General features: G+C 41.4%; 1 protein-coding gene across 2 annotated transcripts; it reads left to right on the top strand.

Annotated features, from left to right (window-relative positions):
* Positions 1-20,149: 20,149 nt before the first annotated feature.
* On the top strand, positions 20,150-50,785 carry LOC132086814 (3'-5' RNA helicase YTHDC2-like). Of its 2 annotated transcripts, XM_059492734.1 has the most exons (30): positions 20,150-20,330; positions 20,596-20,686; positions 22,152-22,348; positions 24,098-24,294; positions 24,934-25,100; positions 27,817-27,919; positions 29,085-29,241; positions 31,064-31,171; positions 32,296-32,444; positions 32,825-32,960; positions 33,350-33,476; positions 33,738-33,803; positions 34,744-34,922; positions 35,097-35,193; positions 35,274-35,361; positions 35,447-35,527; positions 36,452-36,534; positions 37,564-37,669; positions 37,803-37,922; positions 38,280-38,552; positions 38,990-39,116; positions 40,062-40,267; positions 40,692-40,887; positions 41,979-42,088; positions 43,395-43,684; positions 44,095-44,272; positions 45,206-45,409; positions 47,280-47,462; positions 48,640-48,743; positions 48,889-50,785. In XM_059492734.1, exons 1-29 carry the CDS (start codon positions 20,150-20,152, stop codon positions 48,700-48,702), a joined length of 4,263 nt encoding a protein of 1,420 aa, XP_059348717.1. In that variant the 3' UTR covers positions 48,703-48,743; positions 48,889-50,785. The 2 variants fall into 2 exon arrangements, 1 of the variants encoding a protein (XP_059348717.1); XR_009420443.1 differs by lacking the exons at positions 44,095-44,272; positions 48,640-48,743; positions 48,889-50,785 and having other exon boundaries at positions 47,280-47,461.
* The last annotated feature ends 20,938 nt before the right edge of the window (positions 50,786-71,723 follow it).

Here is a 71,723-nt window from a genome sequence, read left to right as displayed (position 1 = left end):
GCCAGTGTTACTGCTTGAGTGGGGCTTGCCTGTTGGGAGAGGGCAGAGAGAAAGCGAATCTTGAGGTGTCTTGAGGATGTAGCAGGATATTGAAGAAGCAGTCTTTGATGCTGATGACAGCTAGCTTCCAGTCCTGGGATTAGATCAATGATGAGGGCAGGCCAGGTTGCAGGGAACCCTTGTCCTCAGTGACTTTGTTGGTTTTGCGAAGGTCGTGGAGGAGCCTCCACCTGTCCTTGCCTGGTATTTTGAGGACAAAGACAGGGTAGTTCCAAGGGTTGGTGGTTTCTGTGATGTAGCCCTTGGCGAGCTGCTCCTCCATAAGGGCCTCTAGCACAGAGTTTTATGCTGGAAAGGGGCCACTGGTCAACCCACACTGGATGGTGTTGTTCCCACATGAGATGAGGGGTGATGGGTGCACAGTGTACAGTATCCCCAATTAAAAATCCCTGGGTAAGACAGATAGAGGCTCCCCATTGGGACAATAGGTCCCTGCCCTATTGTAAGGGTAAGGGTGTAATAGGCACCCTCACCACAAATGGGCGGATGGTGGCAATTTTGCCATCAGGACCTTCAACTATGATGTTTCTCTTGCTTCACATCAGCACAGCCACGTCTCCAATCCCTGAGATCACCCCTGCCTGGTTGTAATTCCCAGTTTGCTGGCCACTGGGAGCAAGTGATGATGGTGACTTCAGCTCTGGTGTCCAGCATCCCTGGGCGGTGGACCTCCTCCCTCTTACAAAACAGCCCACACTTAATGATGTGTTTGCTCGTGCCCACAGTCTGCATCCACATGATGATCGGGTTGAGGGGGAGCTCACTCTGGGTTGTCTCTTGGCAGGAGGAAAGCCTGTGCAATTGGTGTCTCTTTTGAGAGATAAAAAGGAGGGTCAATATGGCCAAATCTGTACAAAAATCTCTTTTCCTGGGCTGACAGTCTGGACTTCGGGAATAACGTAAATTTGTTCAGGCCCATGATAGTGTCTCTGATAATTAAAATGCTGGAATGACCCATTGGATGGCCAAAACTTCCCGGTAGGAATGGGGTGTATGCATTCGTCAGTGAAGTCGATTGATAGAGAGGTTACCAGTTGGTGCTGGGTTCCCACCTGTATTGCTCCGTGTGTTGGATCTTGGCAATGTGTTCAGGGATACCCTATGGTGATGGTGTCACTTGTGGTCCATTTCCCTGCCACTGATGGTCGGTGGTGGAACTCGCAGGCGGGACAGAGCGATACGGCATTTGATTTTGTGTCAGACCATGGGGCTGTCCTGCGCTCTGCTGGGAGTTTCCCAAATGTGGCTGGAACCTAGGCTATCTTTGGGGCCACCGATGATCTGGGTAACGGTCCTGGAGAGAGGGCTTTTCAGGGGAGTGTATAAAAACATGTCCAAGCTCCCCACAAATAAAACATACTGAGTTTTTTCTGGATGATATGATGACAAAAGCTCCAGAGACTCCTTGTGCTATTCGTTTTGCCACTGCTTGGGCAACCATGTTTTCTGGTGGACGCCTCGGCCAATGGTTGGTTCTGTGTCCGGGGGGAGAGCTCTCAAAATCAACCTGCAAACACATGGCTTGTGTTGACCACAGCCATTTTTACTAAAATTTCTTTCTGAGCCTCCAGGCTCTCAATCTGCTTTTTGAGTGTGGTCTTCAATCAGTCAATAAACTGTACAAAGGCTTCTGTTGCTCCTTGTTTTATGCTGGCAAAACTTTGGGTGGGAGCACTATCGTCAGGTGTGAAGAGCAGAGGTCTTTGCTGCTGTAGCTATGACAGCTAGAGCATCTTCAGGAAGGTACTTTGCTTGGTCTAGGGGTTTTTGGAAGTCACCTTCTCTGGCAATCTGTTCCACTGACAAATTTTGCTTGTTGGCATCTTTGGCATATTTGTCAGATAATGACTTTAGATGTTTATTCCAGTGCCTCTCCCATAACATGTATTCGGCAGGGTAGAGAAGGCAGTTCATAATATTTTTAATGTCATGTGGAACTGGAACATGCATGGAGAAGGTAGCCTCTAGTAGGTTTTTGAAAAAGTGGGATCCTCTACCATGCTCATTTGCTACCTTACAAAGTTCTTTTAACTCCCTGTAGGGGACTGGCTCCCAGGTATTGATGGCAGTCAGCCTCCTACTGCATTTGCAAATTACGGGGAAGGCCAGGATCTTTTTGACCAGCTCGGAGTCACTCTCCTGAGTTGCTTCACTCTGTGCCCGGGCCCAGCAATGCTCAGACTCAGGAGCTGCTGTTCTCATCCTCCGAAGAGGATGGAGAGCGCCTGATGATTGTGCGGGCCTTTTTTGGGGGACTGGAATCTGCCCTCTGGTTGGTGGCAGTGGAGGCCAATACTGCCTCCTTCCGGTCGCTGTCATTATGTCTTCCAGTCCTGGTGGTGTGGAAACTGGAGGTGAAGGGACCACTGGGGAAGGAGCTCAGAGCGGAAGGGATAGGGATGGTGTCTGCGACGGGGACCAATGCTACTGTTAATTGTTCCTATGATGTTGGTTATTATTGCATGCTTATTGTTCTTATTGTCGCTTGATTGTTCATCGCTAATGGTGCTTGAAATGTGGTCATCTGTCACAGACATCTTTTGTGAAAAATCCTTTCTTGGGATTTTTCTCCCTTCTGAGAAGCTGTGGCCTCAGCAACAAAATGTAAACAGTGGTTATCTGCTGCTGTGGAATGCAACAGGTGGATCCGTGATTGGATGTTTGGATTTACTCACCACTCACGGCAGAGCTGTTCTCGCTTTCTGCTGGGACACAGATCTTTGTTATTCATTCTTTTCTATTCTTAGCTTAGCTAGCCTTCTGAGAACTTTTCCTTCTATTTCTTTGTAGTATAGTCATAATATAATATATATCATAAAATAATAAATCAGCCTTCTGAACATGGAATCAACATTCTTGTCTCTCTCTTCACCCTGAAAACCCTTGTGACTACTGTCACAGTCATCTATAGTAGGTGTTGCAACTTGGTAACATTGCAGCTACTATGAACTTTGGAGGCACCCCCCATCCCAAGACACTGATCAGATCATTGCAGTGATGTGGCAGGAGCTGCTGAAGTCACCACCTTCCTGAGAGCATCCTCTACGAGAAGGGGATATGTCAGCATGCACCAGACGCTTGCACCACATGTTGTTATCTGAGAGTTGATGAAGAAGCACAGGAGGGGCTCTTTGTATGGTATTCCAGTGGCCTTTATTATCAGCACACTGAAGGGGACCAGGGAAAAAGAGCAAAGAACAAGGAAGGGTCCAGGATTATATATGGGACAAGGGAGGCAGAGCATCAGGTCCGAGGGCCAGTGGGTAAAGAGAATAGGGGCAGTACAGAGGTGGGAATATAGGGTAGCAACCAACTGGGATTCAGGGGAGGAATGGGGACCAATAGGGAAGGCAGGAGTGAGGAACATTCTAGAACTGAGGAACATTCTAGAACTGTCATCCCTTTCCTAAGGGATGACAAAGGAAAACTTGCGTTATTAACATACAAGAGCAAGAAACTTGGGAGAGCAACTCTTTGTGTCACCCTAACTTAAAGGGGTGTTTCTTCCCAAGGCGTCCCTGCCTCAGCATCCTTCTTTGTGTCTTGGAATGAAACACATCATGACTGTGGTTCTGCGGTAGAATGTGGCAAAGGCACCCACTATCCACACTCTTGGCATTGTCACTTGTTGTAGTGTGTTTTGTTGGTTTGATCTGTTTCTCCCCCATTGCTGTAAGGTTGTTCTGTTCTCCCAGTTTTCCCTGCCCCAGTTTCTGCCTACCATTTGGTTGTCATGGTTTTGCTATGTTATATAATCTCCCCTCCCTTTATTCCCTAATATGTAGAGTTGTTTCCCCTCCCTGGGCCCAGTCAATCACTCCCTACTCCTCCTAATGTTCCAGATTGTTCTCCTCTGTTGGAGACGTGATTGGCTGTGGTCCCGGGGCCCCTCCTATACTATGTAACCATTGGTTTCTTTGCAAAGTCTGTTATGTTAAACTCCTCTCTCGACCTTCCCTGATTGGTTTGCTGTAAATCCCTCCCTTGGTTTCCACCTGCCTTTATAATCCCTGTTCTCCCACTGTTTTTTGGCACTTCCTGTTGGTCCTTCTGTCCTGGTGTAGGACAAATTAGGGGAAATCTCCAAAAGGGAGCCCCCCAAAACAAAACAAACCTCCAACCACCCCTCCCCCAATACCGGGTTCGGGAAGGAATTTCTCGGAGGAGCAAAGTGGAAAACAAAACCTATTTATTTACAAGTAACAAAAGAACACTCCCCAACACAAGAAAAGAAAAGAAAACAAAAAAACAGACTGTGTTGAGAGGGCGCCACTCTTCTTTGCAAGCTTCGGGTGTCCTGGAGCTCTCAGGTCAGGTCCGGAGCCGGTCCAGTATCTTCAGGGGAGGGTAAGAAGGGGGGAACAAGAGAAAAGAAAAAAAACAGCGCAAAAAGCAGAAAGCAAGCAAGCAAAGCGGCTAGCCAAGCCAAGCAGCAAAAGCAAAAAGCCAAAGAGGCCTGGTCAAAACCTCCCTCCTCTCTTCCCCGCCCCGCCGCGGCTGCAAGACACAACACATGATATTGGGATAAAGGCTGTCAACCCACGACACCTTCCCAGTTGGCCACTCCCTCTTGGTTCGCCAAGGCATTAAACCTGTTTGGACTCCAGGAAGTGTCCGGCTCTCCTTGCTTCGTCTTATTTTGCAGCTCTCTCCGAGACCTCGTCCCCGCAGGCACAGCCCAAGGCCTCTGACGCCGAGGGGTGCCTGAAGCAGCCAGTCCTGGGGCCCTGCCACCGGGACTGACTCCCCCCGCTGCAGTGGGCTGTTGGCCGCCCCCTCGCTAGCCGGACTTTAGGTCTCAGGCCACGGACTGCTGCAGTCACCAGTGTTGATACCTTGCTGAGGTAAGGTCTTCTGGGTTGTGCTTGTACTGTCCTTTTGTTGTGCACAAACGAGGTGGCTTTGATATGGTATGTTTTGTTTCCCTCTCTCTTTGGACTGTAGGATGAGAGGCTTGGTAGGTTGCAGTCTGACCCACTGGGACAAACATAAGAACCCTAGAGGATGAAGACACAGGGGCTTGAGAAAGGATCAGACAGAAAATCTAGGTAAAGAGCATTGGTGGAGACATCCTCAAAGCAACACATGCCCATAGTTCTGACATTAACAAACATATGTTCATGGCAACCACCTACTGTGATATGGGAACTGACAATTGGATGACACAAGCCATGGACCCTGTGTTACCCACTGTGACGTAGGCACTGCCAAGTGGATGTCATGTCTCATGAGCCCCTTTGTGACCTACCACCATATGGGCACTTTGTGACCCGTCTCTGGTATCAAAGCATCCACCCAAATAATCCTGGAGGACACAAGAGAACAGGAAGGAACAGAGCAGGGCTGCAAGGAGGCCCTGCATAGCCACCTCATGTCTTACTGACCCCTGTCTTCTTTTCCAGGACATCTCCCATCCCTGTGGCTGAAGCCCTCAAGTCCAAGCTCCAGCAGGACCAAACAGAGAGAACCTCCAGTGGAGGGAACCCCAGACATGCTCAGATTGACCTCAGTGAACAGGAGGGAAGGGGAGGAGGGGGAGGAGGATGAGGATGATGATAAAAGCCCTGGGGCTGCTCCAGCACAGCAGCCTCAAGAAGTGGAGGGAGTCCAGCTGCTGCAGGCAGGTAAGTGGCTGAACTGGGCCATCCCATGCACTATGGATATCCCCAGGGAAAAAGGGGAAATGGAGCTGATTACCCCAGTAGTCCTGCTCTATCCCCTGGGCACCCTCAGCCCCAGGCTGCAGCCAGAGAGACAGGGATTGGTGTCTCCACAAGCTGTTGTCTGAGAGATGGCCCCTGCTAGGGAGTGCAGGACACAGCTATGTTCTCCAGTCTCTCCTGCAGTCCCTCAGCAATGACTGTGCTTGCTTTTTTCCAAATCCAGTTGAGAAACTGCCAAAAAAGAAGAATCACACCCATCGCCACTTCCACAGAAATGCACAGGTACTTGCAGAATTCACTGCCTGGGCTGGACTTGATGTTGTAGCACAGCCAAACACAGTGCTGTAGAGCACTAGATTTGACATCCCTCTTTTTCCCACCTTAAGATATTTTTAAACTGCCATAAGCTTACTGATCCTGAAGACAATACCAGCATGGCTGCTGAGGACATAGCAAATGGTGACTCCCATAAAACAGAGGACTCTGCCATGCTGGATGTGATCCTGGGAAGTAGCACCTCCAGACTGAAGAAAGTAAGTTGTCTATGGCAAGGACTTGGCCAACAAGCAAACACATACACTCTCAAGCTAGGTCTACTGAGCATCCAACAGACTTTTAGGCCAGCATAGTGAGCTAGAAAAGGAAGGACTACTTGGGGGTAGCTGGGGAAATGGCTCTCTCTAGTGGCACGCCAGTTCCCTGCCATGTCTCCTCCAGGTGCCGACCATAGTGAAGGACATTCACCAAACGCTCACATTCATCACGGATGTATCTGTTGACTACAGCCTGGATGAGACAATGGAGGAGATGACCCTTGCACAGCCACATGATGTGGTGGTGACCCTCCTGCGGTGTGCCCCATCATGTGACAGGTATGAGGCCCACTGGCATGAAGGGATCAGGATTCATCACCTTGAGAGTTCACAAACATGTAGACGACACTGCCCCACATGTGGTGGCAGAAAGAGGAAGATTTTCAGGCCCCTCTCATGCCATTGTTTCCCAGTCATGGCATGTTGGCCCGAGACCCTGCTCCTTCGAGGCATCATCACTTGGCTGTGTGCTACTCACAGTAGCAGTGTGGCCTGGGGCTGCTGGAGAGGGGCAGAGGGCAGAGGCAGAGCTGCTGACCAGCTGAGGACCCTGCAGCTGGCCAGGCCACTGTGTTGTGGCCAAAACCCCACTGACACAGAGTTCTGGGCTTGCAGAGCTGCTGTGACCATGTGGAGGGCAATTGTCTCCTCACGTAGAACTGCAGAGAAGGTGCTGCCAGAGCTCCTCTGTGTGCTGGAGGACTGGCCACTGCACAGCACATCCACCTCTGATAAGGACAACTCAGATGTCTTTCCTCTGGCTGTGAGTTTCGGGGCTAGGCCCAAGCACATCCTCAAGGATTGCCTCTCTGGCATCTCTCCATCCTTTGTCACCCATCCATCACTGTATCCCATGGTGCCTCACATGGTGTTCTAAAAATCTGGTTCATGGCAGGTGCAGAGGCAGCCAGGGCACATGCTGCTCCCCCTGGCACAGAGCAATACCTGACCTTCATCCTCCTGTGGCTGGACCCTGCCACTCAGATGACTTGGTGCTGAGTGTGGTCTGTGACTGTTTTGGTTTTTGCAGGCAACCAGAGCATTGTGGGAGATCATTCACCTGCCCGAGTGCCCAGAGATGTTGATTCTGTATTTCCCCCAACTCTTTGTGTCCCTGCTCTTCCAAGTTTTCTCCAGCACAGAGCATATGCCAGTGGAAGTCAATGAATTCTGGACTCAATGCCAGCACAAGCACTTCCTGCCCAATAACCCCAACAGGTGCTGCATTCTGGTCATCCCATCTCCACAGTGCCCTTGGAGCTGGGGCCAGTATTCCTGGCATGACCTGGGCTTTTCTCTGCACACAGATTTGCATTGATGACCATGAAAGCATTGCTCTGTGAGCTTCAGTATAATGATGTGGTATCTGAAGTGGAACATGAATGTGGCTGGGACACACTCCTCAACACCGACACCCACCACCATACAGTGGGTCTTCTGGCCAGGTGAGAGCCTCATTCTCCTCACTCCAGCTGTTATTTCTCCACAGTGTCTGCATAATCCTGTGATCATGGGTGAGAGGCACTTGTCACTGAGGGATGGTACTGCAGAGGGACAATTCTTGAAGGGCTGGGTGCACTGGAGAAACCACAACCCAAAGTGCCCGCATCTCTTCCCGTGGGGAGTGCCAGAGTCTCTGTGGTGATGGCACAGAGCAGGAGCTCTGTCTGCAGGCAGCCTCACTGAGGACAGCCTGCTGGGAACAGGGAGGTTGCTTTGAGGGCCACTGACAGCCTGGGGACTGTCCCATGGGCAGAAAGGGTGGTTTTTCAGCCTCTTCCTTCCTGAAATGAGCCTGCTGGTGTTTGGCTCCATCCTCCTCCTTGCAAGAAGTAGTGGTGAAAGAAGAGGCCTCTGTGAGTCAGTCCCAGGTGAGGTTTGCCTGCCCTGCTCAGAGTCAACAATGTCTTTTTCCCCCTGCCAGATCAATGCTCAGGATCTCACAGTCTTTGTGTTACCGGATTGCACGATACCTGTTCAGACTGCTTCGCAGAGAGGAGGCACGCTGGGAAGTGGCTGCCATGGCCTTCCTTGTTGAGGTGAGCCTGATGGTGAGCGCTGCCTTGCGGAGCTGTGTCCCAGCACCCTGCTCTCTTGGAGATGCAGCTGCAGGGGAGCCCGGTCAGTGAAGGAGGGGCCGAAGTGGGCTCTGCTCTGTGCCCTTTGTCCCTTGCTGCAGGGGTGGCAGCTATGGGTTTGTGCTATTCTAGTGTCAGCTTCTCCTCTTCCACCATGTTTTTTCAAGGCCAAGGTATTGGAGGCTGCCAAGAGCTGATGGACAGAGTGAGCAACCTGTGCAGGGCAGTGGAAGCACAGGGGTGCTCTTCAGCCTCTACTACCTTTCATTATGCATATGCCCTTACTACTGTCCATACCTAGCCCTGTGCAGCGATAAAGTTCTATCAGCTTTGTATCCCTGCCACGGATTTGTGTTTCAGATCCTGCCTTGCCTTAACATAAAGCAATGGGGTGAACGCATCCTACAGCTTTTCCCAATCTACCTATGGAGGGAGTGCAGAGTGATGCGTCTCCTGGTGCTCAGATGCCTCATGGTACTCTGCAAGAGACCCTCTATGGTAAGAAGCAGGCAGCCAGCCAGCCAGTGTGGGCCTGAGTAACACAATAACTTGCACTTGGATGGGCTTCTGAAGATGGGCAGCTTCTTCCAGCTCTCATGACTTGCCATTCATCTACAAGACTCTATCAGAACGGGCCTTTGGCTTCTGGGCTCTGAGGCAGCAGCATGGGATTGAACTGCTGGAGTGGTTGTGGCACTGCAGCCTTTCATGGCTTCACAACATTGCGTTGTGTTCCACACAGGCCAACACAATGTGGGCCCTGACGGAAAGCCTCACAGAGGTGCTGAAGGATGAAGACAGGGAGGTTAGAGGGATGACCCTCTCTGTACTCAGTGACATGCTCCTGAACAGAGATGTGCCAATTGCCAGTTCCCTTGCTCTGCAGCTGGTTGAGGCACTCCGGCCACTCGTTGACCATGTAAGGCTCTTTTTTTCCAGGCACCACCATAGGTGCTGGGTGCTGCCTGGAAACTGTTCCCTTGTGGATTTTCAGTTCCATGCCCAGGTGGGCCTGGAGCAGTCAGTTCTGAGATTCTTGCTGTCTTCCTTTTCACTAGGATATGAGCCGTGTGCAGCTGCTCTCCATTCGCCTCTTTCAAGCAGTGATGAAGTTAGTAGAGGAAGAGGGAAAAAAGCCCCTAGAGAGAATTGTACGCCAGAGCCTGTTCCCACTATTCTGCCACTTGCATGACAAGAACCAGTTTGTGGCAGAGGTTAGAACTTCTTAAATGCTGGTGTCCAATTTGGCTGTGACTTGGCTGCCTTCTGTGCTGATGCCTGGTGGAGCCAATGGCCACTGCATCCTCCTCCACTTAGCTACAGAGCAGCAGTTCTGGCATACTTCTTTTCTCCTATCCTGGCACTACTAGGTGCCTGGGGCGGGGGCGGACCCATCACTCTGACCAGACTCATGAATTTGGTTTCCCAGCTGCTGCATCCTCCCATCTCCCAAGGGAAAGACCCTAAGCCTTGCCCACATGCAGGGATACAGGTTCTGTAGTCTCAGCAGTGGTTAAAACTCCAGGTATCTACTGCTCTATAGGCCTCCTGGGAAACGCTGCTTCAAGTTAACACATTCCTGCAAGAAAGGAAGTTCGAAGACCTATTGGAAATGAAATGGAGGGTTGAAAAGTGCCTGGTAAGGATGAACTCAAAGCCCCAGACAGCCTTGTCAATGCTTTTTAAGTCCAGCGTGGTGTATTACAAAGGAAAAAACTTCTTGTGGGTAAGCTGGGGAAATAGCTCTCTCTAGTGGCACCCCAGTTCCCTGCCATGTCTCCTCCAGGTGCCGACCATTGTAAGGGACATTTACCAATGGCTCGCATTCATCACGGATGTGTCTGCTGAGCACAGACTAGATAAGACCCTGCAGGAGATGACCCTTGCACAGCCACTTGATGTGGTGGTGACCCTCCTGCGGTGTGCCCCATCATGTGACAGGTATGAGGCCCACTGGCATGAAGGGATCAGGATTCATCACCTTGAGAGCTCATAAACATGTAGACACTGCCCCACATGTGGTGGCAGAAAGAGGAAGATTTTCAGGCCCCTCTCATGCCATTGTTTCCCAGTCATGGCATGTTGGCCCGAGACCCTGCTCCTTCGAGGCATCATCACTTGGCTGTGTGCTACTCACAGTAGCAGTGTGGCCTGGGGCTGCTGGAGAGGGGCAGAGGGCAGAGGCAGAGCTGCTGACCAGCTGAGGACCCTGCAGCTGGCCAGGCCACTGTGTTGTGGCCAAAACCCCACTGACACAGAGTTCTGGCTTGCAGAGTTGCTGTGGCCATGTGGAGGGCAATTATCTCCTCAAGCAGAATTGTGGAGAAGGTGCTGCCAGAGCTCCTCTGTGTGCTGGAGGACTGGCCACTGCACAGCACATCCACCTCTGATAAGGACAACTCAGATGTCTTTCCTCTGGCTGTGAGTTTCGGGGCTAGGCCCAAGCACATCCTCAAGGATTGCCTCTCTGGCATCTCTCCATCCTTTGTCACCCATCCATCACTGTATCCCATGGTGCCTCACATGGTGTTCTAAAAATCTGGTTCATGGCAGGTGCAGAGGCAGCCAGGGCACATGCTGCTCCCCCTGGCACAGAGCAATACCTGACCTTCATCCTCCTGTGGCTGGACCCTGCCACTCAGATGACTTGGTGCTGAGTGTGGTCTGTGACTGTTTTGGTTTTTGCAGGCAACCAGAGCATTGTGGGAGATCATTCACCTGCCCCAGGGCCCAGAGATGTTAATTCTGTATTTCCCCCACCTATTTGTGGCCCTGCTCTTCCAAGTTTTCTCCAGCACAGAGCATATGCCAGTGGAAGTCAATGCATTCTGGAAGCGATGTCAGTACAAGCACTGCCTGCCGAATAACCCCAACAGGTGCTGCATTCTGGTCATCCCATCTCCACAGTGCCCTTGGAGCTGGGGCCAGTATTCCTGGCATGACCTGGGCTTTTCTCTGCACACAGATTTGCATTGATGACAATGAAAGCATTGCTCTGTCACCTTGAGTATGAGGATGTGGTGTCTGAAGTGGAACGTGAATGTGGCTGGGACACACTCCTCAACACCGACACCCACCACCATACAGTGGGTCTTCTGGCCAGGTGAGAGCCTCATTCTCCTCACTCCAGCTGTTATTTCTCCACAGTGTCTGCATAATCCTGTGATCATGGGTGAGAGGCACTTGTCACTGAGGGATGGTACTGCAGAGGGACAATTCTTGAAGGGCTGGGTGCACTGGAGAAACTACAACCCAAAGTGCCCGCATCTCTTCCTGTGGGGAGTGCCAGAGTCTCTGTGGTGATGGCACAGAGCAGGAGCTCTGTCTGCAGGCAGCCTCACTGAGGACAGCCTGCTGGGAACAGGGAGGTTGCTTTGAGGGCCACTGACAGCCTGGGGACTGTCCCATGGGCAGAAAGGGTGGTTTTTCAGCCTCTTCCTTCCTGAAATGAGCCTGCTGGTGTTTGGCTCCATCCTCCTCCTTGCAAGAAGTAGTGGTGAAAGAAGAGGCCTCTGTGAGTCAGTCCCAGGTGAGGTTTGCCTGCCCTGCTCAGAGTCAACAATGTCTTTTTCCCCCTGCCAGATCAATGCTCAGGATCTCACAGTCTTTGTGTTACCGGATTGCACGATACCTGTTCAGACTGCTTCGCAGAGAGGAGGCACGCTGGGAAGTGGCTGCCATGGCCTTCCTTGTTGAGGTGAGCCTGATGGTGAGCGCTGCCTTGCGGAGCTGTGTCCCAGCACCCTGCTCTCTTGGAGATGCAGCTGCAGGGGAGCCCGGTCAGTGAAGGAGGGGCCGAAGTGGGCTCTGCTCTGTGCCCTTTGTCCCTTGCTGCTGGGGTGACACGACACTCTCACTGCTGTGTTTCAGGTCCTTCCTTGCCTTAAGTTAGACAACTGGGACGGACGCATCCTACAACTTGTCCAAATCTACCTATTCAAGGAGAGCAGAGCGATGCGTCTCTTGGTGCTGAGATGCCTGATAGTAATTTGCAAGAGACCGTCTATGGTGAGAACCAGGCTGTCCTACTGAAGCTGGGCTGTGTGTTGGACTGAGTAACACAGTAGCTTGCACTTGGTCTTCAGAAGATGGGCTGCTTATTTCAGCTCTCCTGACTCCCTATTTGCCTGGCCAAAGCCTTTGGCTTCTGGGCTCTAGGACATTAGCATGGAATTGAACTGCTGGAGTGGTTGTGGCAATGCAGCCTTTCCTGGCTTCACATTGTGTTGTGTTCCACACAGGCTGAAAGCATGCAAAACCTGACTGAAGGCCTCACAGAGGTGCTGAAGGATGAAGACAGGGAGGTGGAGTGGATGACCCTCTCTGTGCTCAGCGAGATGCTCCTGAACAGAGATGTGCCAATTGCCAGTTCCCTTGCTCTGCAGCTGGCTGAGGCACTCCGGCCACTCTTTGACAGTGTAAGGCTCTGTGCCCACCTCTTTTCATCTGCCCCCCTCACCTCCCCCCCCTCCCCCCTATATGCTGCCAGGAAACTGTTTCCTTGTGGATTTTCAGTTCCATGCCCAGGTCAGCTTGGAGCCGGCAGTGCTGAGTTTCTTGCTCTCTTCACTAGGATGACAGCCATGTGCAGCTGCTCTCCATTCGCCTCTTTCAAGCAGTGATGGAATTGGTGGGGGAAGGAGGAGAATGGGCCCTGCAGGACTGCGTGTGCCAGAGCGTGGTCCCACTCTTCTACCATATGTATGATGAGAACCAGTTTGTGGCAGAGGTGAGGACACTGAGCTACTTGTATCCCCTGTGAGCAGGCTCAGCTGCCTTGTGCTCTAATGCCGCTAAGACTGCAGCACTCTGGCCTCCTTCTGGCCTTTGTCTGGGCCTATGCCCTGAGATGCTGTGCCATCTCCCAGTCTCTGCTGCTCTGCAGGCCTCCTGGGAAACCCTAACTCAAGCAATGATATTCCTGAAGAAATGGAATCTTGTGCGGCTTCTGGAATCAGAAGAGCTGTGGAGGTTTGGCGAGTGCCTGGTAAGGGTGACCTCAAAGCCCCAGACTCTCTGAACAAGCCCTCTGGCTCAATACCCACTGTGAGGGGCTGGCAGCTGTGGCCCCTGCCTACTGCTGCACTTATCTCCAACAGCCTGCTCCCCACACACTACTCTCCTCTGGCATGTGGCCCAGCAGGCTCCTCTCCAGACTCCTGTGCTTCCCTGAGCCAGGCTGCCAAGAGAGCCAAAGCCCAGCTGTGCTTTGGCATCAGGACAGCATTGAGGGTCCCTGTGGAGTAACTAACCCTATGCACCCTCCAACCCAACTGTTGGCTGGCCATCAGGAGTGTCCAAGCAGGGATGCCAGTCCTGGATGCAGAGGCTGCCGTTCAAGGGGAAGAGACAATGCCAACCCTTCCCTCTGTCACCTTGTGCTCTCTTCAGCTGGAAGAGGACAGAGACAGAGCAGATGGGTACCTGCGCCAGTCCACGATGTACCTGCAGAGCCCACAGAAGTCCATACGAGAGGCAGCCGTCAGGCTCACTGGTGAGCCAAAACCCTCAGGGTACCTCGCTGTCCTACTGTAGCCTGGCCCCAAGCCCCGCAGCAGGACACAGCCCAGTGGCTGTGGTACTCTGACTATGCCTTAGGACTCCCTGCCACCCTCTGCCACCCTTGCCCTTGACATTTATACATGGGTCAGCCCTGCCAAGGGGAGAAGGACATGTAGACAGGCTGGCAGCACTGGTGTTGGGGAGCTGTGCCACTAGGGTGATGACAAGCTTGGTGTCTCTAGTACTCAGCAGCTGCCACTTGAGCAGGCAGCAGGAATTGCTCCAGGTCACCTGTGAGGATCAATGGGAGCAGTGGGATAACAGAAGGGACAGGTGTGAATGCAGGAAAGATCCTGGGTGGGCTCTGCTGTCTACAGGGGAGTGGTGTGAGCAGAGCAGAGATTTAATGGACACATGAGGTATTCATGGCAAGCACCTTACTTGAGCTTATCCTCTTACTGCCAGTTGCCTTGTGGGCATGGGAAGATCTGAGATTGGGTGAGGTGGGACAGAGTGGGGCTGCCATGACTAGAGAGATTCCAGGGATCCTCAAAGGTCTTGGCTCTGACCTTGTGACCTTGGTGAATGGTGCTGCATCCAGCTGGCATCAGTGATGTCCCTCAGGGGTCTGTTCTGTGGCCAGTTCTGTTCAATATCTTTATCAATGACATGGATGAGGATGTTGAGTAAATTTGCGGACGACACTGAGCTGGGATCATGTGTCGATCTGTTGGAAGGTAGGAGGGCTCTGCAGAGAGACTTGGAATGGTTGAATGGATGGGCAAAGTTCAATAGGATGAAGTTTAATAAATTCAGGGAGGTCATCCTTCCCCTGTATTCAGCACTGGTGAGGCCACACCCTGAGTGCTGTGTCCAGGCCTGGGCCCTCAGTTTGGGAAGGACATTGAGTCACTTGAGCGTGTCCAGAGGAGAGCAACAAGGCTGGTGAGGGGCTTGCAACACAAGCCCTGTGAGGAGCGGCTGAGGGAGCTGGGGATGTTTAGCCTGGAGAAAATGAGACTCAGGGATGACCTTATCACTCTCTTCAACTTCTGAAAGGTGGCTGTAGCCAGGTGGGGGTCGGTCTCTTTCACCAGGCAGGAAATGACAGAACCAAGGACACGGTCTCAAGCTGTGCCAAGGGAAATATAAATTTGGATATTAGGAAAAATATAAGTTTGGATATTAGGAAAAAGTTTTCCACAGAAAGAGTGATAAAGTACTCGAATGGTCTGCCCAGGGAGGTGGTGGAGTCACCATCCCTGGACGTGTTTTAAAAAAAATTGGATATGGCACTTGGTGCCATGGTTTAGTTGAGGTGTCAGGGCACGGGTTGGACTTGATGATCTTGAAGGTCTCTTCCAACCTAGTCATTCTGTGAATTGTCTCTGTTCCTCTCTGTTCCAGCCCGTCAACGCATGGCAAATAACTTTAGCCCCTCTATCTGTAACCTTGTAACTCAAACCCGGCACTTTCTAAGAACTGGAGAGAGATATCCTCACTCCAGAGTTAGTCTGCTGCAAAACCAGCTCCGAGAGGCATGGAGGAAGCGAGCTTCTGTCTTGGAAAATAGCTGGTCCTCTCTCTGGTACAATGTTAGGTCACAAAGCAAGAGGCTCCCCCACTTCTGATGCCAAGAACTCTCAGGGCTGTCTGAATAGAAATATTCACTGGCTTCTGGCCTCTTCCAACCCCCAGGACAGCTTTTCTCTTAGGGAAACTTTTAGGATCACTTTTCTTCACCCCTTTTAAGGAAACTACTAAAATGCAAAATAAAAAGGCACTAGTTCACAATCTCTTTCCTTGAGTTCCTGCCAGTCAGAGCCCAGTCTGCAGCTGGCACTGCAGTTGCACATGGAGCTATCTGCATTGACTAGATATCTTAACACATATGTATTCATTGAGCATACCTGCTAATATACTGAGAGGGAAACAAAACCATTTCAATGCATTTTACCACTGCATTGACATACAGCATTATAACAAATAACAAACTTAACAGTATGAAGCCAACAAGAATGTCATAGGACAAAAAATGTTTATTGACATGAAACCAAAGAGCATCCTCAAAAGTCAGTTACTGATCAAGAGACTGATCCTTCTCTACTTGTTAACATACTAAGTCAAGCATTCATCACCATCTAACAGGCCTTAACTGGGATGTAAGTTCACACAGAAAATATTCTAAATTGGAAGGGACCTACAATGATCACTGAGGCCAACTTTTTAAATAAATTATTCATATGGGGATTGTGTGAGAATACATGAATGTGTATGTGACTTTGGTGTTGTTAGCAAGCTGATTGATTGTATTTGATAAGGACAGTAGAACAGAACAGTATAGCCTTGGAAAAATAAAAATAGGATGTAACTTAATCAAACAGAAGTCCTGCAAGACAAGCAGGATGGCAGCTAAGCTCTGCAAGGCTGACAAAGCAGGAGTTTTAAAGAATATTGTGCTTACTCAAAAGTGGGGGTCGAGGAGCAGCTACCTAAAAAGGACACCAGATGCTGAAGACCATGGAAGAAGACCTCCAAAGAAGCATATAAGGACTTCTGATAAGGGGTGTGAGAATGTAAAATAAAGTAAAACATACATATCAAGTAAGTGGGGATAGCTAACGATTATGTAAATCAGTGGGTATGATAAAACCTCTATTTATGCAACACTCAGGGCAATTAAATAGAGAAAGGGTCCTCCGAGTGATCAGCATGCTTCAATAAAGAACGCCTGCTTTCTAATACTCAGAACTCTTGTAGAAAGTTTCTATCTGGAAAATTTTGGTATCATATTTGCTATAAAATAAGCACTGATTTCTTTAAGAAGGCATCTATTATTCCCCCTGAATAAGTCTTTTTTATTGGAAAAAAAGGCTTCTGCCCTGCCTGACAGCTGGTCAACTACCACCCAGCCACAGGTGGCATGTCTGCAGGGTCTCTTTGCATTCCCTGAGAATGGAAATCAATCCATGGTCACCCTCCTAACTGTGAACTCAGTCTACTGCCTGAAAACTCATGTCAGGTCAGGCAGCCATTTGTGATTCTCTTTTGTGGTGGCATAAATTCCTGGAGCTAAATTCCTATAGTGGCTATTGCTGGCCATATTTTTTGTACTTGGAAAAATATTACCTGCATCCCTTTATAGGATTTATCATGAAACCATCTAGCCAATGACTAAATATTCTTTGTCAGAATTGATATTCTGCTTTACTTGAAATGTGTATCACTTGTTCACACTGGTGATGTTTTTCTCCATCATTAGGTACTGCTATTAGATTTCTGAATTAAAGATGTTAAGATGTGATATCTATGTGTCTGTTGTGGTGTTAGAATTTTGGGTTCCTCCTGCTGCTGCCACGGAGTTAATACAAGCTTGTGCTCCTGCTGCAACTGTATGCAGTTGCAATTGATCTCTTGTGAGGTCCTAATTTCTGCATTGTCTCTCCACTAGCTATTGAAGTTCTCAGTTGTCTCAATCAGACTTAGTCAATTGCCCTAACCTAGGAATCTGTGGATGTCAGATGCCACAGCTCTTAGAAAACCTCAAGCCTACTTTTTGTGATCAGACGTGGGAGCTTAATTATGGTCTCTCTTTGTTATCATTTATTGCCCCTTCCCCAAAATACAGTCTAAATACTTAAATTTCCTTTTGACACAGCTGAGACATGGATGAAGATGCAGTCTGTTCCCTTTCTGCTAGGGCAACACAATCTAGTATTACAACCATTCTTTCTTATCACAATTTTCTTAGGAAAAGTTATTTTCATGAACTGTACAACAAGAGCTGATTCCAGTAATTTTCTATCTTAATTGCAGTGCAGTAAGTGCTGAAGTCTCTGCAGATTCAAGGGGCCTAACATACCTCCTAAAGTTAGAAGCACTTTCTCATTCACCTTTTTTTTTAAACATCCTCTTTTCCTTTTGTTTTTCATCAAAGGGGCAGTACAAAACACTAAGCAAGAGACAGCTTCTTCCTCAGGCAGTATTCTTTGCATATTATCCTCCTGTAAGAAAATGAAACAGAATTCTCCAAGTTAATAGATATAACATTATTTTGAATACTAAAAAGATTTCCTGCTCCTGTAACTGCACCGGTAAACCAGGCCACTGAGAACGCCCTTTGTTTATGAATAGCAAATCTTACCAGACAACTGCAACAGTTCTCCATATTCTGGAGGAAGTCTTGAAATATTATTTGCATGTTTACCATCCTCACACTTAAAATAAATGTACATGTAGAAAAATGTGGGTTTGTAACTACTGTTTTGACATATATGCAGAATTATCACCATTATTACAATTACTAGTTGTGCAAATACAAAAAATAAAGCAGCACTTCAGCATAACTTCTGAAGAACCTCCTTTTGGCATAGTATTTCAAATTTACACCACAACAATCAAATAGTCACAAACATGGTTTGAAGATTAGTGTACCTCTACATCAGATCTTTGTCGGTCCCCCTCTTTGAAGAGATGGCGTGCACATAGCAATCTAGAGTGAACAACTCCTTCAGTGTGAGTGCTTTCCAGAGATGTAGTTAACTGCCTATTTGTTAGTTGCAAAATAAACTCTTGAAATGTGTTCAAGGAATCACCATACACTAAAGCACTGCTGCTTTCACATGATATAGCACAGGTTTTTAAATAGTTTCCTACTCAATCCTTTAAAATGCTTAAACAACTCTCCTACCTATCTCCTCTTGCTATGTCAAGTTTAGTTAATCCCTCAAATCATCCATCAATGTTCACAGAGCAATGCGAGGATATGGGTGGATCACCTTGGCGACCTGCTGTGGATATGGGTATAGTGTGACATGGACTCTCCCTTCCCCTGGATGGTCACAGGCTGTTGGGAACTCACTGGGCACTGTCAGAACTCTCCCTGGAGCTCCTGATGGCTTCTCTGGGATAGGTTACATTAGCACACTGGGTGCCTTACAACACCCATCTGTGCCACTCTGGATTTGGGCATCTGAGTTCATCTCCCCACTCCAGTTGGTGAAGAGCAGCAGAGATCACAAACCTGTTCTGAAGAGCTTTTGCCTGTTGTTTAGGACTGACTGACCCCAGTTCAACAGCTGACCTTCAACCTCAAGCCCCCTGCAGGGCTTCCGAGGGACCCCTGGCCCTGCACGCCTTACTAGGGACTCCAAATTTCAGGGGACCACAGCTCCCACATGCCTTAGGAGAGATTTCAATCTCCCCTGCACACCTTACAGGTGACCTCAGTCCTCTGTGCAACTTGGGAGAGACCATAAAAACCCCTTTAAGTGTACCTTTTGCTGATCAGACCATTGCTCTATGCACTAACCTAATTTCACTAACTATGTACATAATGCTGCAGGAAGGAAAAGTCTGAAGTAATTAGAGAAATTTATTAAAAATAATTGGAGAGCCTTGTAGTTTATGTTGAATATACTTGGGGAATTTTAGCGTTCATCTTTTGTATCCTCTCTGCTTCAAAGATCTCAGGCAAACTCAGGTAGCTCCCCATGAACTCCACAGCAGTTGGATGTTTGAATAAGGGAGGCTGTGAAGGTGGTGCCCTGGGACCCCATTTGGATTGCCAAACTGTTGAGAAAACTTCCCTGTCTGACCATATAGTGACCCATTTGGTTGGGGGTGTGATGGTCGCTGTAAATTCTTTGTTCCCTTGCTATACAGTCACCTAAAATCCAGCAAACTAGCCCTTCTAGTACTTCTATATAACTGCAGAAGTGTTGGCTAACAAGCTCTCAACTTCTACAAGTAAAAACCTGCAAGTCGTCACCACAGACTTTGGCACAGACCAAGGGGTAGAATATGGTAGCCATACTTTGCCAAGACGTAACAAGAAAGGAGAGAAATAAAGACGGAAATGAGAGAAAAAAAGAAGGAAAATCTTGATGACTCCGTAAAACATTCAAAACAAACACGGCCGAGGACTGCGATATTGTATTGTCACCTACTCTGAACGTCATTTAATGAAATCGCATGACACCTGACAGGTATCAGCACCGCTCCCTCAGTCACGGCCACTGCGGCACTACTGCGCAACCCCAGGACACGCTCCGTGAGGCCGGGCCGCCACAAACCCCACCAGGCGCTTCCTTCCGCCTGCAGGGCGGCTCCGCCTCCGCCGCCGCCCGGCGCTGGGTACACGTCACGGCGCCGCGCCCGCCCGGCCCCGCTGCTGCGTCGGGGGCAGCGCCCGCGGTCCGGCGTGCGGCGGAGCCCCCGCTCTGTGCCGGAGCCCCCGCTCTGTGCCGGAGCTATGTCGCGGCCGAGGAACGTCCCGCCGCGGCAGCACGGCGCGGGCACAGCGGGCTCGGGCGCTCCCGCCGCGCCGGGCCGCGGCCGAGGCGGCAAAGGTCTGAGGGATATCCGTGTGGACGAGGAGGTGGAGATCGCGGTGAACCTCGCTCTGGAGCGGTTCCGCTATGGCGAGGACACGGGTGCGTGGGGGAGCCGCGCGGAGCGGGGCGGGCGCGCAGCCGGGCCCGCGGGCTCTCCCGGCAGGAGCGTCTCGGGCGGCCGCGCTGCCCCGGGCGGCCGAGTCCCGCGTGGGGGCCCGGGGACAGCGCTGCCACCGCTCCCGCTGTGCACGGGAGGCCTGGTGGGTTTGGCGACTGATAAACTCGCGGCGCCGAGGTCTTACGTCAGGGATTTTGCCTGTTGAGTTTTTGTGCTCGGGTTTTTATTTTTTAATTCTCTTTCCAGAAATGGAGTTTCCATCTTCTTTCACTAGAACCGAAAGAGCATTTGTTCACCGGCGCTGTCATTCTCTTGGGCTGATTTCGAAGAGTAAAGGGTAAGTTTGACTCTTATTTTTATGTATTATTTTCTTTTTCTGGTGCAAGTTAATGGAATTTCGTTATCAGTGTTTTAAAACGATTTGTGTTTTTAACTTGTCCTGCAGTGTCATGGGGAATGGTACTAGAGAAGAGACTTTAAAAAGTAAATATAAAAATAATTGTCTCTGTGCTTTGCTTGATGTCTGAGTAAAAAAATGCATGACGTACTGGTTGTAATGCAGTTTTGAGGACTTCATGTGCATAAGAAAGACTTGTCATAAAGATCCTTCCTGTGTTTTTTTCCCTGCACTAGTGTGTTTTCAAAGGTTTTGCATAGAATCTCCTGCGTTGACAGGTGCAACTTAAAATAGCATGTTCAAAAGAGTGCTTCTGTTGGGCAGCATAGTAGAGGGTTCAAGTGTTGCTACCAGGCAAAGGGAAGTCATAGTTCGCCTCTACTCAGCACTGATTAGGCTACACCAAGTGTTGTGTCTGTCCAGGGCTGGGATCACCAGGAGGAGAGAGACCTAGACTGGTGAGAGTTCAGTGAAGGACCAACAACTGGTGAAGGGGATGGAGCATCTCCTCTGTGCAGGAAGGGCCAGAGTGCTAGGACTTTTCAGCCTGCAGAAGACAAGGCTCAGGGGGGTCTCAACAGTGTGTGTAAGTACTTGAAATGAGGATGTAAAGAGGACAGAGTAGTTTTTACCAGGGGCTGCTGGAGGTGGCTGTGCCTCTCCTCACAGAGGCTGCCCTTGCCAGCACCTGCACACCTACACCAGCCTTCCACCCTTGCCAGGGACAGGTCACTGGGCTCTTAGTGTAACCTTCTGTTCTTACCCTAAGAAGTTGTTTTAAAAGCGTTGATGTGTCAGTTGCAGCCCAGACACAAGTTAGTTCAGTTTCAAATACATTTATGACAATTTTTTGCATTTTAGTGTCAAGAGTTCAGTCTGAGAAGCAGATCACTGTTATGATTAAGTGTTTTGGCTCCATTTCTACATAATAAATATTTGATAATGAACATCCTGAGATCTGATATGTTTTTTGGATTTTGTTAAGGCTTGGAATGCCACTAGCAGGGAGCTTTTTTGTCTATTCTGCTTATTTGTTGATTTTTAACTTCTAAATCTTTCAAGTTAGTCTAAAAGTCAATTTGATGTCATAACTCTCAGTATTGATTGATAAAATGATTGGTAGAGCTGCTGTATTTTCGGAGACAAACGCAGTGGTAACTGAGGCATAGTCGTCCGATGTCTGCAGTGTCTGTTCTGCACTACCTCACATGAATAGAAGCTGCTTTTAATGATGATTATTGTGAATGTTGCATTGTGCTACCTAGGACATTATTTGGAGGATTCTTGTTATGGCATTGTATTTGAAAATAAGCTGAAAGTCACTTGAAGGAATCATTGTCAAAGATCATTACATTGAGGTAACTAGTTTGTTTATTCCTGAAATGCCTTTTTTTCTTTCTCCCAGCAAAGGAGCAAATCGATACCTAACCGTGAGAAAAAAGGATGTATCAGAACTCAAACGTGCAGTAATGACTTGTGCCTTAACTCCTGGTACAAAATACGCTGTTTGTACTTTAATTCGAAATTTTCCTGTCACGAATAAAGAACGAACAGAGCTTCTGCCAAAGACAGAACAAGGAAATGCATATGCTGTTGAATCTGGTATGTTCAGTGTGTCTTGTCAATATGGACATGGACTTGTCAATCAGTACTACTTGAAAAACAACCCACAACCCAGCCCCAAAACAAACCCCTCTATTTTCTGTCTCTTCTTCTGTCCTAACTGACACTCTTCTTTCTAAGCAAAACTTATCATTTTCTTGTCTTGTAATTGTTAATGTAGGATCTTTTAAAACCAGTGACATAAGATGCTCATGCAGTCATGTCACCCACGTTGCAGTGTCTCCCCTGTATCAAGTTAATTTTGATTTCTTTGAGACAATTTTAGCCAGATTTTTATTTTAAAATACAGTTGTGAAATGTGGGTTCCTGCAAGTTCCATGAGGTAAGATTAAGGAGACATCACTCTGTGTAAGAATACCCTTAAGAAAAAATGAGACTGTCTGTTGTGCCTGTGGGAATTCATGTCCTTGATAAAATAAGGAGTTCATATTTTGTCATCTAAAATAGATTCAGTCTGTAAGAGCTATGTAGTAAACTCATGCTATTATGTGAACTTCTTAATTTCTTGAGTATATAAAGTCCTCTGGAAGACAAACTTCTGATAAAAGATAGGTTTTTTAAATAATGCTTTTAACGTGGTTGTTGCCTTAAAGTTATGTTTGTAAAAGTTGTGTTGTGTTTCTGTGTACAAAGCTGGATGTAGTGAACAGAGAGCATAGCAGTATGCCTTGTTTAAAGAGATACTTCTGATTAATTGTGTTCGTTCTTTAAGTGCTTCCTTTGCTAGTTTTCTTTCTCAGTTCTTTCAATTTGTTTGATAGGATTGTTTAGTGAACAGAGAGAAACTATAATAAAAGTACCAATAAGCAATTTCTTAGGGATATAGGGCATAAATTAATGAATTGTGTAAAATTTATCTTTCTTTATGTCTCCAGAATGGTCTTGGGCTCTCTTAATCTGTTAGTCTATGTCTGTCTTGGTAAAACACTGTTTGGAATTTAACACTTGAATCTGTTAATAGCATTAAATAATTGCATTATGCCTATATAATTGCATTGACAGTGAGCTTCTCATTCTTGTGGAAAATAATTAAGGAATTGTAGAGTAGCATTTAAGGTACAGATGTTGAAGTAGCCTTCTCAGAAGACTGCAGGTTTTTTACCTACTTATGCATTGCTTTCTGATACATCACACTGCTTTGTGGCTCCTGGGCTCTCAGTACATCATGTTTCAATTAGTTAAGACAAATCTTATGGACTAGACTATTAGGTTATGTAAGACAGACTGAAAGGAGGTCTTAAAAGACAAGTAAGGATGTGAAAGAAGGCATGTTAATCACAGTAAAGTTGTCTTTTTGTTGGAGAACACACTTGTCAGTTTGGAATAACTTAAATGTTTAACTCTCTGGTGGATTTCTGTAGGCAGAAATCCTTGAGATGGGAATGTGTAAACAGATACAAAGGCCAAGGCTTTTTTTCTCTGATTTAGTTTCTATTTCTCTTTAAGCTTTCCATGCCTTTTTTTAACTTGAGCAATGTACTGTGATAATTCAGTTTAATACTGTGATAATTCAGTTTAAAATTTCTATGTAAGTAAAAAATTTGAACTATATTTATTTCAAGCACCATAACAGGACATGTTACCGTGAAAACCACTTTTAAATATCTCGTTGGTTTCTCACTTTATCAATAGGGATGCTAATAAAGTCAGAAATGTTCATTTTTAAGTACAATTTTAAACAGTGTTTTAGTGACCTTCCTTTATAATTTATTGACCTTTTTTCCACAGAAAAAAGAGAATTTAAGACAAGTGGACGACTTAGTGATGGTATCCCCCAGGTTCCTGTGAGAAGAGGGGAATCAGAGTTTGATTCTTTCAGGCAATCACTACCAGTTTTTGAAAAGCAAGAAGAAATTGTTAAAATAATAAAGGACCATAAAGTTGTTTTGATTGTAGGAGAGACTGGATCAGGAAAAACCACTCAAGTACGTTTTAGTGAAATAAAAAACATAAGAGTATTTATACCAAACTGATGCCAAATCTGTAATGTTTTTGTAATAAGGAATTTTTTTATTCTAGTTCTAAGGATTTTGTTTTCCTGTGTGGTTCAAAGTCTAGTGTTCCAGTTAACTTTTTTGCTTTTGCAGTACTAAACCAGTAGACACATATTTAAAGCATAAAATATTCTGCACAATTATCTGATGGATATCAGCTATTCTTTAAAATAATCATAGAATATTGAAGGGAAAGTAGCTACAGTTTGTATGCCCTTTTCCTTCTAAAGCTTGTTCCTGGTATCTGGAGTATTATTGTGTTACAGTGAAAGATTGTCTACAAGGGTTTTTTACATAGATTTCCCTGAAGCGGGGGAGAGAACTTCAACATTTGGTTGGTTGGGTTTTCTTGTTTTTGTTGCTGTGTTTTGTTTGAAGGAGATGAAACTTAATAGACAAAATTGACTTTTCTGGCCTTTTTTGCCACTTCAGGTATGTTTGCAATGATAATCCTATTGTGAATAGTTTTGCAGTGTGTATGGAACTGAGGTGTAGTTAAATTGTTTCATTGTGATAAAAAAGTTATGAGTCTAAAAAACTAAAAAATACATTTAAACCACTTCTTTACAGATCCCCCAGTTTATTCTTGATGACTGTCACAAAAATGGAACTCCCTGCCGTATATTTTGCACTCAGCCAAGACGTTTGGCAGCACTTGCTGTGGCTGAAAGAGTGGCAGCAGAAAGAAGAGAAAAGATTGGACAAATAGTTGGTTATCAGATCCGACTAGAAAGCAGGTACTGATGACATTTTTTCAAGTCAGTTGATCTGGTATTAGTGTTTTGTGTCTTGGTTATTTAAACTACAGTGTATTTGGTTTGCAGCCCAGTAAAATATCACTGTGTAGGATAAGTAGGATGTGTTATTTTGGGTAATGAATGTTTAAGAGTTGAAAAGGATGTTTTTTCTTCTGTATTACACAGTTTCATGCAGTGAGTTGTTTTATAGAACTGAACTGCAAGTGCTTTCTCTTGATTTCTTCTAGGGAGTATGTGTGTGGATATCCTTATCCTCTCTGCTTTTAACATTGATAAATCCAAAAGTTCTGCAAGATTTGAAAATAGCTAGGAAGAGCAGCGTGCTGTGACAAAAGCTATGTGGGGAGAGTTTATAGGGCAGAGAAGAGGGAAAACAACAAAATTGGAAAGTGAACAATGATGTTGAGCTTTAACAATCTGCTTTGGGTTAAATTTAGTCTGTTTGTCTTTTATGTTTAAAACAAAAGCAGAAATTTTAGATGACCTGAGGAATTTGCTCCTAAAACATAGTAGAGTTTCTAAAATCTTCGAATTGTGTGAATAGTGGGATTTTTAGGAATGGGCATCAGCTGGGATACAATTGAGAGAAAGATGGCAAAAGGTATGGCCGATGATGTTGCTTATATGGATGAAGATAATAAATTTCTAATGGAAATGAATGCACTTCAACAGCAAAGCCAAGATGAAGATTTTTGTTATGCATACTGAAGGCCACAAGGCTAGAAGAAGAGCATTAGAAGATTAGAAGAGCAAGTAAAGGTTAATTGCAAGTAAGGGGGATGATTATTGTGTGGAAGAATTATGCTGTATGAAGAAAACAAAGTATAGGTAAGCTGTAAGAATTACTGAAAGCAGTGCAGAAGAACCAAAGAGTTCACTTGAGAAAGAGCAAAAGGGAGAGATGGCACTATTTCCATCTTGGCAAAAAGTGTGGCATGGAAGTGTTTGAAGTAACAGAGAAATCTGTTTTTTTATGTTTTAGTGTTAGACAGCAGAGGTGATTTCTAGAAAGCTGATGAAAAAGAGAGAAGAGATTAAAAAAGTAAAGCACTTCCATCTGGTATGTGTTCCCTGAATTCAACATGTAGGAGTATTTTTGAATTGAAAAATGAATTACATACTTGAAATAGAGGCATATGTATGTGTGTTCCTTTGTTTAGTACTCTACAGTTTTCAGTACTTAGAGTGTCACTGTTGGAGGAAGTAATTGCTCTTTTTACTTGCACAGCTAGAACTGCCGCAGGTAGTTGGTACTTTTAAAGAACTTTAGATTCTTGAAAAATCAAAGCGTTTGAAAAGGTTCAGCTTATCTTTGAGATTCTGTCAAGTATAGTGTATTGTGTTTGTATAGCAATGTTTTGGTAGTGAGGGGGGTGTTTTTTGTGAGAAGAAGCTTCCCATGTGTCTGATAAAGCCTCTGGCTGAGACTGAGCCCATCGGCAACAGTGGGCATGACTCTGGAGCAGCGTATTGGAGAAGAAAATCTGCACAGCAGTAGAAAGAGAGGATTACGAATATTTGAGAGGAATAGTTTTGCCGACACCAAGGTCAGTGCCAAAGGAGTGGCACGAGGTACTCCAGGTGCCAGAGCAGAGATTTCTGTCCAGCCTGTGGTGAAGACTGTAGTGTGGGAGGATGTTCCCCTGCAGCCCGTGGAAGTCCACAGTGGAGCAGTCCTCTTGCAGCCTGTGGAGGACTCTAATACTAGAGCAGGTGGTTGTCCAAAGGAGGTTGTGACCCTGTGGGAAGCCTGTGCTGGAGCAGGCTCCTTGCAGGACATGTGACCCGACAGAGTTTTCACTGGAGCAGTTTTGCTGATGGGACTTGTGAACCCGTGGCAGTCCCATGCTGGAGCAGTCTGTTCCTGAAGGATTGCACCACATGGGAGGGACCTGCACTGGAGCAATCTGTGAAGAATGTGAGAAATCCCCCCTGTGAGGAGGAAGGAGCAGCAGAGACAAGATGTGAATTGACCACGGCCTCTGTTGCATGTCCCCCTGTGTACTGAGGGGTAGGAATTAGAGAAAAATGGAAGTTAAACCTGGGAAGAAGGGCAAGGTGGCAGGGGGTTTTGTAACATTTGATTCTATTTCTCATTATCCTACTTGGATTTAATTGGTAATATACTAAACCAGGTTGTGCAAGTCAAGTCTGTTTTGCCCATGGTGGTAACTGGTGAGTGATCTCTCCCTGTCCTTACCTTGACCCTTGAACCTTTTGTTGAATTCCTTCTCCCCTGTCCAGCTGAGAAGGAGAGGGATAGAGCAGCCTGAGTGAGTGCCTGGCATTCAGCCAAGGTCAACCTACCACATGTAGACAAAGACTATATCTGAGGGTATTTGGAAGAATTGTAATCTGTTTTTTCAAGGCAGTCCACACTGGATTTTCCAGTAAATTAATACAAACAACATGGTGAGGTTCTCCAGATTCTGTTTCACTTGCTTATTAATTTAGAAAAAATGTATCTCTCCTTGTTTATTAATCACTTGTCTGAAGCTTTTCAGCATTAGCACTAAGAATCCTTAAGAACTCTCAGGGAACAGGCATAATTTATAAACAAAAAGTATGTGTGACAGAACTGTGATTCCACTTCTGGTGAGGAGCCTTTCAATCTTTAATTTTCAGTAAATAGTGGAAAGCTAGCAGCATTTAAATGATGAAAAAAGCAGAAGCATCTTTGTTCACTGTTCACTAGGGTTTCTCCAAAGACACTGGTAACCTTTTGCACTAATGGCGTACTGCTTCGCACGTTGATGGCAGGAGACAGCGCCCTGTCAACCGTGACACATGTCATTGTGGTAAGGATCTTGTATTTCGTGTGAGGTGGAGCAGGATGTATTGTTTCTTAATTGGAAGACGAGGCCCTAGTTTTCTGTATTAATTTGATGGATGTTTAAGGTGTTTCTGTTAAGTTAGAATCTGAATTAACTTTAAAGAGTTACTGATTTTTTTTATTGTAACATACATATTTTTCTGGGGTTTGTTGTTTTTTTCTTGTAAAAACATCTTATATTAGGTTTTTGTCAACAGTTAATTTTGGAATTGTGATGCGATTGTGGAGGGTAGAGGTCAAAATTTTTCTGAATTTCCTCAGTCAGCAGAAAAGCCTTAGGAAGGTTCAATACAAGTGTGTCAGAATTTCTGCTATCATGTACTTGATTTTGCAGTACCAAGTTTGCAGTCCCTTTGTTTGCCCAATGTTTTCAACATAAAATGTAGTCTAATTTCTAGCAAATTATTTAGGTTCATGTATGATTAGATGAACTTCCTATTGTGGAGTTTGGTAAGTGAGTGGAACCAGAATGTTTACTGCAAGTTCTCCACTGCTGAAAAAGAAAAAGCCATGGTAAGTTTAGGTGGCTGTCCGTTTACCAAGGAGGAAAAAAGCAGAAGAATGGTTTGTGCATTCTTGACTTCAGCCTGCAAATCTTGTTCTTGATTCATACATTCAGAATATAAAACTAAACAGAAGATAGGCAAAGATGATTGATCAGACATGTGCCTTAATGATAGGCTTTGTGCATAATTTATTGGATCTAAGAAAGCCATCTTTTTTATCATTATGTGGTATCATATTTTTTTTTAATTCTTATCAGTTGTGAAGGGTAATTTTATTGAAATAAGATTTTAGGATTTGCAGTTTGTGGCTTTATCTTGAAAATGAGATTCAAGTGCAAGAATTAGAAGTTTCTGATGCTCTTTTTGATCTCTGAAATTAAGGTCTGAGATGGGTTGTTCATTGCAGTGCAATCTACTCTGATACCATTATACAACTTTTTGAAGTTTTTTTTTACTTTTAAGTTTTTTAAAAAAATAATTTTTAAGTTAAACATTTTAATACCTCTGCAATGCACCACCAAATTACATGTTTTGATTTTAAAAAAACCATGTTTGTGAAAAGTTATGATCTTGGATCTGTGATGTTTAGACGTTCTTTTTTTTGTTTGTTTTTCTTTTATACAGGATGAAGTACATGAGAGGGATAGGTTCAGTGACTTCTTGCTTATAAAACTGAGAGATGTGTTGCAAAGCCAAGCTAATTTAAAACTAATTATTTCTAGTGCTGCTCTAGATGCAGACCTCTTTATTAGGTATTTTGGATGTTGCCCAGTAATACACAGTAAGTATTTAAGTAAATTCTTAAATCTCAGTATACCTGCCCTGAGACTGCTAGATAACTGTTAACTGAACTGTACCAAACCATTCTGAGTAAAGGCAGGTGATAAATATGCTTAGAGTTACCAGTAGTGGTTGTTCCTTGTTTACTTATGTTTTTTATTTCTTAACTATTTGCACCTACCTCAGAGGGAGTTGTTTTATTCAATGGATATTCTGTAAATGCAGGGATGTCCTGGTCCCATCTGTATTCAGTTCAAGGAGGAGAAGGTTCTAAAATGCCGGTCTGCATAGCGATACAGACCCTAGGATTTACAGGAGTGTGATATCTATGAGTATATTCCAGTCGACTGTAGATGTGGCTTCAGATATTGCTACTAGTTAGAGGATAAAACTCACATAAGTCTGTCCATTTCAGAAATGCAGTCCTAGGCATATTTGGGATACATGTTTTAATTATATGATTCTTTGCTTAAGAATTTTATACACAAGTCATTGGTTAATTTTATGGGACGTTAATGAGAAAGCATTATTTTTTCTTATTTACACATAAAAGTTTTCATTTCTGGTTTTCAGGTTTAAATTATTGCCTAGGAAAATAAGGCTTGCAGCTTGTTGGAGGCATGAATCTGGAAGTTACACTTGATTTTAATATTGCGCAATTTTTTTTTGGAGGAAAAAAAACTCACTGTAATTTTTGTGTGGCTTTCCAGTTTACTTTTTTTGCAGCTTCTCATCCTTTTAGATTAATAGATTTATTTTGGAAATTCTGGCTACTGTCTCTTTCTTCAGTTTACTGCATTAGTTACACTATTATCGCATACTGGACTTCGCAGGATAATCACAATTGAAAAGATGCTTTTTCCAATTTTGCTAATTTAAGAATGAAGAAAAGAGGGTTTAGACAACTTTTCCAGTAATATAATGAAAAAGCTTTGATTCTTCAGCAGTATAGTTGACACAATCCTGACCACAGAAACCAATATTTTTTAGTTGTGGGTTTCTGTAGAACACAGAATTTGTGATTAGTGTTAGAAGACTTCCTTTATGACAGCTTCTGAAAATATGTGAACTGTAGCTTGTTCTTCCTGAAGGAGAGATAAATCCTAGGTGATCTAAACTTAGTTGTGGTAAGTGTCTGCTAAGGAATGTAAAATAGATATGAATTCTTCCTGTGTAGAAACATAATTTGATATCCATAAATAAGGTCTAGAAAACAGTGATGTTAAAAGAGAAATCAGAGTAAGTTCTTAGGAGAGAAAGACCATGGGACGTGGTCAGCAAAGAACGCCAAAACTGGCTGCAGTAATTGAGGACATTGAGAGAAGTCCATCTCCTTGTATACTTCTCATGAAAGGAGGTAGTGTCTGAATACAGACATGGCAGTCTGCTCGTGGGATCTTACACTGAAACTGTTTTAATTGCTCTTATATTGAGTAGTTCAAGCGGCTGACACAGTGAATTTTTCTTTGTACGCCTAAACAAAAGTGACTATTTTCTTCTCGTTTGATAAAATTGCAGTAAATAACTGTCCATCTTATATCTCTTGCTATTTACACTTAATAGAATTGAAGAGGTTAATGAAAAACATGGTATGCACCTGATATTTCCCTTTTGAATTTTTTTTATGTCCCAGTCACTTAAAGAAGATAATCTCAAGTGAAGATACTCTTACAAGACCTTCCAAGGAATATAAGAATTCATTAAATCTGGCCCTAATCATGTTTAATTCACTTTCCTGTCTATAAAAACTGTTTTTAAGAAGTAATGTTCTTCAAGCAAAGCTTGGGAATATCTAATCTTTCTTGAATTATTTCTACTTTTAGTCCAAGGAAGACCTTTTGAAGTTAAAGAGATGTTTTTGGAGGACATTTTACGAAGTACTGGGTATACAAACAAAGAGATGGTAAAGTACAAAAAAGAGAAGCAGCAAGGTTGGTGGACTTATTGATTGTTATGTCTTGACAATGAGTTTACTTGATTGATTGATTGATTGATTGAACAAGTAAAGTGATTCTCTGTTAAAATTCTAAAGTCAGATTTTTAAATGAGACAATTAGATGACAGCACGTATCTTTAAAACTCTGTTTACATTGTTGATGTAAATTGTGATTGAAAAAAGTATTTTTACTTTCAGTGGTTATATTCTTACTTCTTTTAGTGGATAAATTTTGCATTTTTTCCTAATTATTATGAAGTAGAACTACATAATGCGTGGGGCTTTGCCCACATGAACACTATAGAAACATAAGATACAATATGCTGACATTTAGGCACAAATTAAAATGTGGCCATTAGAGAATGCAGGATTTTGTGTGTCTTGCACAAAAGTGCTTTCTACTATTAACTTTTTTAAGTGCATTCTTCAGACATGGATGCATTTAACGTATTTAGTTCAAGGAGCAGTTTCTCCTTGTTACTCCTCCAGTAACTCTTGAACCAAATATAGGAGATTCTTTTCAATTGATTAAGTATTTGGGTATATTGAGCACAATATTTGAGAAATTTTTCTGACAGCTGAAAGTAATTATCTTCATGAGTATTAAAAAATTTTTGAAAAGGCCAATCCCAAAGCTGTATCATGCAGTCCTAACTACATATTTATCATGATGCTCAGCTCTGATCACGGTAGGTAGAAAAGCTCAGTTGGGGGCACTGATGGCTTCTACTGTTTCTTTTACTGGTACACAAAGATTAGTTATTTCATGCAAGAGTTATATCACTGCTCTTTGGCATTTCACTTCTGGAGGAACATCTGAATTGAGAATTGTGTAGAAGCTACTTAGGAATCTCGTTTGAATACAGCAAGTTGCAGGCTTAATGGTTTAAGCAACCAAGTGGTCTTTCTTACCTTGTCTTATAGTAGATTTTTGCCATAGTGCACTTTAGGTGCCCTTAATCATGGAATTTATATTGGACTGGTAACAATGTTCTAGATTATATAAGAGATCAAACAGTTTAAACTTTGGCATTAGATACTGCAATTTTTTTAAACTGAAATTAATGGATAATTAGGATGGCTGTAAAACTTTTCATGGAAATCCTTTATATGTTGCAGAAGAAAAGCAGCAAAACACTCTGACTGAGTGGTGTGCTGCTCAAGAAAATAATACTGAGCTGGAACCTGAGAGACCAAGGTTTGTCCCAAGGGCAGCTGAAGAGTGTAGTCTTTTGGGTGATGAAGGTGACACAGTATTTAATCAACTGGTAAGTTTTTTCTTTTGTTGGAAAATGTGTTTAAATCTGGTTTAAAAGCTGTTTTCCAAAGTTACTAGTCCTGTAGAATTTTTTGAAGGGTATTAACAAATCTTGTAGATGATTTTTTTGAAGTTATCAAGAACTACTCTAGCCTAAGTCTGCTTTTCACTTAAAATGGTTTGTGCACAACTTCTCTTCAGCTTAAATAGCTGAACTGCTATTGCTTAAAGTACTTGCTTGATACAACAAATGCTTTAACTGGTATCTGAATGCTGAATTTCTGATTGCTACTTGGAAAAGCAACTGTTCAATTTTTTCATGTGTAATATAGGAGAATAAAGATAAATCTTGGAAGACACCTATCTTTCAATACTGTTTTTCCTCTTCAGACTGAAAAAGATGTGAATTGCCTTGAACTGTGGTTAATAAAAGAAATGGATTCTTGTCTTTCTGACATCTGGTTGCATAAAGATATTGATGCCTTTGCTCAGGTGTTCCATCTCATTTTAAATGAAAATGTCAGTGGTAAGTCTGTCATCTTATAACATACGAAAAAAACAATAACAAATGACTTGAATTTCCGTGGCTGCTTTATCTCCAGTTTAAAATGTTGTTAAGTTTGAATTCTGATGCCTATTGGAAAAGTGAATAGAATTAGCAGAATTAATTAATTGTTTAGTTATTTTTTTTTGTTTGTACTTGTTTTGAAGTATTAACAGATGTTGCAGTGTGTCTAAAGTAGTGTTAAATTCATGCAAACTGAATGCTGGGATGAAGTCAGAAAACAAATTCTCTCTGGCTTAGATTTTAAAAGTCATGTAAGCCACATTCATACCTCATTTAGGTGCAAAAGTAAGAATGTTTATATCTGGTTTGCTGGTTTATTTGTTTATTTATTTATTTGTAATTCTCAGTTGATTATAGGCACAGTGAAACCAGTGCGACTGCACTAATGATTGCTTCAGGGAGAGGCTTTTTGAGTCAAGTAGAGCAGCTGATCAGTATGGGAGCAAATATCCACTGCAGATCTTCTAATGGCTGGTAAAAACAAACAGACAAACCAAAACACAGATTCATTTGTCAATATACAAATGAGAAAGAATTTTCTTCAACATTTAAACTAATTGCTAACTTAATAGACTACTATATGCAATAGTAAATGTTGACATTCAAAGCATTTTCTAACTTTTGTTTATCACATTTTATTCTGGAAATTATAAATTGCGTTCTTAATTCAGAGTCTTAGGCTGTGTGTCTTTTGAAGTGAGAAGTTTAAGAAAGATTTTTTGTGTATTCTTTCAGGATGGCTGTGGACTGGGCTAAGCACTTTGGACAGACCGAGGTTGTTGACCTGTTGGAATCCTACAGGTAAGCTGTAACTACTTTGCGGAAACAGTTGAAGGGAAATGTTAAAGGGAAATTGGAATTTTGTCTTCTAATCAGAACAATTTTTAGCTTTTTATGCCTTTAAATCTGACCTAAATAGCAGGATTTATTTGAGACCAGGAATGTTTCAAAAAGATGCTCTTAAAAAAAAAGGATGTTTGTATTCAGTGTATTTCATTGATTATGTTTGCAAATCCTAGGTTAAATATAGTTAGAGTTGTGTAGACTTCTTTCATATTGTTATTTTTTATCATTTTGATATGGGCATTGCTATCATGATTATATGTCTAGACAGGATATGAATATACTGACTTAGATAAATAGAGATAATGATTCTGCCATGTACCATTTTAATTTAGATGCTTATTTAGGAAACAAACCTGTTGTGTTTTTATCTATACATTGTTGTCTATATATAGTAGCCATATTAAAAAAATGTTATGGAAGTAACATTTACACTAGGTCATTTAAGAATTGGTTTCTGATTACCTTACAGTTATAGTTCAGTTATCGTTTGGTAGAGACCTGTATTTTTAGAGCACTTTTTAGTGTAGTTTCCATTTGCATAGTACCTGTTCACGTGAGGAAAACATTTGGGGAAACATTTCTTTTAAATACTTTTTATTTGACAGGTAAACAGGTAGTGTCTTTATACTTTGAATTCTGGCACTTTGCTTATGGATGTGTTTCAATAAAGAGTAAGAAAAGTGAAGTTATGCTAAAAATTGAAGTTTCATGCTTTGTTGGATTTTACTTAAATCAGTGAACAGTAACAGTATTTTGATGATGCTGTTCTGCTACTCTTTAAAATTTAAATTTGAAAGGAATAATCTTGTTGGTGTTGATCTAAGTTTACTTGCTGGCTGAATGCAAACCTGAAACAAGCAGCCTTGACTCTGGTCTGTGCATTTTTCTATTTTAGTGCTTCAGCAGGATTTGGAAATCTGGATGAAAGTTCCCTGGTCCGAACAAGTGGTAGTGACCTTAGTGCAGAGGACAGAGAGCTGTTGACAGCTTATCATCACAGTTTTGATGATGAAAAAGTGGATCTTGACCTTATTATGCATTTACTTTATAACATCTGTCACAGTTCTGAGACCGGTAAGTATAAACACACACTCCCAATAAATGACTGTACTTTCAGCCTTTGGTAAATCCTGCCCTTCTTTTGGAAACACTAAATAGGTAAAACCTTCCAAATGCTACTCTGCACAGTACTGATGGGTATTTTAAGTGAATTTACTGCTTAACTCTGCCAACGCCCTTCTTTTTCAGGAGCAATTTTAATATTTCTTCCTGGATATGATGAGATAGTTAGCCTGAGAGACCGTATTCTATGTGATGACAGGAGATTTGCTGACAATGCGCACAGGTAAAGCCTCTGGTTCCTATGGTTGAGGTTTTCATTGTGTCTTTTAAAAATACTTCAGTGTACTCTTTGTCTTGCACTAGATATCAGGTTTTCATGCTTCATTCAAATATGCAGACTTTGGATCAGAAGAAAGTACTTAAAAGTCCACCTCCTGGTGTGCGCAAAATAGTAAGTTTTAGAGGACTTTATCAGATACTGTATGAATCTCTTTTGTCTTTGCTTTTAACTACAGTTTTGGTTGTTTTATTTGCAGATTCTTTCTACAAATATAGCAGAAACCAGCATAACAGTCAATGATGTTGTATTTGTTATTGACTCAGGCAAGGTGAAAGAGGTATGATTGTTTAAAACTTTCTGTGACAAGTAAACTTCCTAGTGTTATTCTACAATACATAATAGGTAAATTTTAGAGGACTGTTTTCTTATAGTAGGCTGACAGCTAGTGCATGTCAAGCAACAAAGATCACAGAAGTTTTGACATTTATTTTATGACAAATACTGTAAATAATTAGCTTTGGATAACCTTGTAAAAACTGTTGAAGATTGATATGCTAATGTACTTTGTAAAAATTTATAGTTTCTGTTAGTTGTTTTAAACAAGTCCATCTGTTTAGACCACCAACTTTCTGAGACTTAAGAGAACACTGGGCGTTCCCTTTGTCCTACTATTGTGTCAAGTGGAAATTGAAGCCATTAAGTTTTTAAGTATTGCTTATGATGAGTTGAATGCCCATTCCCAAATTATGTGTGAAGGAAAGGAGATATAGTATGATGAGGTAGTTTAAGACCTATGTCTTTGAAAATGAAGTTGGATTTCCTAGAGGAGATAATGCCAAATTTCTAAAGTTCCTGTGGTAATACAGTTTTTCTGGAACTTTGCATCAAATGTAAGAAAATAAGGATGTGATTTCCAAGTAAGACAAAGAAGACTTTAATGAATACAACAACATTTTTCTTTCCCGATTTGTGATAATTCAAAATACAGTCTGTATCTTTTATTGATTCAAAATTACCTCCTGAGACTAGAAAGAAAACTTCAATTTAGGAAACTATGGCACAAAGATAGTGTAGAACATGTATTATAAATTCAATTGAAAGGAAGTACTTCAGAGCATACCTTTGTGCCAGAAGCTGCTGATGTTAGTTCAAATTATTTTTTCTGTTTTGCAAAGAACTTCTGTTAAAAGCTTATTAATAACTTTTTATTTCACATATCGTGGTTAATTGTGGTTTTATGTTCCTTGCTCTGCTTTTATAGAAGTCTTTTGATGCACTGAGTTGTGTTACAATGCTGAAGATGGTGTGGATTTCAAAAGCCAGTGCTATCCAGAGAAAAGGCAGGTAATAATTGCTAATATCTGCTTATTTTGCAGATATTCACCATCCCATATATTAAGAGTAAATTGCAAACCTATAGCAGCCACACTGGGTAATTTTTCTAGGCTAGTCCAGTGTCATGTTGAACAATGGTTAATACTTCTTCTCTGCAGTAAATGAAGAGTCATGTATTTTCTTGGACTAATTTCCCAAGATACAGAGAAGCAGCGCTCAAGAATGTCCCAGAACTTATATTAGGTCTAGGTTGTTGTCCCCTGTGAACTTAATTCCTCTTTCTACCATGTAGCACCAGCAGCCACTGTAACTTGTCTGTGGGCAAAGGACTACCTACTGCTCATTTTTAATTGATATCCTGGCATCCCTTTTGTAGAAGTGACACTGAGCAGTGATTCTTTATTGACCAGCTCCAGAGTATTCATGACTTTGTATATTCACCAGGATGCTCAAGATCATATTCTTCCCAGCGCAATGAGTGAGGGCTGAGAAGTTGTGTGTGTAGACAGCAACAAATGCCTGTTTGGAGATAAAATGTTGTCATTATCCTCCAGGTTTTTGAGCATGAATTGTGAGCATTTGCTGTCTCTGTTCCTTCATTCACATGTTTTTGGGTCTTCATTTTACCATTTACATCTAGACTTCTAACTGGGGAATTTGAAGAGGAAGAAACAAAGTTCCCAACTTAGGTTCCCTGTGGCTCAAGATGACTGAGATTTGGATTGATCTCAAGTTAGCAAAATTATATCACTTTATTTAGATAGGTCTTGCTTCTTTTTTTGTCCAGATTTTTCTTATAATAAAATTATAAGTATTTTGTTATAATAAAATTACATAAATTTCCACACTGTCAAAAATAATTAATGTACTGGAAAACTCTTTTAATTCATATGAGGGACTTCCTCTTAAGAACAAAATTACCATTCCCTTAGACCTTCTGCATTTGTATTCTAAGTTTGTGTGGGTTGTTTTTTGTTTGGTTGGGTTTTTTTAAAAAAGAAACTCTAATTTTCACAGCTTCCCAATTTTATTTTCCAGGGCTGGGCGCTGTCAGCCTGGAGTCTGTTTTCGTCTCTTCAGTAGGCTCCGATTTGAGAATATGTTGGAATTTCAGACTCCAGAACTTCTAAGAATGCCACTTCAGGTATGTGTTCACTTAGAAGTTAAAAATTCTAAAAAATGTATATCACCAGACCATACTAATAACTCCAAAAAGGTGTGTAAATATTTTCTCTTTCCCAAACCTTAATAGTATTTTTCTTCTTTTTAATTTGCAGGAGCTTTGTTTACACACAAAACTTCTGGCTCCAATTAATTGTTCAGTTGTTGACTTTCTTATGAAAGCTCCTGATCCTCCACCAGCTTTAATTGTGAAAAATGCTCTGCAAATGCTCAAGGTCAGCAGAGGAGTACAATTCAGATGGGAGTTGTGTTTAAGTAGTATTTGTGGTTTGGTAACATATCTTGCTGACTTTTAATTGTACTGAAAGTCTTGTTCACTTACTTAAGGATGCTTTGAATTTTTATTTGTTTTCATTTTGTGTGTGTGTGTGTATGTATTTTTCCATGTTAAGGGAAGGGACTACTGTAAAATCTTGAATTGAAACTAGTTTGACTTGCTTCTTTAGTGTTTGGGAGCAAATCCAGGTGATGTAATTAATATCTTTTGTGCTTTCATTGTTAATTAATTTTGCCCCCTCACCCCTTCTTCCCATTTTCCCTACATCCCCACCTTTTTTTCTTTTTTCAAACAGACTGTAGATGCCATGGACCCTTGGGAAGATCTCACTGAACTTGGATATCATCTCACTGAATTGCCAGTGGAGCCACACCTCGGTAAAATGCTGTTGTGTGCCGTTGTTTTGAAGTGCCTGGATCCTGTCCTGACCATTGCCTGTGCTCTTGCCTATCGAGACCCCTTCGTGCTGCCCGCGCTGGCCTCTCAGAAGCGGGCGGCCATGCTGTGCAGGAAGCGTTTCACTGCGGGAACCTTCAGCGACCACATGGTGCTTCTCAGGGCTTTTCAGGTATCCTTTCAGAACAAGGACTGCTCATGCATCGGAGTAAATGACCTACCAGCCAGGCTGGACACAGAGTGGTAGACTATGGCCTTCCTCTATATTGGACTCACATTCTGAGGGACACATTTTGTCTGACTTTTTCAAACCTGATTAAATTCTGTAAGTTCCAGCAGGATGCCACTTTATATCCTGTTACATGGGTAACTTAAAATAGCAACCTTGACATAGTGATCTCTATAATAACATAGTGAACTTAAATTAATTATTATATTTCAGTGAGGGAATGGGGAAAAAAATCTAGTAGTTAAATAAATCAGGTTCGATACATTTACTTTGGTTAATTTTAGTGACATAAATGTAGCTTTTAGAACTCTGCATTTTTGAATTTTAGATATTTAAATTAGTAGGCAAATGTGCAAATGTTAAAAAATTATTCTTTACAGGCATGGCAGAAGGCACGCAGTGATGGCTGGGAGAGAGCCTTCTGTGAAAAGAACTTCCTGTCTCAAGCCACAATGCAAATCATCGTAGGAATGAGAACACAATTGCTTGGCCAGCTTAGAGCCTCAGGTAAATAGGTTAGAAAAACTTATAATGTTATTTTAGAGTTAAGTGTTTACAAATTGTAAGGAAAGTAGTATTTACTTGTCATTTTCCTTCCTAAGTTGAAAAAGAACAGTACATATTCATGCTGGGCATGGGGGAGATGGTAGGGTAAGAAAATGTGGCTGGGGAGTAGCTGGCCTAACTGAAAGCAGCCTGATTGTTCAACATCCTGCTGTCTTGCAGTGTGAGACATGTTTCCTTGGATTTTTATGTTCTAGTAAATTTTTTCCTCAGACAGTTGTTAAAATGAGTTCAGACCCTAGGTTCTGAGGCAGAGTCAGTTAATTTCAGGTCAAGCTGGATGTTCCTGGAGAGTGTCCTGAATAATGAAATCCCTTTATCCCTTACTGTCAGTGTGCCTGATCTTCACGTGCCTTGCTTGCTCCTTGCATGCTTCTCTTGATCCAATGGCAGTTCATGGTCTGGGGTCTTCCATTAACTCAGTGTGGGCAGCCCATCACCTGCTCGTATATTACAGCTTCAGCCAGCCTTGGGCCACTTTCGAGGTCTCATCCTTCATCCAAAATATCTTTTACTTCCTCTGCTTAGCTGTTCATGCTAACAAACAGTTCACCTGCACTATATTTAAAGTTCACCTACTCTAGGTTTTGAGCAGGGTGAACTCATGCTAAGTCATAAGCAAGTTGCAATTAAATGACGCAATTTCTAATATTCTGTTAGGAAGTATTGTAAAAAGTAGTTCTATTTTGTGTTAGTGTGAAACCCCTTACCAGGAAGGAGTTCAGTGTAAGGGTTTCTTCTTGGTGCTGTTAATGTTGGCAGTTGTGAAAAATGCAACTAATTTGTAGTTTATTTAATTTTTGTTTTTCAAATTCCTTTTGAGAAGCAAAAAAGGAGATCTTAAATACAAGCAAATATAACACAGTTTGGACCTCCTTCTTTCTTCAGGTTTTATTAGAGCCAGAGGAGGAGCTGATATTAGAGATGTTAATGCTAACTCTGAAAACTGGGCTGTAGTTAAAGCTGCCTTAGTGGCTGGGATGTATCCCAATCTCGTGCATGTAGACCGACAGAGCCTGGTTTTAACTGCACCAAAAGAGAAGAAAGTGCGATTTCATCCAACCTCTGTTCTTAGTCAACCTCAGTATAATAAGGTAAAGACACTTTGAACGTTTTTGAAAATATTTTTTCTGGCGGGTGGTAGAATGAAAAATTGGAGTTGATGTATTTTTCCAGTATTTCAGTTAGTCCTGCTAAGTGGAACAAGACAAAATATTAAAAGAAAAAGCTAGTTGTAGAAGTATTTGGATGAGGTAACAATCTCTGCTCATTGTTATGAAGAAAAAGTTCTGCTCTGAAACTGATACTTCTTTAGATGCTCTTTAAAGCAAAATATCTTTCTTCAAGGTAATAGGATAACTTTTAAGTCTGGTTGAATATACTTGTGCTTTTCTTATTCTTGTGTATGTAAATATTTGTATATTTATTTCTACATACATAAAATAGGAACTAAGTTTAAAATTTATTTTAATGACACATAGATGATAAAATAACCTAGTCTTATTTGCTCCTGCACAGATTCCCCCAGTGAATGGCCAAACTGCAGCTGTTCAGGCACTCCCTACAGACTGGCTGATATACGATGAAATGACGAGAACTCACAGGATAGCAAACATCAGGTGCTGTTCTGTTGTAACACCCATCACTGTGGCTCTCTTCTGTGGACCAGCTAGGTTACCAAGTAATGCTTTACAGGCATCTTCATCCTGTCAAGGTATACCAGAGTCTGGATTTGGAATGTCTGTGTTCGTATTATACTAGTATGTGGTTTGGAAAACTTATTTTGCAAGTCTATTTTCTACATAATTTGGCTATTTTTTGAAATACAGAGCTATATATAGTTCCTGTATCTGTTCAGGAATAATTTATAGGCTGTGTAACAAATGTCTTGAGTTTTGTGAATCCTTGTAAGTTCATAATCTTCATAATCTTACGATTCTGTAATCTCAGAAATTACAGTATAGTTTTCAAAAAAATAAAAAATGCAACCAAAATGTTTAAAGACAGTACTAATGCTAAGAAGTGCAGCATGTATATTTTTTCTACTGCCTAGTTTATTTGATACTTTGAACCAGATGCTTCAAACTGAATAATACAGTTACAGTTAACATGGCAAATAATCATATTTCTTTCAGTTGACACGTGCATTTTAAAGATTATTTTCTACTGATAACTTTTAATGTCAATTAGCCATATTATTAGCTAGAAGTAGTAGACAACTTATTAAAATTTCCTTTTTTCATATTTAAATGGCGTGCTGTAAGAATAGAAGCAAAAGTCATCTTATCTGTTGTCAATTCTGTAGAAATACTAGTTTGAAGTAAGAGTCCAGGCTGACTTTCCTGACTGCTCCAAAACTGTTACCCTTAAAATAATGTTATTGCTGATTGAATTGCACTTTGAAAAAGGAATCCTAAATAGCCACGTGCATTTATATTTTTTTCTTAATCATTATACTAAGATAGAAAGCATAGAGCAATATGTGGTTTTGCAAACAACTTCAGGCAAAACTTTGATAATGGCTTGTTATTGGTGAAGGTGCATGAAAGAGTCAGATCACATCAGTATAGGTGTTTATGTAGTAGGGCTCTTAGGAGGTCTGGGAACCCGTTCTTCTAACTGAAGCAAAGGCCTTCCCTGGGATGTACATGCGGAAATGAAAAAGCATATTTACAAATGTTTACATTTTAAGTGAAAATTTAGAAGGAAAATTATCTTATTGCTGGCAATATAGTGATGTTCAAGTTTTTTATGTAAATGTAAATAACACAGAAATGTTAATGCATTTTTTTATACTTCATTCAGGAGACAGGGTATCCAGTGATAGCAGTGACAGTGAGATGGAGGACAGAACAACTTCTAATGTATCATTACTGAAGCTAGATGAATGGCTCCACCTCAAACTGGACTCTGAAGTACGTAATCTATCACTTCCATGCTTGTTTTGTGTAGAATATTTATGCCATACCATCCTAAAAGGATTCTTAAAACAGTTGGATAGCCAAAAATTTGCTGTAAGAATGGCTATTGTGATCGCTTCAAATCTCTCAAATTTACAGGAAAACACACTAACTTTTAGTTAACTTTTATTTCATGAGCTCAGTAAGAAATATGGAAAACACACAAACATGGACCTGATCTTCTTTTGCCCAGGCTAGTCATTTGCATGAATTCACATATTCAACATCCAAGTTGTAGGGTTTCCTATGGATTGATGCAACCCATAACTCTTAAATCTTGCACCTGTGAGCAAAAAGGAGGAAAGAATTAGTTACCTAGCCAACTGCAAGTGTTCATCCTTCTTCCTCTGTCATGGTGCGGCTGTCCTACATATCACGCTGGGAAGCAGGAGAGCCTCAGCAGTCAGCTGCTGTTGGATTTGCTTGGGAAGCAGTTTGGGTATCTGATGTTTTATGATTTCCAGCTTGGCAGTTTGATCCATTTCCATAAGTTGGGAGATTCTAAAGAAACTGGCAGACAAAAGAAAATGGCTGCAGGAAGCAGCAGGGTGCGGGAGTAGTGGCTGTGTAATGGCTCTTCTGCTGTTTGTGGTCTCCTGTATTGCCTGTGTGGTGTTGTGCCAGTACACAAGACCTTGGCTTGAGCTGGGTTAGACAAAATTTGAGCAGGAGTTGAGAGAATAGTAAAAATGTCATATTGTGTATTTCCTCTTCTGAGAGGATGACTTAAGTTGCTTGACTAAAATGGAGCACCTGAAACTGGAGCTGCTGAAAGAAAATTGCTGTCAGGTTTTATAAAAAGAAGAAAAGAGCCTTAGCCTTTGAGGATACAAGTCTTCTGGTTATTGCAAAGCTCTGATGGTGTTAGAAGGTAGAGTAACCAGAGGTCTTTTCCATCAGGTATGTCTGAAGAGCCCATAAATACAAACTGAACTGGCAGGAAGGGCATTAGACATGAAAAGACTGCTTTTAAAGAAAAGAGAAATTTTAAAAGTGAAAAATGAAAAATCCTGTGTGTTTACAATAGAATTTTAAGTTTTGTGCAGTGCAGCATGAAATGGTTTAGAAATTATCTTGGACCTGAGGAGAGAAAAGATAGCAGCATAATTTAAATGTAAGGTTTTCTTCCCCCCTGAGCCCTTAGACTTGCCTTTCAGTTTGCCAGAATGCCACGTGCTGCCTGATAGGAAAGACGTAGGATGCCCTTTGCCTAACTGATGTATTTTTCATTAGTCTTTAACAGAACTGCAATTCATTACAGGCTGCTGGCTTGCTGTTGCAACTCAGACAGAAGTGGCATAGCTTATTTCTGCGTCGCATGCGAGCTCCTTCTAAATCGTGGTCGCAAGTTGATGAAGCAATTGTAAGAGCAGTTGTAGCTGTTTTAACTGCTGAAGAACAGTCTGCAGGTTTGCAGCAGCCTTCAGGAATTGGTCAGAGACCAAGACCTGTGGTTTCTGAAGATTTTCTTGTACCATCTACATGGAGGTCAACTAACACCAGGAGAAGTGCAGCAGAAACTGAATTCTCTGACTCCTCTAATGCTGAAAAGTAAGATGTTGAGATCTTCCAGAGACTGTAGCTTGTAATTTATTTATCTGTAAAAATATCACTTGAATTTCTGCTAGCTTTAAGAAGAAAGAAACAATATAAATACATCTGAAAGCTTTGATACTGCCCTGTGCTGAGTTGTTAGTTGTGATTTCATTGAGAATTATTTATTACATATGCTGGCTGTTTGGGCAAGCAGTCAGAAATAGTGTCCATGAGTTGTACTCCTTGGGAAGTAGCAGAAGAGGTTTAACCATTACAGAGTGAATGCATCCTTTTTTATTTAGTGTTTAATATGTTTTGGAATGACTAGTATATATGGTCATCTAGTAGGCTGATATGTAGGTATAAATTATTCTGTGGCCTCTTGAAAAAGTCAGGTCTGTTGTGTATCTGCCTTTACATTTTAGAGTTCTGATGAGGTCTACACATCCCATACTTCATCAGCCAAAGACGTACAAACGAAAAAATATTTTACACTCCAAACAAACTTCAGATGACAGGTCAGATCGATCATCAATGAAATCTGCAGACAGCAGTAGCTTCCCTAGCCCCTGTGCTAGTCCATCTTCTCCAATGTCTGGGAAGGTACAGTTCTTACAAACATATTACCCTACTCTTCAAAATTAATAGAATCTCTTGCAGATATCTTTCAGAAACTATCAGGTATTGTATTGATAAATTAAGAACCTAACTTAGATTTTCATTGTTAACAACCACATAATACTTATTTTGGAATCAAAAATCATGAATAAATATCTTTGTTCTAAAAGCTATTCAAAGTAGGAAAAAAAAATCAATTTTGAGGTGTTTGGTTGTTTTTGTTTTTTTTTTTGAAACTTGGTATAATAAACAGTGACAGTGTGTACAATACATGCATTTCTGAATTCTGTGGATTCTGTCTTCCTCTGCTTCTGTTATAGCATACATTGGTACTGATTCTCTTTAAGTTTTGTGTTATCTGCAACATTAGGACTGCTTAGCAGTTTTTTTGATGATTATTTATTAAAGCATACATTTGTAGCGAGGTTATTTTCATAAATTTTCCTGTATTTTTTTAAATTCAGCCAGTGTTACAGGGAGAAAATTTGTTTCCTGAAAATGGAAATGCAAGTGTGCTGCAGGCTACAGTCTAGAGTGATTAATTTTGTGTCGTCTGAAGTTGTCTCAGACTTCAAAAAATTGTAATTAATCACTAGACTGTGTAGGCTTGTTCTGCCATAATAGTTTGCTGCCCCTCATGAATTAATTATAATTTTGAAAAATGCTTAAAAATGTAAAATAGATGTAAATATACTTTCAATGCAATTCTGACAGGAACAGCTGATAGATAGTATATTTCTTGTATAACCTTGGAGAAGAGAGGAAAAACTCCTTGAAACGTCTGTCTGCATGTGTGTAGAACTTCAGAGCTAAAGCTTGGTTTATTTTATTTATTATTTTATTGTATTTTTTGTCATTGTATTATTATTTTTGTATTATTATTTTATTGTATTTATTAATTTAATTTAATTCTTTCAGGTTCCCAAATCACCTTCACCAAGACAAAATAAGCCAGTTCGGTACTTTATAATGAAAAGTAGCAACTTGCAGAACATTGAGATTTCTCAGCAGACGGGTATATGGTCCACTATGCCAAGCAATGAACAAAAACTGAATGGAGCCTTTTGGCAAAGCAGCATGGTTTACTTAATATTTTCCGTCCAAGGGTCTGGACACTTCCAGGTGAGTCCTTAGCTAATACCAACTGTTGGTAGTGGTTGATGGTTTAAGAAAGTGCAGCAAATGGCTGTGTACAGTATGGAGAGCTTTGCTTATGACTTCTCACTCCATAATTAGTACTGTGCCAATGTCTCTGATTGCTGAGGAAGGGTACTTCATTCTTCTCCAGAGTAGTCCCTTTTAATGAACTCGATTTTTCCCTCAAAGGATAAAACTAGGTTGTCTCCAAACATAATGAGTCAGAATAATGTTTCTACCCTGCATAAATGCTTTAAAACAGCAGCAGTGGAACAAACAAAGAAATCCATACAAAGGAGGGAATTTCTGACTTTTTCTCTGCATGCCAAAATAAATGTTGTAAGTGAAAAAGAAGATACAAACAAGTCACAGCTTTCTAAAGCCAGGAAACTCATGTGTCTTTAATGCAAGTTTTAATAAAAACTGTTCTGCTGGAACTGTAGTTTCTCAAAGTTAGGAAGCTGGAAAGTCATGGCCATGTTTCTTTCAGAGCTGTCTTGAGTTCACATTTAGTGAGGTATTTGTCAGCAGTTTGCTGACGTATTTGTGGCCAGTTTAAAGGTAAAGACTTGGCCTGCTAGTACAAAGTTGCAGGTTAACTGTTTTGTAGAGCCTGCTAAACTCAATTGCTCCAAGTAAAGAAAGTTCAATTTATCTCTTTATATATTATAAACTATTAATAGAAGTCAGCTAAACTTAAAATTTAATGAACCAGTCCAAACATAGAGGTATGGATGATACCAATGAAGGATTGTTCTGAAATGTATGTATGTGTACAGTGATTTGGCAAATGCAAATGCCATATTAGAAAGTCATTTTCAGCATGCCGTTTGAATCTGAAAATGGGCTGTTGTACTGGTGCTCTTAGACAAGAACGCTGGGAGGGGAGGACACACTGAACTCAGGATGTAGGTGGATTATGTTGCCTTGCCCTTCCAGTTTTGACAATGCACTTATCTTCATGGGAACGTGAGATTAACATTTCTAATAATATTTTCTTGCCTCAGGTGTCTACTTTCCACCTGTATTTTTCCCCAGTTCCTTTTATTAATTTTCATTTATTTTCATTTAAGGCTTGAGCTGTCTAGGACTGTATGACTTACAGCAGCAGTGTGTGCTGGTAACCTTAGGCAGTGCACTGCATCTCTTGGACTCCTAAGTCATAACTGGAGTAAATTCACCTGAACAGTTGATACATTGTGCATGGTCTGGGTTTATTTTTGTTTTGTTTGGTGTGTGTGTTTAAAGGGTATCCTTAAATAAATTGAAGGCAATCTTGGATTTGTGGTTTCTTTCATTTAATTTCTGAATACTTGTCTTGTTGGAATTTCTTTCAGCTTCATTAAAAAAGAAACTTTAAGCAGCTTTAATTTATTTCTTTGGAGAACAGCTCCTCATTTTTAATTGTATATGAATGTTTATTAACAAAGAGGCCATAAGGGAAAGAAGGATGAAAGGACGAACGGAAGGAAGGAAGAGATGTTTGAAAGAATTTTGTACAAGTAGTGAGGTATAGCTAATGGGCATAGAACATTGATCTTGATACCTTGCACTTTTTACAGCAACTTTTCAACCTCTTTTAAAAGCCGCTTGAATGTTAATTGTGAAAGATTAATGGAAAGATATCCTTTATGCTCATATTCTAGAAGGTATATTTGATGTGGAAAAAAACAAATTATACTTCTGACTTTCTAGGTGTAAACATTTTGGGGGATCCAGCTTCATGTGTGTGTTTGAATCAATCACTGAAACTAATTTGAAAGTTTCATATGAAGTCCACTCATTTATTTAATTCCAGCATAAATAGATATGCTCTCATTATGTCCGTTCTTTCATATTTAAATTTTTCTTCCAGGGTTTTGCTAGAATGTGTTCATCAATAGGGTGTGAGAAAAGTCTGGACTGGGGATCTGCTGGACTTGGAGGTGTATTTAAGGTGGAGTGGATCCGAAAAGAAAGCATTCCTTTCCAGTTTGCACATCATTTGCTCAACCCTTGGAATGACAATAAGAAAGTACAAATAAGCAGAGATGGCCAGGTAGTTATTATTCTCTTCTAAAGCCGTCTTTACTTGGTGGAACTGTGTTTTCTTTATTAGCTTGTTCAGCCTTGAACTCAACTGTGTTCATGTACGTATTAATCTGAATCACAGTTCCTTGGAGCGCATTGTAGCTTCAGCTAATGCATAATTACTGATGCAGTAGTGAATTTGTTAAAATCAAACCAGTTTCTTGCTTAATGTTGTTTTTTTAAAAAAATACTTAAAGCTAGATTTTTTCAGAAGTGTTGTTGGTGGTTTTCTTTTAATTTCTGGAGGTTTGTCTCCTGTTTGATTCAGATGTGTCCTCTGAGATAAAATAGTCTGTCATACCCAAATAACCATTCATAATTAGAGGTTTGCATTTTCTGTAAAGCCTCAAGAGACTCTTGATATTTGAGGCAGAATAAAGCTTAGTACTGTTCTCCAATCTGTTAAAGCTAAATGCAACTACAAAAAGCCAGAAAAGAATTTGCACGAGAATTCTCTGCAGCAGATTTTGCATTCTCCTCAGTCCCCTCCCAAAACATCTCCTTGATAAAAGATTCTGGAGCTAAACTTTTTGTATTGTCTTCTCACTGCTTCCCCAAAAACTCTTCAGTTGAAAAATAAGAAAAGTATTGTAAGAACAAGGAAAGGAACATAGCACATGTTGAAGTTGACAGTGCATCTCCTCTAAGTGGCTCTTAAGACCTAAAGAATCTGAACAATACCAAAAATAAGTGATTTATATTATTGTCTGTGATTCCACCAAGAGCCACTGCATTATCTGTGACCTGCCTTTCCGCATTCTCCGCTGCATTTAATGGAATTAAACCTAAAAGATGTGGAGAATAATGATCTTAAGTTAATAAGGAAGTGACCTGTGGAACGCACAAATTGTATGGCGCATCTGTTCTAGTGATGGTATCTTCATTAAGAATTCTTTTTTGAGAACTGACATCTTGCCTGAAACAAAAAACCCCAAACAACTGGTAGGTGAGGGTTGCTTATGAATGTTTCTAATCTGCTGTTGACCCCTTTTTGTAGGGATAGTTCTAATATAAGTCACAATAGCAAAAGTAATTATTTCAGAAAGACCACCAGCAACCTCTTCTAAGGATTTTGTAATAAATAGTTTTTACATGCACAATGGCAGCAGTGCTAATAAATTTTCTAATTTCCTTATTGCTTCTAGGAGCTCGAACCACAAGTTGGAGAGCAGTTGTTGCAGCTTTGGGACCATATTCCTTTGGAATGAAAAAACTCAACTGATTAAGCATGTCAGATAATGAGATGGAGGTAGTTATTATTTCATGTATTGCATTCTGGTTTTATGATGGAGGAGCAGGTCTCAAATTATATCATTTCAGTACTGTCATTTGTAGCTTCTGGAAGAACAGGTACACAGAGAACTAAATGTTTTCTTCCTTTTGATTTTTTCTAGCTGACATTGAAACATCAGCTCTAACCACTAGAACCAGCAGCATGCCTACAATACCAAGATCAGGAAGAAGGTGGCACAACAAACGAATTCCTGAAGCTCTTAGTCATGCTAGCTCTTAGCTAGCAGTGGAAAAAAAGAGGGAATTATGTTTGTTTCAGTGTTTCCTTGTAAAAAATGTCAATAAGGTTATCCACGAGTCTTTTTTTGACTGATTATTTTTTTCTACAGATACTTGAAAATGTGGTAAAGTTCAAAACTAAGTTTAAAGCAACGCACCGCATGTAAGTTGTTTGTGGGTTTAAAATAGCCCAGCAGACAGTTTACATTCAAAACATTCTCAATCCAGTAAATGTATGAAAGAAGCCAGTTTAATGTTAATTAATCATTCTTGCAGTTTGATTAAAATAAATAAATTGAGAATAGATGTCTCCAAATATGTTGGGAGATTCTGTAATTGTTTGATGAACTTCTGTATCCATAGTACAAGAGAGAAGGATATAGTCAATTACAAACAACTAGACAGCTAGAGAACACTAGTTTTTGAATTCTAGTTTAAATACAGAAGGGAAAGAAGCATGAGACTTTTTTGAGTGTGGATTGATCCAGTGGTATTTCTAGTTTCAATTTTTTTGCCCGTAAAAATACTCATACTTTGACAAGCTGAAACAATCTTTCAGAGGCCTGTGGCCAAATGGTATTCCTAATAGTTCACTAACTTGAGCATTGTTATAAGATTTCTACTCCTTTTATAAAAAATAAAAAATAAAAAATAAAAAATAATTGCCAGTACATTGGCACCAGTTGCTTCATCTTTCGATGTAGTCTTCAATTTTTCTTTCTTTCTATACCTTGTCTTTCAAGTTCATTTCTTTCTTCTATACTACTGCTGTTTTCATTTATTGGGCTTTTCTTTAGTCATTAACATACTGTAATGTAAGGCTGTTGCAAATTCAGTCTGCTCACTGTCAGCAATGTTGCTCATTCTTGAGTTAAACTGAGAGCTTTTTCTGCTTCTGAGCTTCTACTTAGTTTCTCATGTCTTCTTAGGATGTTCTCATAGTTCAGACTATCCCATGTATTCCTTAACTCTGGCACAGCATCATTAGAAATTTAAGTTAGACCTGAAAAAGCTACTGCAGGGCCTTGTGCAGTCAACAAAAAAGCTGCCAAGAATATGAATGGCTGTGAGATGAAAAAGGTATCCAGAGATTTAAAAGAAAAGGGATCTTTAGGCATTTAAAAAACAAACAAACATCTTAAAAAATATATGTATAATATGTTTTCATCTTGAATCCAGAGCTGAAGACTCATTTGCACCAAGTAGTGTTCTTTAAAATCCATCTCCTCTCTCTTTTTTTTTTCCTAGGGAGACATTTATTACTTGTTTAGCACCCTCTTTAATTTATATAAAAATAGTAAATATAACCTAAAGGAACCCTGCTCTTAGAAAACAGTCAGATTTTTGGCATGTTGCTACTTCTCTCTGCCAGTCAAGATGCAATAATTTCATAAACAGGTCTAGGACATGCTTGTCATGTCCTCTCTGACTGCTACCTTTTCTCTCCACATGGTCAAAGTGGTCATTGCTGTTCATTTACATGGCATTTGGAGGAATCCTTATTGAAAGGACCCTAAGAGGTAAACTTATTTCTTTGTAAGAGTAGAAGCTGAAATGTGTTGTTTTTTCCCTAGATCTGAAACTGATGGAAGGGAGGCAGAAAATCTGTACTGAGATGTTCAGCTTCTCAGTGTTCTCATTGAACAAAGTACTTGGCGTAAACTGGATTTTTTAGACTTGGTGCCTTTCTCTGTCCTTCAGTTTTTGGAGTTTTTAAAATTGTCTTCATGCTGTCAAATAACCTGTATTAAAAATTTTGTAATGAAACTGTAGATAAAAGCTTTTGTATTGATCTTGCTTGAAGTGCTTCTGCAGTTGTTCTGCAGTCTCTTGGAGAATTCCCAGTTGCCTGTGGGGCAATTGGGATGCATCTATTTGCTGTTTAAGGGAACCATTAAAATTTGGGTTTGGTTCACATCTACTGGTGGAGAGAAGGTGCTGAGTAACAGAGGTAAGACAAAATAGTATCACTGGATTTGGGAGATATAAGGACCTCCTTCTTTAATTTCAAGTGAGGATAAGTACAGCATGGAACTAAGATCCAGATCCAAACTGGAGAGAAGCTGTGTTACACAATGGTTCCTGCTTCTTGTGTTCATTAAAATAGGTGTCTCTGTCTTGCCTGTAGTCTGTGAATCCTGCTGCAGCAGGCTTTTATACTTCGTTTGGCTGGATTACAGGTAATTAGTACCAAATACAGAAGGGATAGATCTGGCTGATACACTACTTCTGGAGGTCTTAAATTAGAGAAAAAAATCATCTGTCTACCATTTGGTGGTGATCCAAGGCCTAAATGAAGTGTAATGTGAGAAGTGGCCTACTGTGTTAGGCAAAACAAACAGACCTTAAAAAGGTCTGGTGAAAGCTTAAGACGTGGTAAAAGTTCCTCAGGATTGTATCAGGTGTAGAAAAGGTTGCCAGATCCAACTGGGGAGTAATATCTGGGAGGCAGTCCAAATATTTAGATCCTGGCAGTTTCTTGTGAGGGATATTTTCTGTGATATAGCTCCAGTATTTGATGCAGACCTCCTGGGATGTACAACGGCTACCTGGCTGCTGGTCTTCAGCACGTGAAAAGGCTCTGTCTGGGAGATGACTCTGATCCTTCTCATACTTCTCAGGGCCTGAGGTTCTCCTCCATGTTCTGGGTCCTGCTTGTCCATGGCAGCTGCCACAGGTATGCTGTGTGCCTGGTCCTGTGTGGTGGCTGACTGCTGGCTGAGCCTCTGGATCCCAGTGGAGACCACACGGGCGACTTGTACAAGAATAGGGCTCCTGTGCACTGTGTATATGCCATGGGATGAGGTACAGGGCAGTGCAGCCCCCAAACCCTAAGAGCTTGTGGCTGTGCCCTGCTCACTGTGGTTGCCCCAACAGCTGGGGATCGTGTTCTCCTCCATTGGCATCTCTGTGGTCCTCTCCTGCAGGACTGGTCCAGGACATTCCCAGAAATGGGAGGAAGAAAACTTCTTGAGACAGAACTTACGTTAGTGTGTCCATGGTGAAACCATGCCCTTGTGAATCCCCCCTTACGGGGAAGGAAGCATCCAATACTCATAAATGCTCGTGATCAGAAGGAACAACAAAAGTGACAGGGTCTGCAAAATCTCACCAAGTCTTGTTAGTAACTTACACACTTGGCATGGAAATTGCTATGTTTATGTTAGTCCATACCCTGTCCTATACACGAGGCAGAGGGTTTGGGAGAAAGTGCAGAGTGAAAGGGAAAGCAGAGTATAAAACATGAATTAAACAGAGGGAGGGAAAGAAAAAAAATATGCATGAGAGACCACTAGTCCCGGTTCTAGATGACACACTTGGCATGGAAATTGCTGTGTCAGTCCTAGCCTACCCTATATACACATGGCAGAGGGTTTGGGAGAAAGGGATATGGTAAAAGAGAAGGAAGAAAAGGAGAGGTGGATTAAAGAGAAGGAGGGAGAGAGAAAGAAAAAGGGAGAGAAAAAGAGATCAGCAATCCTGGTTCCATCATCAACCCAGATGATGGGATGTCATTCCGGGTTCTGTCATTGATGCAGATGATAAAATAGATGTCCATGGTCCTGTAAGCACTGCCAGGATTTAGGGGCTTCCTTTCTATGGATAGGTTTCCCTGCTCGGAAACCAGGTTTTTTGCTTGTGGTGGTTCTTGCATGATCTTGACTCTGCTCTACAGCCTATGCTCACTTCTTGGCTTTATTCTTACTGTTTTGCTGTACTGTGTTGTGTTTACCTCCAGGCACTCGAACAAGGATATTTGTCCCAGAGAAGCGGTGTCCTACCTCTGCATGGCCTCCTTCTCCAGTCACAAGTTGTTCTTTCTGATGTGCAGTTATTAAAAATAGTGCTGGGTTCCTCCCAACAGCTCTCACATGTTTTTAGCAGGAGTCCTTGGCTGACTCCACAGCCATGCAGTTATCAGTGTTTGAGACACAAACGCAGTGCAGGCCTCTTCTCTGCTGGCATTCTCCACCCATGTTGCTCCCATGGGATGCTGAGCAGGCTCAGGGCCAGCCAGCATCTCTGGAGCCCGACCTGGTGCTGGCAGTGGGCCACCAATGCTCAGGGCATCCCCCCATGCAGGCAGAGTGGCATTCAGAGCCCGGAGTGCCCACCTGAAGTGGGAGGGATGCTGGCTGTGGACAGCCTGAGCCCTGCTGAGGCCATGGGCTCCCCTCTGGCAGCCCTGCACTGGCCCCTTGCCAAAGGCCTGGGCCTGGGCCTGTGTGCAGGAGTAGTGAGGCTTTGGCCTCTGTCCCTCTGCGCCTGGGCTTGGTGTGGCTTGCCTTCCCTTTGGGGCAGTTCTTTGTCACCTCCTGCTTAGGACAGGTCATGGACTCTGTTATCTTCCCTTGCTTGAGATTCCCACTTACAGCCATAGAAAATTAATGGACAAAACTCCAGAATGGGGCCTGGAATTGAACTTTGTTGGCAGGAAAGGCATAAATATGATCCTTCCAGTGCACTTCTAAGCAGAAGAATTTGGAAGAACGAGCTTTAGCAAGCATTTAAAGCATTTATGAATATTCTGAATGAACTTCCTGAAAAGAAACTGTTTTGTTGAGGTGATTCTTCCCTGTTAAACTGACTGCAATGTAGTTTCATTGTCTGAAATACTTTCTTGCTTTTTGCAGAGATTTGTGTGGCTCCCCTGTGTTAGTTATAGCTGTGTTCATTGTTTGAACAAGCTGAAAACTCTAGGTATGTCCACTTTTGAGAAACATTCTAGGGAACAGTTCAATGTTGCTGGCTTTTAAATGTGTGTTATCTTTTGTTATCTTTTACTTTATTTAGCTCAACATAGCAATGACACTTAATTTTATAAGTCTCTGAACACATCTGCAAAAATTTGGTATGTTTCCTTTTTTTTTTTTTTTAATATTTAGAAAATATATTTCTGCCTTTTAAAATTACTCCAAAGGTGAAAAGAGTATAACTGGAGTGGTGGTATGGTCTCACAGAAAGAAACATTTTAACAGTGATTGCAATACTAAGTGATTTGCTTGGGAGAAGCTTATCTACAAATGAGACCTCCGTCTTGATTCTTGAATATCTCAGAGCCAAAAAAAGATTTCTGAAGACACTTACCAATTGGACTATATGAGATGCTGGTAAATATGGGTTTTAATTCTATGATGTGTACTAGCCTTGTTTTAGGGTATAACATGTAGTCAAGATGCTATTTCCACTTAATAGCTGTCACTACTGGGAGGTTTTCCTAAAAATGTCTGAATTTCCTCTTTCTTAGTATTTTACATGTAAATTTAATTCTAATTTTATCTGATATTAATGAAATAAATTGATCTGAGATAGTGTCATCTAAAAGGATACATTTTCTTACCGAAATAATATTGTTACTTACCTGTTATTCAATTAATCAGTCTCTAAAAATCTTCTTATATTACTTTAGAGTGTCCTATTCAATTCCCTTAGGAACTGTTTCCAACGTAAATAAAAAAAGGATTTTTCTTCACTTAAATTTTCTTTTTCTCTTCCCATCAGTCTTCTGGTTTTGGGTTCTAATCAGCTTTCTGGAAGTTCCTGTAAGCACACATGATCACTAGGTGGTGATGTTCTGCCAAAGAAAAGCTTAAAATGTGGGAGCTACAGATTCATGAATAAAGAATGAAAATGGCCAGAGAATGTACAGATTACAAATATTTAGTTATTGCAGTTTTTTCTTTATAGTTTTGCAAAATTGTTCCTTACGTCACAGGCAATAGTATAAAGGGTACTTGAACTTTCAGAAGAATCATCTTTTCATAATTTTGAAACAGATGTTAAAACCTCTTTCATTTTTTCCCAAATACCAATTTCTTGTTTTCTCCTAAAATTTTGACCAGATGGGTAAAATTTGCCTTTCCAATGTATAACAGAAGTCTTGGTCTTTACTTCTGTATTAAAAAGAAGCAGAAAAGACATATTTAGGTCTTTTCTCTCTGGCAGTTGCTGCTTGCAGCTTATGTTATGAAACTTGCAACAATACAGAGCACCTGTATGCTAAAATAAGTGAATTCAGTCATATCTGCCTTTTAATATGTGCTTCTCTGCTGCATGACTATCCAAATACAAATACTTTCTTTAGTGTGACTACCATTCCTACTTCTGCAAAGTTGTTTGTCTTTGCAATCTCCTTAATGTAGATTAAGAGGGAGCAGAAACACACTGGAAGCTATGAAATAATATAAGAATCTTTTGGATTACCAAGAATTTTAATCTATGAGCGCAGTATTTTGGACTGGCTAGGCACAAGGGGAAGGAAATAGTCTCCTTAGTCCACAGCAACCTGTTTTAGGAGTTATTACGTCTTTGAGAATTGTTCATGTGTGAAATGGTAAACCAAAATTTTCCACCCAGATCCTATTCCTGCCAATTACATTCCAAAACAAGTTTCTGAGGTCTGATTAAATAAAAATAAGAATTTAATTTTCCTCCCTTGCCTCTTCTCCCAAGCATTTTTAGGGACAGTGAAAAACAAATGCCCAAATAACTTATGGCTACCCACCAACTCATAAACAACACAGTCAGTTATGAAATGACCTCTCCAACAGAGGAGGGAGAGGGAAAGGCATTGGGACAGGTAGATGCAAAAAGCTCTTCCAAGTCCAGTGATGTCTCTGAGGCTTGTGGGGTAAAAAAATAAAATAATGGGCATTTTTATACCAGCAGAGTAAATGTCTGGTGCAAATGCAACTCATTCTCACAAACAAGTCAATACAGTTTATTTCATTTGTGGCAGTAGTATCAAGCTGTGTCAGCATAAGCAATCTTGCTGTGTAAGCTGCATCTGTCCTGTGGGGCTTCATTAACTTTGCTGTAGACCAAGCCTTTTAGAGGAGGTTCTTGCTTACTTACTGGCAACACACAAAAAAATGAAAGAGACATTAGTGACTTCAAATTTTCATCTGATTAATAAGTTCTCTATTCATCCCTTAGAAGTGTCGTGACTATTTCAGCATTGCTCTGGATACTGATGAACCCCCCTGATATGGGGCTTTAGGCAAAAATCAAACCACACTATGATAGCTTGCTTTTTTCACAGCAGAAAATATGCACCTTGTAAGAAGTTCTGCAGCTCTTACTGCTCTACCTCAAAGCTTTTGTCTGTTTTATGCTATATCTAATCATGCTGCAAAAGGAAAATCTTTCCAGAGCAGAAAATACCAAGATTCTATTCTTGATCATATCTTGAAGACACAAGTGCTGTCAGAGAGACAAAACCATCCCCACTCTATGATATTGGAATCTTAAGAAATTACTGGACAACCAACAGGATGCTGTGCAATTAAATTAGGAGACTACTGTAAAGATGCCTCTGTTTATTACACATATTTTTAATTTCATGATCTCATTTTAGAGTCAAGTAAAAAGTTGTATCCATCAAGATAGGGGGAAGTTTGTCCATGAGCTTACCTGGATTTATCAGGTCCAGAGGATGAGTCCTTAGCATTGCTGGTGAGAGGAGCATGTAGCAGGAGTCTGTGGTTATCCAGCAAATTTTTTCTTTTAACCAGAAATATTTAATAAGACAGTGAAGTAGCATATTCTAGCACATTCCTCTTGCAATAAAACATTTTTCAATCCACAGGCTGCTGGCATTTAGTCCTTTGAAAATCTAATAACCTTTGAAATGTCATCATTCATAAGGAAATTCTGTTATATTTTCTGAAAAAAATAGATATTCAACCATGCTTTCCATATTAAATATTAGGATTTGGTTGAGAAAACAGGATTCATATTTATATTTGAAAACTGTGATTCCTCTGTAAAAGTCTCAATTCTCTAATAACATTTGAGTTTTATAGATTTTTAATGCTGCCACTTAGGAACTTTGCAAACTCCACATCTGGAAAAAATGCACATAATCTGTAATCATGGTAATCTTTTAGGTTAGTTCTGTTTACCTCTGACAAAAAGCCAAATTTTAATATATTTAATTATGCTGCACTTCTTTTATTGTGAACATTAGGAAAAAAGCCACAATTTAAACTTTGAGACTCCTGCTTGTACTCTCAGTAAAATAGCTGTGCTTCTCTTATAAGCAATCATGGTATATCTCACCACCAGCAATGTTCTTTGGGTTATATTGCAGAGTAATAAAATGCTGAAGCCTGTTAACTTTGTTGGTAATGAATTCAGAATGGCATCCATTCTTTCAACATTTAACTGATCCTGCTTTTGAGTGAAAGGAGATTTTGGGCATTCATTTAACTTCTGGAACTGGAAACATCTATCAACAGCACTCTAATGCCAGAGTTGTGCACAGGTAACTGCTTTTGCTTCAGTATTTTTGGGCAATACTGAGTAAAATTACTGCCAAAAATCAGTCATAAAGTGCTTTTTCTCCTGCTGGGTGAGTAGTGGAATTAGCATAACAGTTATTTTACTTAGTTTTTCTAGTTTGGAAGATTTTCATTCATGAAGACCCCTAGAGATGTCTGTGCCATTAAGCCATTCCAGTAATGCCAGTCCCAACCCCAGCAAAGCCATTGTGAGGAGCCTGTGTGTGCAGGGGTGTTCTGGAATACCTGGTTGCATGAAGCAGAACTGGCTGCAGCAGCAGGAGAGTGAAATCAGCATCAAGTTCTTCAACTTGTCAAAACCCACAAATACAATGAGGGGGTAGCATAGACTCTTTGCTAACTGGGAAGAGAAACCTTGTACTACAGTTTACAGAGGCCAGATTTTGCATTTGAGAGGGGCACTCTCTTTGGGTTCAGGACGGATACGCCTTTTTGTGTGACTGTGATCAGATAGTGGTACCTTTGTCCTTTGATACTTTGGAACTTGGAACTGGTGATAAAAAGGAAAGAGTTCTGCACATCAAAAACTTACAGTGTTTTGCACAGCTAATCAAGGTAATTAATAGAGGGGTTTTAAGGATTATGGCCATCTGGACATATATCAAAAATACATGGAGAAGAGTTGAGGTCACTCAGCTGTAATGAGATAATGATTTTTAGGTATTATTTTTAATAAGCTGTGCTGGCTTGAAGGTAAGCCAGCAGGAGAAGTTAACCCCGCACAAATACCTTGCAAGGGACTTTAAGTCGAAGTTAAATTTTAATAGAAAGGTTACAATACATGCAAAGAATACAGAAAACTGGCTTAAAACCACAGGATACAACGTGGCCCCTGTTAATCGGGGTGGTGGTCTCAGTCCAATTAAGCGGTCGTTGTGGTGCTGTTTAGAGATGATTGCAGCCTTGTTAAAAGACGTGGTCCTGTGGAAAGTCTGGTCCCCCTCCAGATGTCCAGTGGTGGTGGTGGTGTCCCGAGCCACAGATTATATACAGGCAGGGAATGTTTGGTACCTCCCCCAGGGTGGGCATTTTCACAATGGAATTATGTACTCCTGTGAGCCATAGGATATTATGGGGAGCCCTTGATGGCTCATTGGCAGAGATGATCCCCCTTAAGGATCATCATGTGAAGACAAAGAAAACCTTATACCCAGCTCATATGTGGGATGTGCATGGGACAGCTTCTGCAAATGGCCCACTATTATCAGGTCATCAGGAATAATGCAGATGGGTGTGGAATGCATACTTTGGCTACACCCATATTGGTACTGTTTCTCCTGTAACCACAACATAAGATGATAAAATATTTTACACAGAGGAAGTGGTGTGGTTAGATCACAGAGTTTATCACACATTTTCACCCCCATTTCATTGAGGAAAAAGACTTCTAATTTTGATTTCTTAAGCTCTGAGTGTAAGCTCTGTATTACCCTCTGGCCAGTAGCTAAGAGTTAAGGTAGGTGACAGTGAAGGGCTTTTCATCAGTAGACCTATGTCCTGCCTACATAGCAACAGGTGTTGCGGAGAAAAATATTAATAAATCAGGAGCAATGATGGTTTTTGTCCCTAAAATACCCAAAATCTCTACTTACTGTAGAATAAGTTTGGTTGGAGATCTGGAACAGAGAGAAGCACTCAAGTAGTTTGTATATATTACTATCAAATTGAAAAACTGCTGTTGCCCTGCCTTCCATAGCTATCCCATGTAAGACTGCAGAGCTTTTGCTTTCTGACACTAGCAAGATATTGATGTTAGTGAGGCTTCTTTCTACACTGAATTGATTCTCTGGAGGTGATCTTTTGCAGTTAGAGGTGGTACCTCTGATACTGTGGTGATCAAACCGTATTGACCATCCACCCTATCTTTTCCATCTAGTGCTTTACCTCCATGAGGCTCGCCAGTCTGTTCCACACTAAGCAATAGTGAAGCAGTTCTTGCAGGATGCTGTCTTGTGTAGAGGTGCTGCTGTGGCAAAAATAATTGATCAGGGACTGGATTACTTTACTGCCTTGCAAAGTAGATTAAATAATCCAGAAAAATTTTTATGAATTAACAAAGTTCAAGAAGTAGTATTGCTTAATATCTCCCTCTTGACTCTTGCAGATAAGACTAGCAGATTTCGTTTGTCTTCTGCTTCAATTAATTTTCAAAACATTTTTTCTGTGTTCTACTAATTACATATAGCCAACAAAATTAAGAATTGCAGTAAATTGTGCAATAGTGTTTGGTACGGGTACCAAATAAAATCAATCTCCTTTTGTAATATTTAGTAATTATTACTGAATTTTACTTTGGGAGTTTCAAAAACTCCAACTCAGTGAGATGTTAGCTATCAGTGGTGTGTGTTCTGCTTCACTTGCTGTTTACTGGTTATTACTGTTACCAAAGCTGGGTCACATTTCCTTTGTGTCCAATGCTTTACCCTTATGATTTAAAAGTAAAATTTAGAATCAAGCTGCAGTAAAAATATGGAAGTGATTGAACATATCCAGGCAGTGCTAGTCTGTTTAATATTCAAAGTATAGTATTGGATTTTGACCTTCTCATTTGATTGGCATAAATTTCTTCCCTTACTTCCCTGCTAACTATTAGTGATCTGAAGGTTCCCAGCTGAGTGTTTCCCCATATTGCCAATCTAAATCACATGAGGGAGGAATCCACAAAGCTGTGTGCCCACCACAGACTTTAGAGTTTTTGCCATATGAGGAGAAAATAAAAGAAAATGAAGGATTTGTTTTCCTCTGTGTTTATGCACTAAGATACGGGACACATTTTCACCATCTTCTCAAGGGAACATGAAAGGACAAAAAGACAGCAGAGTTTGCCTTGTTGTTGTACTTGTGGAACTACAATTGGTGCAGCAGGATGGGAGTTGAAAGGTGGCTCCTGAAGTACTGTTGTGATTTCTTAGGGGCTCCATAGGTTACCAGCACATACTCTTTACCCACCTTGGCAGGACTGACCCAAATGTCAGTTTTTCATGAAAGCAAATAGACAAAAAAAGGCAGGAAAAGGCAGAAGCCAGGACAGGAAAATGTGCTGGAGAGAAAGAGAAGGTGAAGATCTGACTGCTGCAGGAACTCGCAGGAGAATTTTTATGCAAGATGTTTGTCAGTGAGGATGGTGGGCTTATGGCTAAAGCCACTCTTATCATCTGAAAAGCTTTTGTGTTTAGTAATTGGACACTTTTAAATTTTTTCAGTGCAGGTGGGTACCTTTGTAACACATAAATACCTATCCAAAACATAAGCTTTCAGGAATTTTCAGCTGTACTGGGACTTCCAGCCCTTTGTGATACCACCAGACAAATTTGCAAGGTGAGAGCACAGCATGCAGCAACTCTCTGCTCCCCACCTCGAGGAGAATTTATAAACAAGGCAACTGACATGGTGAAGAGAGAATGTCATGAAATTAGATTGCTTTTCCTGATGCCTGGCTCTTTGAGGCTGACTCCAACAAAGTGATTATTTATGTATGTCTGCAGCATGATTGGCATTTCTTCTTGTGAAACCTCAGGAGGTGCAAGTCATAATAAATGTGAGTGACAGATCTGAATTATGAAAGAAGCCAGAAATATTTCACAGGGGTGCCAGGAAATATTTTTTAAAATACAGGATATATTTTCTGTGAGAGACTGAAAATACTTTAGTGTTTAGGATAATAATTTCTCTTAATATATTAATGCATTGCTTGACAACCCGTCTTTGCGCTCGGATAGCTTGGAAATTATTCAGAGGAATCAAAATAATCTTACAAGTACTCATTTATTCATGAGCCTCTCGTTTGGGTGATTCCCTCTGCCACCCCCCTTCTTTCAGTCTGCGGCAGATGAAACTGTTCAAGGTTTTATATTGCAGTGAACAGTATCACCAAGAAACAGACAATTGATAAGAGGTTGCCTGGGAAACCCTGTGCCCATTGATTTTCATTTTGCTGCATTATGTAGGTGTAGCTATTTTCAGCCAAAAAAATTCCCCCAAAATTCTTCCCATGGAATCAGTGGAGTGATGGGGAAATTACTTTTTATTTTCTAGAGAGTTTAATCTTAATTTCTCATTTGATTTTTGATCTTTTCTAACAACAGGGGTTTCTCGTGTGTGTGTGTGGGTGGTGAAGTGGTGGAGGTTTCTTTGGAAACTACTTGCAGCAATAGAAATTCTGCTTGAGAAAGCAATATGGAAATAAACTGCTTTAAATGCAGCTCACGTACAAAACATAGTCTCCCTGCCAATGGAAAAACCCCACCAGCTCTCAAGAGAGCCCTGCTCTGATCAGTCTGAGTCGATTATTCCTTCAGCTTTAATAATTCAAACTCCCTGTCTGCCTTACAGGGAGTTTTCCTCTCGTCTGGAAGACACATGATGCTGACTTGGGAGATCCCCAGTCTGCTGCTTGTATTTTTAATGATAGGTTTGTTCTTGACACTATCTTCTTGAGGAAAAAAAAGAAATTATCATTTTCCTTTTAGTAGGAAAATCTGTATGGAATCTAAAAGATTTACATGGACTTTCACTCTCCAGTTATTTGGAATTTTTTTCCCCCCAGTGAGAGAAAAAATTCAAGGTTAAATATTTAACTTATGCTAACAGTAGAAGACTAATCAAAATTACTATTAACCTGTTTCACCTGACGTGGTATTCTGAGCATCTTAATACCCATTGTGTACTAAATTAATGCCCCAACTATTTTCTTGATACAAGATTTGATGCTAGGGTACTAATAAAGAAATACAGGAAAACCTGATTCCATGTTCTGCATATCCACTCTGGAATTTGCTGAGTTCTATGTGTGTGCATTCCTTTGATGATATTGGCAGTACTTTGCTGACTTTATTGCTGCAAGGTTTCAGCTCTGAAAACCACAGTACTAATGGTGAAATCCCAGGAACCCCTGCAGTCTATCTGTGGCCTCTGCCCTTCTGACAGGATGGGTCTCCCCAGCCTCTCCTCAGAGATGAGTAACAGCAGCCAATGCGTCTGGGAGAAGCGGCCACTACTCATGGACACAGCATCCTTTCCTCTAGATGGGAATTGTCTGACAGACAGATAAGGTCAAAGTAGGGAAAAAGGCGATGATAGTGGAGGAGCTCTTCTCTCATCAAACAGATTTTGGTAGGTCAGTGTCCTGCTGGAACTGCCACAGTGGGGAGGTTTCCCGAGGCTTAAGCATGGCATTGATGCACTGTCCTGGTGCTGTCAACGTACGCTTTGTGTGGGCTGCTTCCACCTGGCCACAGGAAAAGTGGCTGAATCTGCACAGCACCTGTGTGTTAACAGAGGAGCTTGAATATGTGGGGCGGGAGGGAACAACTGCATTCTTGCTCACACAGAATTTCTTCACCCGCCTCGCTCCCAGAGCAGCAACAGAGCAGTTCAGGTTGCAAAGCAGCCTCGGGTGGAGGGGCAGGGAAATGGGGTCAGCCGAGGTCTGAGCAGGGACTTGTTTCTCCAGCTTCTCACGCTGCTGTGTGCGGTTCTGCATCTGCAATGCTCTCTCGTGCCAGTCGGGGCTCTGGTACAGCGTCATCCTCACTGCACGCCCTTGAAAATTTTCCACCTGGGGTGAGAACAGCAGTCAAGCAAATTCAGAGCAATGAATTGCTTTTCTTAGTTGCTTTTCATGTACACAGTGGGAGTGATACTCATACCTTCAGGTGACCAAAAACCAGTGCGGTGGCTGAAAGCTGCTGAAACACAGTGTGACAGAGGACCATTCCAGAAATGAGGACATCTATCTTCATCCTCTTTGTGGAGCCAATCTGCCAGTGGGGTCAAACAGTGTACCAGTAAATGCAGTACATCAAAAGGAGAACTGGATTCTTTCTCATTCTTTTCCTCTCTATTTTCTTTCTTGTTCACTTTTCTTTTTCTTCCTGTAAAACCTAATTTCTTCTCCTATGACTGCATTTCTGCCAAGCACTCGCTTTCCTTTCTGTCAAAGGGTGAAAAGAATAAAACCTCAACTTTTGTACCAGAAGAGTGGGAAAAGCAAGATATTTATATTTTAAAAAGCTAATAGCACAGGCTGTAAATACAGCTGACTGCCAAATTCACTTCTGTTGCTATGCACAGATTTTGATTCAAGGTTATGCAGCTCCAAATACTTCACTGAAAGAAGTGATACTTTTAGCTGTTTCAAGTCCTTGTTTTCGCACAGCTGTTACTTCCATTCTCCAATTTTTTTAGCATACATTTTCTGCAATAGATATATATTTGATTTCTTCTTGGCAATGAAGCAATGCTAAGATTTGGTTTCCATACAAATATATTACATCTTCCCCGAGAATTTCAAATTGCTAGCAACATTGCTTAAGCACAGAAATTCGTTTAGTAAGACAGATTTATTGGAGCAGCACTGAATTAGTTGACATAATGTATAACCCACTGTTTGATATTGCCTTCTGCCCTCTCAGCTTTACCAATATTAAGTAGATTAGCTTGACCATGCAATAAGCTATGCCTGCAATTTCCTCTTTTATGGGGAAGTTAAATGAAACACAACAGAACAGTTGTGCTGACTGTGCTCATCGACCATATTTGTCAGGACAAAATAGAAGTTTTTTATTTTCCATGCCTGTACCCTACTCCAATGATGACACTTCTTTTTGACATCTGTTATTTTATGTGCTGTATGTTTTCAATTTACATTTCCAATTAAGTATATTACTGCCTAGTATATTACTAGTTAAAAAGTAACTAGGTTATGGCAAACTGTTTTTACTTAAAGTGTTCTGCTTTCTCTTAATAAAATATATGTGATTAGGCTTTGTGTTATTTAGTACTCTTTTGGTCTTATTTCTCCAAAGCAGAATGTCACCTTAATTTTCATATTTCAAGTGACAATACTCTGCTATGGGTAAAAAATGTTAGCTAAGAATACAGATGATAAAGAAAAGTAGAAGGCTTTAAAATACTGAGTTTTGAAAAACACAGAAAAGACAACAGGAGATGAGATATAAGGGGATACAAGATTCAAGAGAAGAGTATAAGGGCAGCTAATTCTTCAGTTCTCAGTAGTTTTTCCTTGATATAATAAGAACTGAACCACTTCTGCTGTTCCTGAGATAAATAGTGGCTTAGACATTGAGTCAGGTCATACTATTTTACCCTATACTAGTAGTCTGCCTTGGGTTTGGGACCCAGCAAGCCTAATTTTTCTTGAATGTGGAAGACTACATTGCCAATATATTCATAACCTGAATCTGGCTATCATAGTATAAGTTGGATAAACTTTTCTGCATCTGAAATGGAGATGAGGGTCTTTGCTGCTACTGCTGAAGTTGGACCAGAAATTCAAGGGAAGTCTTTTGCTCTGCAAATTACTTATCAAGATACCAGGAAATGAGGCCCACCTAAAAAGACTTTGTATTTAGGAAAACTCTCTAACTGTAAACTGCCTATAAATGTATTTTGTGCCAAGATTTGAGGCTTGTACACTGGGAATACTGGATGTCTAATGGAAACAGACAGCAAACATTTGTAAAAATTGACTTCCGCCGTTTTCTATCCCTTATGTTCCTCAACCACACCCCCTAATCTTGTCTCCACTGCATTACTCTGAAACATTGTTCAAGCATAGAAAAGCGGTCAAGAAGACATCCAAAGTCAATTAGATATGTCTTTCTCTTAGCATGGGTCCCATTGTCCTGAGCACCCTCCAGCTCTGAGCAGCTTGTGTCAGAACTTCCTCAAGTGCAAATTGTCAAAGGTTGGTCCTGCCAGTGCATATCACTTAAGTTTCTGCTTTTGTGTGCCTCTACTGTAGGTCCTCCCGCTAAGGTTTTTACACTGCTGCTGAGAATAATACTGTTCATTTTGAGTCCACTTTCACGCAGCTGAGACTAGTTTCCATCTCTTTCTCTGGCCTCCACTATTACCTCTAAATGGTCTTCATGTACTTGCAGTCCTATCTGTTAACCCTTAGTGGTGGGACCTGAGATTGATCTTTTCTCCCAAGAAGTGGATGTTCTCACTTTCCTATGGCTCCTAGAAGGCTGTTGGGCCTTAGGCCCTTAGGCAACAAATCAGACTGCAACAACAGGCATTGGGAAACCCAAAGAGTTAATGATCCATGAGTGTTTACTCTTAGCTGATTGTCAAGCTGCTGAAGCCTCTTGGTACTCTCTAGCTGCTCTTTATTTTTAGAAGAATTATAGTAATGTGCTTGCTCAGCTATGGCTAAGATGATGTTGGTTCAAAAGTCAAAAAATTAGGATCTTGAACATCCACACAGTGGTTTAGATTGTCTCAAAATTTGCTGTTTCTCTGGGGACAAGGTAATTACCAAGATTTGGATACTCTGAAGTTTTCAGCCTGCCCAGAACATGGTCACAGACACCCTCCAGTTCCTCTTGCTTTATGTGCACAGTGGAGGCCAAAACTGCTGTTTCACTTCTCTTCGAGGGTATCTGTTTTACTGGGGATTTACCTAGTGTCTGGTAAAACAGCAGAAACTTCTGCTTTGGCAGAAAAAGCACCATAAATGTAAAGAAGGATGAAATCTGTAACACCAATAAGGATGAGAAAAGCAGTGGACTGGGAGACTGCAATGGATATATGCAGCAAAATTACATCAGCACAAGACAGGATCTCACTGCAGACCTGAGCATCTCTAGACAACTTATCTGTAATTTCAGAATCTCAGCTACATTTGTGCTTTATGAATTCATATCAACAACTTTCTGTATATGTGTGTGGGGAACTGCCCTAAATGAGACCAGGGCTTCTAGGCTGAAAATTCTAACATACTCTACAGACCACAGGCTCACCCTGATTACATGTTAGGAGTACAAGGGCACTGTCAGCGACTCCACACCTCAGTGGTGGGGGTATTTGCTGCGGCCCATGGTTTTGTATTGCATGTGATACAGACGTCCGAGGAGCAGTAGTTCAGTATTACCCACTTCTTTCCGACTCAGCACAGAAAGAAGTTATACCAAGCATGATAATTTGCAGCTCGTGGAACTAGTTCCAAGCTATTTTCCAACCCTGCTTCTATGACTTTTTCTTTTAGTGTGACAAATGAGTAGAAGGCAACAGGTTAAGGTGGTTTAAATTCTGTTTCATATGTTTTTTCTAAGTAGGTCAACATCATGATTATTTCTTTTATCAGATGAAGATCTTCCCATCCCATAGTACAGCTAAATAAAAAAGGACATCTTTTCTCCATCACTATCTTTCTTTTAAGAGTAGATAAAAATGAAGAATATTCATTTAAATACATTCTTCTTTAATCTTAGCAGAGACTTCAAAGAGACTGCATCTATTACTGATATAAAATTCAGAAAAAGTACAAATCAGATGCATCTCACTTTGCAACCACTGCTAAATCACACTAAAGGTGGGAGAGCACCACAAAATAGTAAATGTTCACCCCAAATGCAAAGCACAAGTCAGTCTGGTTGCCAGGCTCCTTCTCATCTGACCATGATCATAATTTTTTTTCTTTATCCCCTCACGTCAACTGCAATAGTAAAAAAAAATTAAGGGACACCTAAATGGTAGAAAGAAAGCCACCTATTCCAGATATTCAGAGCAAAAATCAAATTGATTGATGATGTCCTTGTGCTGAAGGCAATGCAAATCCATTTGCAATGAGTAACAGAAAACTGAATGAGTGTAGTGCATCCCCTGTGTTGTCTGAACAGCTTGTTGCAAGACAAATTACAGAAGAATAACTGACTAGGTGAAGAGAAAACAATCTGAGCCTTGGGGATAGCCATTATTGTCAATTTAGCTGATAATGCAAGTATTTTTTTGTTAAAAGAGGCTTTTCTTGAAGTCCTGCACAAATAGGAGTTTTCCCTTTGGAACCTAAACTAAGCTATGAGACGAATAAAAAAAATATGACTTGTTTTTCTTTACTTTCAAACAGTGCTGTACTTCAGGATTTGAGTTATGTTGATGCTTGGGCAATGATCAGCTTTCATATAAATAGTTCATATTGACACATGATCAGATGTTTCAATGTGTGGAAAAAACATGATGCTTTTTTCTTTTTTTTGCTTTGGAATTTCCCTGCTTTTTCAGTCATGACAGTCAATGACCTTAATAGCCTGCATTTTAATTATGTTCTGGGGAACAAGGACTTGCTTTTCAATAGAAAAATTTCTATCCTACTTTTAAATTTCAGAAGGTATCTCCCAAAATTGTATCCTCATCAAACCTGTTGATTACCTGTTAATCTTTTTTGTTGACATTCACGTACCTTTTTTTTTCAGCAGCTGTTGGCTTTCAAGGCTCAAGGAATCCTCATCTATTGATCTTTTCTTACTTGAGGAGCTGTTCTGCAACACTGATCAGCTATACCACCTTTTGCTGTATCTCTTCAATTTCTGCAATATTACTCTGAAAAGAAGATACATTTTTCTATTTTTTGAGCTATTATATTATATTATATTATATTATATTATATTATATTATATTAATTAGATGAAGTTGCAAAAAATATCTATATAGTAGCAGTGTGGTATTTCCTGCTCTTTGCTTGAATTTTCCCCTTACACTTTTTAACATTCTATTTACCTTTTTGAGTAATGTTATATATTGATATTATGTTTACATGGAACTGTCCCAAATGTTCTAAGCTTCTTCCTGAGAGATAATGGCTAAATTAAAACCTGTAATTGTATATGTATATCATAAAGAGCTTCGTCTTTTTTGATTATGGTACTTCACAGTGATGGATGCAAAATTTCACCCATTGTTTTATGCCTAGTAAATGCACTGGAGACAGTGATACACATCTTCAACTCGTCTCAATTACCTTCTGCTCTGATTAATGAGAAAAAATTCTATTACCAATAGACCCCACAGTACAGCCTTGCTTTTTTTCCCTAGTAGCTGGTACAATGCTGTGGTTTGGATTCAGTATGAGAATGATGTTGATAAAACACTGGTGTTTTGGCTCTTGCTAGGTAGTGCTTACCCTAAATCAAGGACTGCTCAGTTTGCCCATGCTCTGCCAGTGAGTAGGTGCATGAGAAACTGGGAAGGAGAACAGCCAGGAGAGCTGACCTGAACTTACCAAACACAGAGTGCCACGTTCAGTATTATAAACCAGAGGGAGTTGGCTGTAAGGAAGTGATTGCTGCTTAGGGAAAGCCTGGATATCAGTCAGTGAGTGGTGAAGATTTGTATTGTGCATTGCTTTTTTCTCTAGGATTTTATCCCTCTCTGCATTTTTCCTTTTCATTGCTATTTGTATTAATATTAATATTAATATTAGTATTAATAGCAGTATTACTATATTTTACTTCTTTTCAATTACTAAACTTTTCTTATTTCAAACCATGTATTTTACCTGTTACCAATTCTCCCTAACCCACCAGAGGGGAGGCACAGGGAGTGAGTGAGTGAGTGAGTGAGTGAGTGAGTGAGTGAGTGAGTGAGTGAGTGAATGGAAGGTACTTAGTTGCTGGCAGGGTTAAACAAACACATTCTTTTTTTGTGCCCAATGAGGGGCACAAAGCATTGAGATAATGGCAGATCATACCAGAACATATTAGAACAAATTTATTATAAGCATTAATTGTATTAGTTTAATAGCTGGTTACAATATTAACCTCTTTCACTCTCAGAGTTGTTGCATTTGCTCTCAGCATTCTTTTATGTAACAGCTTACTTGCAGTATATGTTCTTGTCATAACCTCCTGTTTATAATCTCCAAGGGTTGGACTAAAGTTAACATGTTGTACTCTAACACTGACTTATGATATTACAGAATCAGTGGTCTTGAAATTAATCTGGTATTGTACTGAGTGTTGTTGTTGTCATGTCTGTACTACAGGAACCATCTTTTGGAAACCTAATGTTGCACATCTTACCTTTTCTCCAAGAACCAACCTATGGAGAAGGCACCTTCACACATTTTCTCCTTCTTCTCTAAGTCAAATGCTAGAGCATTTGAGAATTTTGAAATTCAAACCAGCGGTGCTACTGCTAGGAGCCATGAATGTGGCTCAGATCTTGTGTAGGGTAAGCAACTGCTTGTGTCTACTCCAAACCATGGGACAAGTAATGCTGCTGCTCAAATTCTAGCAACAGGCACTGCTTGTACTCAGACCCCCGTGACAAGCACGATCTCCTCAAACCCCAGCAACAGGTACTACAGCTACTGATACCCCAGGGATGTGTGATGCAGCTGAACCAGAGAACAAACCCATGCCTGTATCAGTTGCCCCTGTACATACAAAGAAATGGACAGGAAAGGCAGGAGGGCACAAGGGCAGAAAGAAGAGGCAGAACAAGAGGTAACCACTCGATCCCGCTCCCCAAGTGAGCTGTGTTGTGTATGAAAAGGTTTCAGCTATTGTCCAGTATGAGCACACTGTTACCTGGCTGCTTGGATACTGGCATTGCGGGGCCAGTAGCCTGAAATAAAAGGTTAGGGAAGTCAAGTAGCTGGATCACCTTCTAGGAAAATGGGCATTGACAATGTGATTGGAAAAGGGACTTAAGTCCTCAGACTCTCTGAAGGTGACTCTTGTTAAATGTGAAGTATCCCAACAAAGAAGATGTTATATGACACCCTGGCAAGTGGACCACAGTTGGAAGAGGTATCCCATGACTCAGGGAATTAGCTGTGCTAGAGATTACACATCTGCTTGCAAGAAACATGCAATTACCCACAGAAACAGACCAAGTCCAGTGCGCATGAACCATGTGTGGACCAGTATCTAAGCTATTAACAGGAAGACTTCTTTTGATCAAAAGGGAGTTTATAGAAAACACACACCATGGGGTACTATGTGTATATGGAGAACACATGATTAAGTGGGATGGAAAATCTACCACAACCCTAGAGGCATGGTTACCTGGAAGGGAAAACAATCACAAATGAAGGCTCTTCCAGAAAACTTGCTGTCCAGTCTTCAGTTACTAGCTCCCTTGGCAAAGTGGAAGGATTGATCTTCCTCAATATCACATGGAAAGGAATTCTAGTCTGTTTTTACAACTAAGTGAGGAATCCTATGACCAGGACTAGAGGGGTCTGACCCCTGTCAGTTGGAGGAGTGGGACATGGTTTACTGGACTCTGTGGATCTGATGACCTGGCCCATCAGCCCCATGGGGGTCTCTAGTAGACACCAGCGCACAATGTACCCTTAATACCATCACACTATGCAGGGAGAGAATCCATTTGTGTTTCTGGAATGGCAGGGGAATCCCAGCAGCTACTGTATTGATGTCAGCCTGACTGGGACTGAGTGGAAAAAGCGCCTTATTATGATTGCCTGAGAAGCATCTTTGGAGCAAACTACCTCAGGAGAGGGTATTTCAAGAACCCAAAAGGATAACAACTGGTCTTTGGTATAGCTGCCCTGGAGATGAAGGAAGTTAGGGAGCTGTCTACCTTGACTAGTCTCTTGAAGGACCTTTCTGTTGTGGGGTTGCTGAAAAACAGCTGGTGCCAATTGCTACCACAAAGGTGCACCAGTCAGAGGATTTCTGCAATGGAGACTCCATGGTTCCCCCCCATAGGCTGGTTTGCTCACTGGAGAGCCAAGGGGTGATCAACAGGACCTGCTTACCTCGTAAAAGCCCTATATGGGGCTTTTAAGGGGTAAAATCCCCTATATGGGGCTTTAAGTGTAAAAGTAAAACAGAGAATGGAGACTAAAAGAAGATTAGTGTGGCCTTGAGGGGAAAGTAGGTCCAGGACAGTTTGTTATACAAGGATGGCTTCCTCAGGCACAAGAATGATACATCGTGATGAGCAAGAAATTAGGCAAAGGAGTGGGACATCTGCATGGATGAATAAAGAACTCGTGTCATTACTCAAGTATAAGCACAAAACACACAGAAGGTAGAAGTAGGGTCATGCCACTTAGAAATAATGTTGAGAGGCTGTCAGACTAAGTAGAAATGAGACAAGGAAGGCCAAGGCCCACACAGAATTAAATCTGACCAAGGATGTCAAGAACAACAAGAAAGGCTTTTTCAAATACATCAATACCAGAAGGAAAATAAAGGATAATGTGGGCCTAGGGGACCATGGTAACAGGATGCAGAGAAGGCAGAGTTACTGAATGACGCCTTTGTTTTGGTCTTCACTGGCTGTGGTATTCACATTCTTTGAACAGAGAGAGACATAATTCTCTCTTCCAGGATTTTTCCTAGGGAAGGCAGTGAGAACCTCAGAGAAGAAGAGGAAACAATTCTTACCCCTATTCACTGCTCCTCTTGTTTTGCACATGTGGAATGTGTTATGGAGATTGTTTACCAAAAGTGATTTGGTTATTGGACACTGGTGAAGGTTGTTTTGTTTCCTTGACCAGTTGGGTCAAAGCCGTGTCCTGGCTGTCTCAGACAGTCACAATTAGCAAGACCAGCCTGCAGCGAATCTCTGACCTAGAAGACCAGGGTAAAAAAATGCTGGAAGAATTTTCCTTGGTCAAGAAGGGTTGGGTTGGA

Source organism: Ammospiza nelsoni, chromosome Z, assembly GCF_027579445.1.
Source record: "Ammospiza nelsoni isolate bAmmNel1 chromosome Z, bAmmNel1.pri, whole genome shotgun sequence".
NCBI classification, from domain to species: Eukaryota; Metazoa; Chordata; class Aves; order Passeriformes; family Passerellidae; genus Ammospiza; species Ammospiza nelsoni.
The sequence above is the reverse complement of the archived record's forward strand: the minus strand, read 5'-3'. Positions and strand labels throughout refer to the sequence as shown.

What these genes read in the sequence shown, in the direction of transcription:
- LOC132086814 (XM_059492734.1), top strand. Translation starts at nt 20,150, where the DNA reads ATGTCGCGGCCGAGGAACGTCCCGCCGCGGCAGCACGGCGCGGGCACA. An exon ending in ACACAGTATTTAATCAACTG is followed by an intron (nt 32,445 to 32,824) that starts GTAAGTTTTTTC and finishes TTTCCTCTTCAG; the next exon opens with ACTGAAAAAGATGTGAATTG. An exon ending in TTTAAATGAAAATGTCAGTG is followed by an intron (nt 32,961 to 33,349) that starts GTAAGTCTGTCA and finishes TGTAATTCTCAG; the next exon opens with TTGATTATAGGCACAGTGAA.